Below are 69,828 nucleotides of genomic sequence, written 5' to 3'. Positions count from 1 at the left end.
AGCTACATCTTCTATGCCAGATGTGCTCAGTCACTATGCTCACAAGACTGAGCCTTGGAGGTGGAGAAATCTGCCCTTTAGAAGCAGCGTATTTAAAATAGGGACACCTTGACTTGAATTTAAACAAAACGAGAAGAAAAAAAAGATTAATTTACTTTAAGTATCTCTGAAGGACGGGGTGCGGGGGTGGGGGGTACATTTGGTGTTTTTTCAGGGGAAGCAGGTCAAATATGGACACATTTTCTTAGTTTGAAAAGCCCAAACTGAAAGCAGAATGAGAATATTTTCAGGGCAGGAGGTTTTTACAGTGCAGAGCCTTGATGACCATTAGTGCATCAGTTATTACTGCATCTAATGGATGGGGAAATACGTGTAAATCAGACAATTAAAACAGTTTCCACTGTGCTACCGGTGCCTGTTTTACACACACAGACACACACACACACGTAAAGCTAGCTGTTTTGCTTGAAACCAAAGTGAAATACACCCACAGGCAGTGAACTTTCCTCTCCTGATGTTTAACTTGTATTTCATTCTGTTTTCCTGACACATTATCTATTCCCCGCTATCTATCTCTCTCACACACACACACACATTCAAAAAAAAAAAATAAGCTCACACATTATGAACAGCCTGGTGTGATTTTCTGAGACTCACACCGACTCAGATACTTTTATGCTCACACACGTACAGTCACACACATTCACACAAAGAGCTCCCAGTGACACAGAAATCTCCTTGGAGACTTACAGCTCCATCCCTGTACCTCCTTTCCTCCCCCTCCCCTCCCCACCTCTCCTTGCCTCACGACCTCTGTGCAGTCCTGCAATGCCGCTCGTGTTCATCTCTCTCCTCTGTCTTCTCTTTCCCCAACCTTCTCATCCTTCCCATCTCTCCCCACGACCTCTCGGTGGCTCAAATTATTTCTTTGGTTTTATCTCCCTTCCCTCGCTCACCGTCAGTCTTTTCCTTCTTCATGCCTGTGTCACTTTTATTTCCTTTTGAATTGTTGCAGATTCTCTTTTCCCATTGGAAAATATCTCTGTTAGGTTTTTACACCCAACCCAAACTGCCGCAGAGTTTCAGGATGACTTCCAGAGCCCCTTTAATCTGTAAATCTCACCCAAAAAACTCCAATGCTACTAGCTCAGCCAATGGTTACATACGATATTTGCATATGTGCATGACCGTGCATGACTGCATAACACAAAACACAAGCATAAGCGATGCTAAAAGAAAGATGGATCGCTTGGCCACAGTTTAGTTGTGAAAGCTGGTTCAGGTTGTTCTAGGTGGGCTCAGCTGACACACCTGAAAGCACTACAGCCTTTCATGAACACTGTTTACACCTTTCCTGTTGTACGTGACACAAAGACCACTACAACAATGATTTATGGCTGTTTTTCTGGTGACTTGTCTGCAGTATTGTTCTCAGTACAGTCACAGGATAGAGTGACTTAATGGTTTAAAGCAGAGGTACATTTTTAATGAACTATCAGGCACTAAATGCTTCAGTAGAGTCAAATTGAGAACAAGGCTGCTACTCATTTAGCTGTTGCTTTGGTGTTGAGACTTCTTTCTGGATGGGCCGGAATCAAACCTGCGACCTAGTGCACATGGTTTGCTAAGGTCAAGAAGCAGTACATATTGGAAAAAGAAAAAAATTGAATCTGCGATTGAGCTGCAATATTTTGCTGACTTTTCATGGCTAATTGACGCATTTGCTCAAACAGATTGCATGCAACTAACTTGATCCAATTCACTGCAAACCCATAGCAGGCTGAATTTATATTACTGCTGTTTTATCATCATCAGAGTTGCTTTGAAGACGGCAGTTGAAGTTAACGGTTGCAGATCTGTCTTTGAATCTCAAGTTCATCACCCACAGACGCCGTAATTATGGCTGTGTGATGGTATCCAGTTTTTCCTGCAACTGTACCATTAACCATGTGCGCATTCAAATACAGTGGAACCCCGACTTACGAAATTAATTTGTTCCCAAGGGTCTTTCATAAGTCAAAAATTTTCGTAAGTTGAAGCACCCATCGCGCCTTTTGAGTGAACGATAGGCTATAGGCTAATTGCTAACTGCAACAACAATATGTCGTTCAAGTGGAACAGCGAAGTACAAATGCCAAGAGGTTGTCACATGATTTGGAAGGCATTGTGGGCATTGTGGGCTCAGCCAATCAGAGCCAGCGGATTTCGTTACGTGGGCATTTTGCCGTAACACGGGCAGAAATATTGCTGTTAAGTGCCTTCGTAACTTGAATTTTTCGTTAAATGGGGTATTCGTAAGTCGGGGTTCCACTGTATTTGAACCGCATAAAAATGAGCTGATGTAAGAAAATCAGTCATAAACGGCACTGCAGAAAGATTTTAGGAACTCAAAGTGAAGTAAGTGTGTTTTCACAAAGTGCCACCCAAATGTGTGAAGGACAACGATCTAAACACGTGAAGTCTTTGCGGAGTATGTTCGTAAATGACAAAACCAGAAAGTGAGAACAACTGCGGCTGCTTGTGAAGAAGCTCTTCTGTGCTGCAGGCCCACCAAGTCTGCTGGGCTGGGAAATGTTCCCCAGATAATAGAGCTCACACCTCTGTAGAGTGTTAACAACCCACTGCAATGTCACCACTTTAATTTCATTCATGCTCACTTAGTTACAGTCATACAGTGTGGCGTGTGCCCAGACAGTATGCGGGCGAGGTCGTGCAGACGGACATCGTCACCTGAACTGCTTCATTTAACACAATTTCAGGTATTGTCGGGAACCTCGTGTGTTATTAGGCATACTCACCTTCACTGCGCCAGTTTGAAGTGCTTTCAAGGCATCTATAACATAACAGCATGTTAACGGTGCTCAAGTCATGCGAGTTCATGCTTTAACCTCGATTTTTAACTGATTTGAAGACACGGTGTGGTGCAAGCATGCGAACAGAGAGTGGGCATTCAAAAACGTGTTGATGATCAACTCATTGTCGCAGCTGCAACGGTGAGTGACGCAGCTTCCTTGAAAATGCTGTCATTTGTTGCAAGGAACACAAGGGCAACAGTGTTACCTGCTGTGTAATGGGACTGTTTGATATTCTCTTCAGTCGATTATCTAAACGGAGGCCCGGAAGTACAGTTTCAGAAAAACTTTAAGCCTCCGATATAAAAAAGTAATGCTTTCCATCTTCCATCCTGTGCAACAGTGTTTCAGGACCTTCCGAGCTCAAACCACTCTGCAATCACTCACTTTAACTGTTTAACTGTTAGACCACTATCACATTTTCCCGCCCCCTTCCCTCCTTCCGCTCTTCCTGTCATCTCTCCATCTGTTAGCGCCTCCTCCATCTGTCTCCACTCTTCTGTGACCTGTGCATCCATCCATCCATCATCTATACTATCATTATCAGTCTCACCCTGCTTGTCTGCCATACCCCCCCCCCCCATTATTCACCCTTCACCCCAAGGCCCGCCGCTTATTGATTAGTTGTTCCTCCTCTTTATCCCTGCCGGCTTCACGTTCCTCCATTTATCACAGAGCTTTAAGTTCTCCAAGCTGCGTGACATATATTAACAAGGAAGCAGCATCGACGCGTATTCATTAAGCTCTGGGCAAACAGGCTCCATAGCTTCCTGCAGATTTTGGTGTCTGACATGAGATTCGGTTTCTGTTGCTTTTTCCTGTGTGCTTCATTAGGTCGGGGTGCTCAGTGATGAAAGTTAAAAAAGTCGTACCTACCTTGAGAACATCTGTGTGTTCTAAGGAGAGCTCGTTGTGACTTTCCTTTTCGAAGAGATCACCTTTCATATCCAGTGAATAAATATTTTTGCTTCCTCCACTTCTGTACCATTCATTCATTAATGTTGAATTCTCTCGCAGCTGCTCTATTCCCATGTTGTTGCAGTATATTAATGACCTCGAGTTGATTATTTCAGTTGTTCTTCTGACTGAAGTTTGGTCTTTTTACAGCATCCTGACCTGCGATTGCATTTGTCCCTAACCATCGGGAACCGTCACGTTAATTTTTATTGAGTGGAAAAAAAGTTAGCATTCATCCTCCAGCTTCACCTGTTTGTTATGCTAACATAGCTGTGTCACTAGCGGTCACGTAGCACATCATTATATACCAGCTAGTCCAACTTAAGTAACCAAATGTCACTGCTGTTTAGTTCTGTCTTCATTTATGTTGGAAGTGATAGCTGTAATGTTGCCAACTCCTCAGTAAGAAAAATGCTATTGGCTGTCCTAAAAGTCGCTGGAACTCGCTAAATGATGTAATCGCCTAATTTGCATAATTGGTCATGCGCAGGTAATTGTAACAGACGTAGGAGAGAGAAATAACATTGTGGAAGAGACATGAAGTGAGTAAAAAACACCCAAAAGCATTTAAAATATGTTTAGAACTACATATATATATATATATATATATATATATATATATATATATATATATATATATATATATATATATATATATTTTTTTTTAGCAATTATTGTTTTTTTCAATGTCACAATTCTGACCCTCCCCCTTTGTGGACTTGGGACCGGTGTTCTGACAAAACGTCCTACCATAAGTGGTTTATGCACATTTCTGCTGTCACAGAGTAACTCCAGCACTCGAAATAGACACTTTTGCCAGTTACTTTGAGTCTGTGTGTCTTTTTAAGTAGTTTTAAACCTTACTACGGTACTTATAAACTGCTTACCTGTCATAGAAACCGATTTCTAAGTTTTCAATGATGGGAATGATGCCTTTTAGTGCCTTGATTTATTTTCCACCTAAACATGCTATATCATGTTTAGGTGGAAACAAGTGAGCTAACTTCCTGCTGACTTCTAACTCAGTTAAATTTAATACATTCTGCCTGGATATTAAACTTAATCGTTACACCTGGTAAAGCAGCAACGCTGATCATTTTATTAAAGATGAAAGAATTTAGACAGTTTTTAACTCAGTGATGCCGCAGTGATCGTTTGATTTTGGGACCTGAAGCGGACGGCGTTTTGGACCCAGATTACTCCGCGAGGCTCCTGACTACAGTAGCCATAATGCTCCAACAATCCATCAAGCGATGCAGCTTCGTAGATTACCAAAGTCGCACTAAAACATTTTTTGACAGATTTTTGAGCGCTGTGTACCACATAAAATCGTTTTGAGGTCAGTAAGCACAACCAGAATTCAAACATAAGGCGCACCGGATTGTAAGCTGTATATTTTTGAGAAAATTTAATTTTAAGTGCGCCGTATAGTGCGAAAAATACAGTATTCATACAGCACTTTCACGTTCACACACTCACTCCAATGGATGCATCAGGAGCAACTCGGGCTTCTGCATCTTGCCCAAAAGACACTTTGGCATGCAGCCTGAAGAGTACAGGAGCCCGCGATCAATCTGCTTTCTTTCTAATTGGTAGACAAGCCGCTCGACCAGCTGAGTCACAAGTCTTGTGTGATGTGAAGGGTCAGTGTGCACAGCTGTTAACAAACCTTTGTAGGAATTTTAGAGCTAAAACTAACTACATGGACCTGGAGGTATATGAGAAAATACCAAATTAGTTATAAAAATCCTGCTCACTGAAGCCTCAACCTGTCAACTCAGCACACTGTTGCATAACGCACAGTTTCTCAGTTCAGTTCATTGATTTAGCCCCACCTGAATGCCACAGCGACTGTGTGCATCTGGACTGGATGAAAGGCTCACAGAGGCTCCACACTGGAAAACATGTTTATTCACTTTTACCAGTGCAGTCAGATGAAACAGGAAACAGAAGAGACGGACACAAACAAACATGGAGCATCACTGCATTACACAAGTCAAGGTCAGTAAAGGTCATCACACCTCTGCAGCACACAAGACTATTTCAGGACCAGTGAGGATCTGTGTGGCCACAAACGAGCACATGCTTGTGGCATTATCCGACAAGCAGAAGTCCAAGATTTTCTGAGAACAAAAGAAGTACTCTTTGTGGCCTTTGTGTGGGCCACTTATTGGGACACACTGCCACCTGCTGGTTAGGAGGCAGCTGTGCAGCAGCTGGATCAGCAATACATTTTAAATGTTAAAACGTCTAGCAGGAGCCCACCAACATTAAAGACTACACACTAGTTCAAACCGCGGCACTTGAGCTAGCTAGCTAATAGCTGGTAAGGGACTCGATTTTTCAATCAGTTCTTTAATCCGTTGTGACAAATCGTTCAAACACATAAAACGTTACAGTTAAGCTCGGCTGAGTTTGCTGTTTATGTGAAAGAAGCAGAAACATGTTCATATAAAAAGTCAAAAAAAAAAAAAAAAAGAGTATATTTACCTTCCCGACTTGAAAGAAAATTCTGAAACAAGTACTTCTCATATCTGTGAATTTGTACATGAGAGGAGTGATAGCTACCATATGATGTAAATAACTGTCCAGTCAGTTCAGCAGACATGACCACTGCGTACAAGTCTGGTGTGGAGAAATGTGAGTGTGTGTGTTTCACATTCAGGATTCATCTCCGTTAGCACTATCGTCTTCTCCTTCCTCCTGCTCACCTTCATCATCATCATCGTCCTCTCTCCCTCTGCTTTTCGTCTGCACACAGGGACACACACACAGGACAAAGGTTAACGTCAGTATTTGACACATGGATCAAGCAAATGAAGCCCAAACTCCACAGTAGTTGGGACGGTGTGTAAAATGTAAGTATAACTATCAAATGCAATGATTATGATCAATATATATCTACAACGTATGCAAGGCCTCTGCCGACAAAGACTTCATCTGTATACCTTTCAGCACTTATGAAGCTTTTCCACATCTCTAAAAGTGTTTCTGAGCCCATGCAGTGATTTCCATGACACAGTCATGTCTGTTTTTAATGCAGTGCTGCCTCAGGGCCCGAAGATCAATACTGGTCTTTGGCCTTATGCTCTGAATCTTTTGATGACGTTATGCTCTGTAGATCAGCGGTCTCCAACCTTTTTTGCGCCACGGACCGGTTTATGCCCGAAAATATTTTCACGGACCGGCCTTTAAGGTGTCGCGGATAAATACAACAAAATAAAACTAGTACCGGTACCGAAAAAAAAGAAGATTTATTCATAACACACGTGAAAAGACCCAGGAAAACCGAGTTAACAATTAAAACGATAACAAAATAACGCTGAAAACCGATAAAAACCCTGAAAACCACACATTTCACACCTGAGCCTCAACTCTCGTGGCCCGGTACCAAACGACTCACGGACCGGTAAAATGAGCTTCTATTTTTCACAAAACAGTAAAATGTCCAGCTTTAAACATCTGATATTTCCTTTGCTCTACTATGAAAGAAATATTGTTTTATGGTTTTTGGAAATAATTTTATTTATATTTTAACATCATCCCAACTTTTTTGGATTTATGGTTTTAAAAATAAATCATGTTAGGTTCTTTGCACTAAATTCGCCTGTTGAATAATAGCTGAAAACAAACTATGTGCATACAACAACTTGTTTAAAACAGCTGCTGATGTCCTCCTTTCCTTTTCCCCCTGTCCTCACCTCATCTTCATCCTCCAGCAGGTCTCCCTCCTCCTCTGAGTCATGCAGCTCCCGGCTCTCTTTGCCCCTCTTCAGACTGTCTTCCTTCTTGCTGGAGGTAGATGAGTGAAGAGGAGACACTTCACCTGGCTCAGGTTTGGAGCTTTTCATCTCTGAGTAGAGGGTGGAAAGAAAACACACACAAAAACACTCAAATAAAAAGCTGATTTTTCTGTTTCTGCCAGTCTGCTCCATACCTGGAACGTTTATATAATTGATGGCGCTGGGTGCATGAAATGTATATTTAACATTTGCATAAGCACCTCCATGACTCATCTTTGTGCAGCGTGAGTCACAGAGAATATATTTGTGAAAAAAAATGACATCTTCTCTTTTGGAAGAAGTGGACTTTGCTTGAACTGGTATTAGCTAATGCCAACCTGACAAGTAAATAATCACGTACACGTGTCTGTTTGTAAATGCATTCTTGGAGGTTTTTAGGCTGTTGACGTGATTCCTGGCAGCCCTAAAATCAAAGTAGGACCCACCTGATTTCTTGCTGTGGTCCTTCTCCATGTGGTCTAAGCTCTCCAACAGGTAGTCCACCTTGTGTTTGATCTGTGTAAGCTCCCTTTTTATGGTCTGTAGATCATCTGCCTTCACTGTAGGGGAAGTATGGGATAAGCCACTACTGAGATGACCTTTGGAAGTCACCAGTAAAGACGGCATGGATGACTCTGTGAGGAACCTACTTGTACGTGAAGTTCTCTGGCTGCTCTTGGAGGAGGAGGAGGAGAAGCTGGTCTTGGTTCGTCGGCTCCCTCCGCTGCTCAGGCTCACCCTGGGACGTTTGGAGGGGATGACCGCGCGGGACAGAGGGGGAGGAGGAGGAGGCACCCGGGACTGGTAGGAGTACATTCTGAGAAGGAGAGCATCAAAGTGTTGAGCTTACTGGCTCTGCAAGCTGCTTTACAACCCCCCAGCTGGCCAAAAATGTGCTGAGCAGCAGGCAGATTATTCTTACATGTGTAAAGAATAAACTGCTTACCTGTCATAGTAATCTCTTTGGAAGTCGTAGTCCAAATCAAAAGATGAACTGTGAAAAGAGAGGGGACAGAAAGATTAGCCAGCAATGTGCTAAAGCTGCTGCACTGTGACTGAGAGCAAAGCAGCATGCACACACCTGTACATGTCTCCTGCAGATCGCTTCACTGTCTTCGATCTATGAGGCTTCGGTTCACCTGCCAGATTGATGTCTGTAGGAGGAGAAACATCGAGGTAAGGTAGGATGGACTAGAAATCCAGGAAAGAAAAACGCTATGGGAGAGAATGTGTGAAATTTCATCAAACACATCACACCACATCTCCATCTGGTATGTTATTTTTGTCAGACTAGTGCAGGTTTTACCTCTAACAGACTGTATCGGCAAATAAGTCCTCACATTTATTTTTATTTGCCTGAACAACAGAGAGGCTCCTCTGCTCTTGTTCAGAGTGGATATGAAGCAACTCTCCTCTTTCTTTACTTCATTTTACTTGATTGTAACACTAGAGGGCAGCAGCATGTGTTTAAACTGTGAAATGGGAAGGACGTCCCAGATTTTAATCTGTAGGTGAGCAAATAAACTGCACATTGTAACAGATACAAGTCAGGGAGTGAACATATTTACAGCCTATACTTTGTGTCTCCATACAATTTTCTAAATGCACTCGTGATTAGAAAAATAGGAGGTTGGAAAATGTATTCATTTGCTTTCCTGCCAAATTAGAAAGACTGATTTTGCTTTCAGTGCAGTAAATATAAAGCTACTGCCACAACTTTACCTATATCACATATACGCTGCACAGAAGGAGGCATACCTAGATCACAAAATATGGTAACAAAATATACTATCTAACACTTCCAAAAGTCTTTAATGTAGTGCAAATAGTATTATATTATTGGTTAACTTGCTTTATTCTTCAGTGACATTACCAAGCAATACCTTAACATGCTGTTTTTTTCCTCCATCTCACCTAGCACCTGTCCAACGATCATGCGGCCGTCCTCCCCGGCCACGGCGGCCCTGGCGTTCCTCTCGTTGGAGTACTGGACGAAGGCGTAGCCCTTGTGGACGGAGCAGCCGAAGATCTTGCCGTACTTGGAGAAGATCGCCTCCACATCGGCCTTGGTGACCAGCAGGGTGTTGAGGTTGCCGATGAAGACGCGGGAGTTGAGGGAGTGGGGGTCGGTCTTGTTGGTCACGTTGCTGCTGGCCATCAGGCTGGAGGAGGAGGATGATGACCAACTGGCAGGGAGGCAGAAAGAGAAGGGTGAGTGCATGGGTGAAGATAGCAGTGGGGAAAGAAAAGCAGGTCAGCATGTGGAGGTCAGCAGTGTTTAGAGAAACAAGAAGGTGTGATATAGATTTGTCTTGTACTAAAGTTTAATGATAATCTCTGCTCAAAGGTCAGTGTGAGTGTTGAACCTTCAAGTTCTTTAACGGTATGACTTGAATCACACTGCCTTTGAGAATTCAGAATGATAGTCAGTGAATTGATTATTGATGAATTTCTTTTGATCTAATAGTTTATAAAACATCCAAAGATGAAAACCTGACTTCTAAAATGTTAAAACCAGCAGCCGTTCCAACTAATTTTTGGCATTTTGTGTATGAAAAGCTTCACATGCTTCGTCATTGTGAATACAGGTATTAATTCTCTTTAATCAAACTGAGTTCATTTATCTCTAATTACATAATAGCCTCATTATAATCATATGAGAATGCCACTGCAATTACTGTTACGCACAAGGAACTTTAAGTTGTGCTTCTTACCCCTTACACACTAACTGCAAGTTTGCACTATCAAGAGCATCTAAAAATAGATACTAGACAGAGTAGACAGTGTGATCGGGTCATGAAGCAGCCAGCACTCACTCCATTGTGTCTGTACTCGGGTCGGTGGAGGTCTGCCTGTCTGTGTCTGTTGGAGAGAAGAGGATCGTGGAGAAGCTATGAAACATGGAGACTGTGGGGGGGATTTTTGCTACACCTCCAAAAGATAGGATTTTTCCTCATATTTGGCCAAAAAAGGGGATTAAAATGGAAAGAGGTGTTAAAATATTTTAAAAACCTGTGGGATAAATTGTTGTTATGACAAAAACAAGCATATTCACTCGTGAGCAAATCCAATAGCCTTCATCCTCCACAGAGGGTGAAGAAGCTAAAATGATTTTCTTTGCATTACAGCAGCTGGACAAAGCTTATAAAATGTGTTGTACAGCTTAATAAACACAGCAACCTCTGAAGTGCCGACTGCATCAAAATTGGATCGTCGCACACCAGGAAGTTTGCGTCATGTGCACTTCGCGAGTCTGCAGGTACGATCCCCTTCTTTCGGTGTATGCCAGTAACAATCCGCCATGTTGGCTGCCACATGTTAGAGTCCCCTCTGACGGCTCTGCTGACATGAAAGTTTTGCATCACGTCATGTTTCACTTGCATCGGTGCAGTTTTGGAAGCTTCTCCTGTTGCTGTTCTGCATAAACGCACAGTGTATGCATGCAGTCAGTGGCGTACCAGCGTTGATTTTAATTAGTACAGTCTTGCCACACTGTTGCTGGATTGCTGTCTCACCAGTGGCCAATACTGCAAAGTTATGTAACACTGCAGGAGAGGGGGACAAGTCCCTGAATGCAGTGTCAAAGCGACACTACAGGAAAAGGGTGATTTCATAAGAAGTCTTTATTTTATTCTGGTCACAATTCTGTAGTAAACTTTAAACCCCAGCATGCGGGAAATGATCTTCTTTGCTCAGTCCCCAGAGTCATTCATCTCATTATCCACCACTTCAGCTACTGCAAAGTCACGCCTCAGCTGCCAAAACAACGGCGCCCAGCAGCCTCTCCCCGCTCTGGCTGGTGACTCCTAGCAGAGGATTACAGTTTACAGCATTCCGGCCACAGCTGAAAGCGCTGCTTGCCACTGCATGATTTTGGCCAGGATGCGTCTACTGTTTGGCGAGCTGACAGGACGTCTACAACATGGGGCGTGTTCAGGAGGTGCCGGGGACAACTGTGGCCTCTTTAGCTTATGTTTCTAAAGCTTTGTGGGGGGTTTAGGCAAGAATATCAAGGCACACGTGCACTCTAGTGTGATCTGAATGTCTGATGCTAAACACAACCAGTCAAGTTATATTTACACACAAGATGGAGAAAGGAACATTAAACCCTTGTATGTTACAGGCATGTGGATGGGAAGCTTGTGTTTGGACTGAAACAGGCAAATATCTTGCAAACACCAATTTTGCAATTTTCAAATCTTTGGGCACATGCCCATCAATTGGAGGACCTTGTTTGTCTTTTATGTGTAATGATATTTGGAGCCATTTGTGTTCACTTCCTTTAACTAGCATTCACTGCAGGCCTGTTACGTTTCCAGTTCTATTCAATTGCATGATAGTTTGTGGTCCCCTTGTGATTTAATTCTAAATTCAACATGTGGGGGCTCATTATTCAGGAACAACTGCTTATTATAGTCACTCATTAATGGCTCAACACACCTCTGTGGAACTTTTCTTATCCACTGCCTCATCTGGGCCTCATTTTACAACTCCATAAAAAACCTGTTCACTGTTCAGCTTCCCTCTGAGTGTTGGATTTGTGTTTGTGCTTCAACTGTGACAACACACTGCAGCTCTCAGGATTCATGCTTGAAGACAGACGAGACAAAATGACAAGAGCAGCTCTGCTAGAGGTTTTTTTAATACACATTCAGGGAGCAGAAAGTGGCGACGTGGTCGTCACCAGAGGTTCTTTTGATTTGTTTTCCAAATCAGATCAGAGATGATGGAGGTGAAAAGGTGAAATGGAACTTGTTAAAAAAATATCTGAATTTAAAAAAAAAGAAAAAAAGGGGCAGAAAAAAAAATCAGTGTTTAGTGATTACTGAATTAGTCACTCATTAAGGTTATTTCCCTTGCATGCTGCAGTAAAAAGCCACTTTAGGGACAGATAATTGCCTCTTATAGAGCAGGCAACTTTGTGTTTACGTAAGTAATGGAGCACTTTTTAATTTGTCAATTAACATGCACACTCACAACAAAAAGAACAGGGGAAAAAAAATCACTCCAAAGAAGGAGAAACAGTCCTCTTTTTGGTCTCTGTCGGTGCTTTTCCTTCATCTAAGCACTTTATGTGGGAAGATTTGAAGAGGTGTTATCCAGCAATCAGCTCCAACACAAACTGGGCCACTCACAATCAACAGCATGATGCATCTGATTATCACAAACTGGGAGGCGCATTTATGAGGCCATTAGGGCCAAACAGTTTGAAAATTAAGTGGCTGATTTCTCTTCTTTTACAGCACCCAAAGCCCCCCGAACTACTCTCTACTTTTAAACAAAAAAGAAAAAAAGGGGGTGGTGGGGGAGGTAGAAAATAGACTAATGCCAAAAAGGGGTGAAAGTGGAGTAATATATTAAAAAAAATGATGCAAAAGTTGAGGTGAAAAAACAAAAAAGTGTAGACCAACTTACGATTTGCTGCTGCTGAAAAAAGTGGCTTCAAAAACTAAACGGGGGAAACAAAAAAAAAAGGTAGAAATTAGAAAAGAAGGTTTCTAGACTGTTCTGATGCTGTCATCACAACAAGCAGGGGAGAAAACGTCAGGGCAAAAAACATGAACGCTACAAAAGCGGCTCATCACTTATTTAGGATAAGTTGTGAGCTCTACATCACACTGCGGTGACAAGAGATCCAGGAATATGAGAAGTCAAGTTTTCCAAGGAATTTCTTCTTAAACCAAAATTTAAAAACACTAATGGAAAAATATGATTAGACATTTTAAAAATCACATCTACAATAAAGATACTTATTACAGCTCATGACTGTTTAACTATATGCACTTTAGGTAGTACAGACGTACTGGACTTCTGATGAGGTTTCCTCGATCTTAGATATTCCACGATCAGCTTTAAGTGGTGTTATTGCAAGATGGAAGCATTTTGAAGTAGTAGCGTGCCCGATGTTGTAAAGTTACAGACCGGGGTCGCCGATGCTTAAAGGTCACAAAACCCCTGCTCAGCAAATTACTGCAGAGCTGCAAATCTCCTCTTGCATTAACATCAGCACAAACACTGTGCACCAGGAGCTTCATGGCCTGGGTTACCATGACTGAGCAGCTCCTGTAGATGTACAGTACAGTTCTGTCCATTTAGTACAGCTAGAATAAAGATGAAGATTTTATTCTTAACAGATCTGGTAATATTGTGAAACCGGTGTTTATCAAATTGGAGTGCAAGTGCCCCTAGAGGTGATTATGAGTACTGCATTAAAAAAAATGTAGTACCTACCAAAGAGTGTTTTTACTTTATACCTTCTGGAAAAATCCTGAAATTTAAAAATAATTACATGATAGTGAGTTCAGTAGGACTTCAACTTTATTACATTTAACTTTTTTTCATTCTACAGAACGATAAACCTGGATTAGCTGTTATACTACCTTTAACACCAGGGATTCTGAAGCAGAAATTGACATTTTAAATCTGCATCTCTTCACTGAACTCTATCATTTATAACACAAAAAAAAACAATTTTGCTATCTGAGCTTCTATGTTAATGTAAACTGACCCACAAAGGAATCAGTGGTCTGCGAAAAGGGCGGTGGGTGCTTTATTTTGGCCTCCTGCCTGCCCTCCATGTAGGGGTCAGAACAACACCCCTGCTTAAGGCCACTTCACTGCAGACCACACCCACTTGGGGACCGTGGAAGTTGGGTAGAGCAAGGTGGGTCAAAAAAAAAAGTAGACTTCATTGACTTTCCACTGTAAAATGTTGCATAATTGATTATAAGTTTGTTTATTAGTATATAAATATTAATTCATAAAGCTTTAAATCCAATGAAAGGCTAAAAAAAACCCCACATAGGTCTATAAGCCTGCCTTACAGCAGGCCCACTTGAGCACTTCAGGTCTAAGCAGCTGCACAGCTCAGAGTACATTGCCAAGATTGTTAAAACACAAAAAATGAGTAATTATATCAAAATTACCAAATGCATAATTCTGTAGTGCCAGTGTTACATCCCCCCCTCCCTCCCCCGTCCATGAACGTGCGATACATAAAAGCACTGTTGCTTTAATGTTCCTCCAAAAACGCCCCCGCTTCTCACAGAGGGAAAACATCTCGCCTGCAAAATAACAGGACTCCTGAGATCAGCTGCGGCAAACACACCGCCTCAGCACCGCCAAAATCACACAGAAAACGGAAAAATACGTCGTTAGGACTCGTTGTAAACGACCGCATAACAAGTTTCAAGTGGAGGCAAAACACAGGACCAGAATAAAATGCAAAATTTAAAAACATATTCCCAGAAAAACGGCGACACTTTTATTTTCTTTCTGGCAAAACTGTCCAGAAAATCCTTCCATATTTTATCTTCATAGAAATTAGAGCACACGCAAATAAATCATAGTTTTACACGGCATCCCTACAAAAATCAAGCCTTTAAAATGTCGTATTCGAAAAAATAAAAACAAATAATAATAATAAAAAATATATATAAGCCTATATGTTGTTGTGGAAGCTACTTAAAACTAGTTTCTGTGCAGTTTGTGCCATCACAAAATGTACGTCACTACAGCCAACACAGTCTCGGGAATACCAGCCAGGAGGGGAAAAAACACATTAAAAATAAAAACAAAAAGTCCCAAAGACGGTTCAAAGTCAGGACAAAAACAAAAAAATGTAAAAAGGTAAAAAAAAATCTCTCATTTAAAAATACTCACCAGGAGTTTAACACTAAAAATGAGAACAATTCAACGCTCTTTCTACTTGCACGGGTAAAGATCCGCTTACAGCGCTGCTGGCTCAACGTATCACCTTGAAACCAGTGGACACGAAATGGCGTCGACTCGCACTGGCGACAGGGGAAGGCCACGCCCGCTTCCGAATCCTAGTTTCTGATTGGATATCCTGAGCCCGTGTCTGTTTAATCTCTTCGCTGATAGGTTTCGTGCTCTTGCCACTGCCGTTGCCGCTCATTGATGACGACATTCATGTATGCTAATCAATTGACTACCCGACGGTACGTACGACACTGCTAGTTTGTGGCTCTAAAACATTGATGGCTGTCCTTTGTTTTAACCCGAAACCGAGGCACAACTGTAGTGTTTTACTGGTTGAGAGCAGCAGGGGTTAAGTCCTAAAAACAGACACGCTTGCCAGTCTCTATTTTGAGTCTTTACTTTTATTTATTTTTTATTAAGGAGCTAATATGAAAAATTCAGTTAATGTTACATACACAATAGATTTGATCCAATTGATTGTTGAAGTTGTAGTTTATTTGAATTAGTTCCATTAAGACAGAGATAGAAATGAATATATTTTTATGTATTTGATCAAAACCATTATTTTACCAAAACCATTTTATTCATTAACATTGAATAGCATGTGAAATCTCATGCGCTTGTCAATCTCTTACTGGTATAGTGCTCTAAATGTAAAGCTGCAGTGTAACAACAATGCCATTAATAACAATCACACATTGCTTCTGCATATGTCAGCAGGGTCACCACTTCATTTTCCGAGAAAATGCACCTGTGAGGTAAACAAAAAGGAATTCATTTGTGACACGTGACAATCATACTGGCCAACCTTGAGACCTCAGAAGTAGGGAGACATTCAAAAGGGCTGTTGGGGGGGGGTATACATACATGTACATATATATATATACAAAAAATGGAATGAGCATATTATATAAAGTACCTTGGAGGTCAGCCATCCTCTTCCTGTTTCGAGGCAAAGTAACATCCAATCTTGACATGGACTCGGGTGTTCTCAGTACCTCCTCCAGCCTACCCTGCTCATCATTGTCCTGGAGGAGTATGAATGGATTAATAAAATAGTGCCCTCATACCCCCCAAATTGACTATAATATTTTTGTATAAATTAATTTAGTGTAATAACCTTTGATGGAGTTTGTTGATTTTTTCTTTTTCCTACAGGGGTGTTTGGACCCGAGCTTTCGGTCGCATTTTTCTGTCGCTCCCGCTCTCTTTCTCTCTGCAGTAGGATAGCCTGTTGCATGGTCCTGTACTCCAGGGAAAAGTTACTGATGGTTTTGCAGAAGTCCTCCGGTTTGGTGTCCCTCACCATGGCCCGGGAGTAGCCAAGGAACAGGAGAAAAGAGTGGAACCTAGAAAAAAGTAAAAACGGTGTAAGCAAAGACTTGTTGAGTAAGGAGTCAGTCAGTCTGCCATACCCACTGGCAGATCCATGGCCTCCTGGAAACCACCAATTGCTAGAGAACTTTCAGATAAAATTTATCACAAAGAAGCTTAAGATGCTGCAATGAAAACTTCCTTGTGCTTTTCCTTGTATTGCTAGCAGACTGCTGTGGATGTGTACACGTTGTATGGAAAACATCTGTACAAATAGTCCCCACGGCTCAGGAAGTAGCAGTGAAACTTGAAAAAGTGCTTGGCCTATGTGAGTAAGGACTGAGATGGAAAATGTTTTGTTTGCTAACAAATATCATTTAAAATATGATTAGAGTACCTGTTGATAACCCTACGATGGACGGCTCTTAGGACTTTCAGCCTTTCCTCACACTCTTTCAGAATCTTCGGAAGCCTGTGACGGAGCGAACCGTCCGGGGCCAGGGCCTCATCACCTATCCCTTTCATCTTTTCCCCCTTTCCTCCTTTCCTCTTTTCGTCGGCTTTATTCAGCAGCTTCACCTGCTCCCATGATGCTTTGCACAGGCTCTCCAGCTGGGTAAAGTTAGACTGGACTTGGGAGTAGTCACACTGTAAAGAAGAGAAGGTTTTGTGCTTTCCACAGTTTGCTGGTTTAACTGACTCTATAAGTGATCTTCAGAATGAATCAGCTGTGTTAGACAAATGCAAATCCACAGATGCAGCCACACACCTTTCCACCTTTAGTAACCGCGGTGATGTCCGAGTAGAGGTCAGAGGATTCTGGATAGAGCTGCAGCAGTAACACGCAGACGTGGTGCAGCAGGGGCTGGCGAGTGTGTGTGTCCCTTACCTGAGACAGCTTCCCCAAGTAACTCAGCTCAAAACCACGGGCCTTGGGATAAAACAATGTGTTGCAAGAAATAATGGAAAGATGGACAAAATCAAGCTTGGGTCGGAATGCACTCACCTTACATCCGTTGAGAAAGTTACCGATCGCTAGCACTGTCGCCAGGATGTACTTGAAGGTCTGGCTGGCTGCCAGTTGTTCCATGCCCAACTTCAGATGGAAGAGAGGCTCAGCAATTTCCTTTTTAAGAGGAGTATACATTTAGAGGGCGTTTTGGTGGTTCATATAGAATAGTTGAGCCATCACATCCATCTTTTATTTTTAGTCAGGTGATGTATTAGGAGAAGTCATCACAGTGGTGTTTTTGCCCTGCAGAACCTGTGTTAGTTTGTATAAGTGCAGAGTCCTTATACAGCAGCATCTCTTGTCCTGCACTTTCATTCAACTTTGCAAGACATTATTTGCGGTTCTCCAAACTGTGCACTAAAGTGTAGTTTATCATGTTTGATTACATTTTATGTGTTATTATCTGACATATTGTGTGTTGTTCAAAGTGTACCATGATACTGCATGAATACAAGCAATGAAAACTGCACATGGGTGGGAGTGGTGGCGTGCCATAGAAAAACAACGAGAGGAGCTTGCCTTGGCTGCTCCTTTTTAGGCAACTTTTATGCAAGCTTCTTCCATCTGCAACAAGCTTCTGTCTCTGTTCTTTGGTTATCACTGTTATGCATCCAGGAACACTGATAAAACCAGACTATTTATAGACTTACTGAAGTCTATGGGAATATCTTAAATGTTTGATGGAGTGCATAAAAATGTGACACCAAGGGGTCTTGGCAAAGCTTCATTATGTAATGATCTGTGAGTGGGAAATTATTGGATTTTTATTTACCCTCTCCAAGGAGTCGTAATCCAGAGCAAAGGCCCAAAGCTGAAGCCTGGTGCTCAAGTGTGGGATTTCCCCCAAAGTGAGGAGGCAAAGCTCAGCCGGTGCCAGAGAGGCATTAGGGTTCTGGGCCTTGGCCTCTTTGATCAGGCAGAGTTCCTCTTCAGTCGGGATCAGTGCCTGAAGACGCTGTTTTGGAATGAGCGTAGAACAGATTATCTTAGACCTAGTTTGTAACCCTTTTATTTTACCTGGGTATTGCTGGGTAGTTCATCAAACAAAAATGCTTTAGCTCGAAATCTGGGCGATTTACCCTTTACTGTACCTGAATGTCCTCTCTTTCTAACACACAGCTGTCCATGCTGTAGATAGCAGGGGGGAGGAGGCGCGGAGGGGGCAAGCTGCTCAGGGCAATAGTTATGATGTTGCTGCGCTTCACTCCCAACACCGATATTGATGGCTGCTTCTGTGTTGAGGGGGAATAAAAAAGGATTTAAGGCATTTTAATCTATATAATGCACATCAGTTTGTAGCTATTTGAAAACCAGAATTACATGGATGAATGAACAAAAGGATGTCTCTGTCATCAGTCTCACCTGCCGCCCTGAAACAATGTTCAGACTGCTGCTATTGGCTTTAGACTTAAACAAGTACTCCAGATGGTTTTTATCCAAATTCACCGGCTCGAGTCTGGCCCAAATGGTCTGAGTCCCAAAGCGTGTCATCCTGGGGAGCGGTGCCAGATTCTGCAGCTCCCTCCAGTGAAGCTTCAAAGTGCGAGACTTAACGGTACCATCTTTAGGTGAAGCTGAGGGCAAAGGTGAGGCGAGAGAAGGAGGAGGGGGAGGTGGGGGAGGAAGAGGAGGGGGCGCCGGAGGTGCTCGGAGACAAATTGATGATTTGATAGTTGTTAGGGTTCCCTCATCCTCTGTGCTGTCTTCCTCATCCCAGAGGTCGGAAAAATCCAAGGTGTTGAGACAGAGGCGTGCAGCTGGTGTTAGCAATGAACTCCAGGATTGGTCAAAATCCCAGGTCAGCTCTTTGGATTGTTCCAGCTCCTTCATTGTTCCTTCAAAGCTGCCTGTAACTCAAAAGTAAAAATCCAATACCATTACCGTGGCGACCTATACTTACTTTTTCCTGCTTAATAAAAGTCTACTCCAAAGTGAAAACTTCTTTTTTATATTAGAAAAAAAAGGAATAAGGTTCTTCCACACGTCTTGATCTTTCACATAAAGCAAAACTTAAATCCTTCCTTGTCTTCTCACCATGCATTCAACAACCACCTCACAAACACTCTGTATCCATCTGAATGTCTGTGGATGCTCTGCCTCACTTGTCCACCACAGAAGTGCATAACTCACACACCCAAGTCACAATTTTTCAACCACCTCTGGGTGTTCTCGCTGCACCGTAACCTGCAATTGCCTTAGGGTGTAGCGTTTGTCCCTCGCATCTAAAATGACAAGCCGTGTTTGATCCAAAAGTCCACCGGTATCTTGCCTGGGTGCCAGAAGCTCACAGCCTCAGACAAAGGAAAATTCTTACAATTTTTGACAGGTTGTATTTAGTCCTGTATCCAAATCTGATGAGAAAATCCAAAGAATGCCTGTCTGAATATCCAAATGATGTGCCTCTGTAGCCGTCCCTCGACATTCATCTTCCTCTGTTGTTCTCCAAGTGACAACGAGGGCGCTTTCATGAGGAAGCGAGAGAGACTCGTTCGTCCGTTGGTGTATCAATTTCGGCTTATTTGAGTTGCACCCTTTCCCTTAATTTTCTTATCGAGCCTGGATCTCCTGTTTGTATTGCTACTTGTGTATACAGAACCTCTCTATCTGCCTCTGAAGATCTGTGATATCCCCTCCTCTTTTGCCTCCCCTTCTCCCCTATGAGCACATAAAAGAGTGCAACTGACCAAATGTTGACCTGCTTTCATTTTACATGCAACTTTGTGGACAACAAATCAGCAAACAGTAACTGCACGACATTAGGCCAAAGCACACAATGACGCACCATTATTCCATGCATGCTTGTAAATCCTTTGCTTAAACCTTGTGCTAAAATGGAGAAAATATTCATGGGTACAACAGCATCTCATAACAGAAAATAAATCCTTAATGAAAACAAATTAATGACTTTAAAAAACAGAGTTCAGTGAGCATAACTGCAAAAACACTGCTGTAAGATTGCAAGTTATAATCGTTAATATCGTAGCATTTCAAAACACAAAATACACAGTTGTGTTCTAGGGAGTCGTTTGCATGGTCGACGTGCAGCTCTAATGCGGATCCCTCCCAAGGCCATTAAGCCTCTCCTAATTACACTTTATCTTGTTCAGTGGGCCTGCTGTCTACAAGCAGCAGTAGGGCTCAAGGGACATTTTGGCTAAAATGAGGTCTATTTGCAATGGTTAAGCTCATTTAGCATATACAGTACTGCAACAGTCTCAGACCACCCTTCATATTTACATTTTGGAAAAGGGGGAAATAGGTGGAACAAGTTCTTGAATTGAATTGAAATACATATAAAAATATATGGAAATACAGTATCTAAGGCAAAAACAGAGTTTGTACATTTCTAATGAGCATGAAAGTCAATATTTGGTACGACCACCTTTATTTTTCAACACTGCCTGAATTCTCTCTGGGAAATTTTTGGTAGTCTTCAGGAATAGTTCTTCAGGCTAAGACAAAGCTCTTCTTTGCATGCTGGCCCCCTTTAAATGACCCCGCACTGCTTCAGTGCTGTTGAGGTCCGGGCTCTGGGGAGGCCGATCCATGACTGACTTCCACTGTGTTTTTTTTCTATCTAGGCATGCTTTTACTGCATTGGCAGTATGTTTGGATCATTGTAATGCAGAACAAGGCAGCAAATGCATTTCAAGTGGAATTTAATGGTGGATAAAAACCTGGTGGTACTTTTACACATGAAAAATCGTTTTGACAGATCTCCAACACCACTGGCTGAAATTCAGCTCCAAACCATGACAGAGCCTCCTCCTTATATACTGATATCAACCAAATATTTTACACTTGAATTCATCACTCATCAGTGCAGTTCTTGTGTAGTTCTGCATACCTTAGCCTTTTCTCCATTTTTCCTTCCTTAAGAATGACTACTTTACAGCCACGTCTCCACTGAGACCATTTCTGTTAAGGGCTTTAAAAAAAAAAATCTGTTAGTACCGATAGTGAGGTGTGTGTTCACTAAAACATGTTCATACTTGCAGTTAAAGGCTGAATTAGGTTGACTCTTACCCAGTTACCAGACATAATGTCAGCTGCCCTAACCTAACAATATTTTAGTTATCATGTGACATCTGTACAAAAACAGACAGATCCCCCTTGGGAATGGCATTTCCGGGTGAGTTCTTTTGATTAAAATGAGTGGGAACTTCCATGTCTCCCTCTGTATATTTGTGTTGTCGTGTTTGTATATGTGACTGTATGCATCTCTTTTCAACTGCTTCTCTGTCTGTCCCGGCACAACTGCTGACTGTAACCCGGTGCCAAGATAAAGATCAGGATAAAAACTACCCATAATCGTACCCAGTTTGATGTTTTTGAGAAGTGGGGGGTCAGGAATTAGAGCTTTAAATATTTCATTTACAAGGTCACTTAGAACTAGGACTTATCAATTTAGTTAGATAATAAAGATGCATATATCAGTGACCATGTCACAGTTTTCTAGAAAGAATGCAATGATAGCGTTTAGCTGTTTTACTGATCCAGATACAGTATTATTTATTATTATTATTATTATGTCCATAAATGCATTAACCCAAATGCAGAACAATAAAATCTAAACTATGTAAAAGTAGCTTTTTTCAGCAGCTATCATTTAAATGAACAAAATGTAGATGATGTTGAAGGGACTCTGTGTTTTCTGTGTTGTCTTGAAAAATGTGCATGTGAGGATTGATGACTCATCCACTGCAAACCAAATCTACCTGCAGGTACAAATAAAGTATCCTGAACCTGAATCTAAGAGGAACTGGGCATGTGCTTTCAGCTTCATGCCAAAGATTCTCTAGAACAAGCTAAAAAAAGACCTTGAATTCAAACCACTCAACACATGCCTTTGAATGTGCACCATCTTTCGCCAAGCAACTGAAGGTCTTATTTTTCTGAAGACAATTACATACCAGTGTGCCACACTTCTTTCTAGCACACATTCATTGCAACAATGCGGGACTTGTGACCAGTGATGGTACATTTTCTCCTTTCACTGGACCTGATGTATTGTCGGCTCACAAAACCAGGGTGTGACAACCCAGCCAGAGGTAGAGAACAATATGGATTAAAATATTCTGGCAGTTTAGTATCATATCTTATCATTGTTACAGAGTACAGTGGTCCCTCGTTTATTGCGCGAGTTACGTTCCAATGACAACCTGTGATAGGTGAAATCCGCGAAGTAGCCAACTTTTTTTTTTTTTTTTTACAATTATTATAGATGTTTTAAGGCTGTAAAAACCCTCACTGCACACGTTATACACTTTTCTCAGACAGGCATGAACATTTTCACATTTTTCTCTCGTATTTAAACACTCTCAAAGTTCAAACCGTAGAAAAATAAGTCCAGTATTATGGAATGAAACCAAAGATCAAACCCTGTTTTCAGGTCCAGAACATGAGAATAGAGCAGCTGTGAGAGAATTCAACACTAATGAATCAGTCGTATGGAAGTGGAGAAAGCAAGAAGAATGACTTGAGTAAAGTTTGACTTTTCTGACTGTTTTGTTTTACTTAATGCACCTTATAATCCGGCGTGCCTTACAGTCTGAAAAATACGGTAACTTCTACCTTCCTTTAGCATGTCCAGAAGTCCAACTGCCTGTGCTATGGTTAGCATTGTCCTCTGCCTTTTGGATGCTACCATAGATGCCTTTGACCGTGCAAAACGTTTCGTCAACATTCTTGTGTTTGTTGGGGATAAAACGTACAGTACAGCACTTCAGAATCACACTGCTAGAGATCGAAGATTTATGTAAATTTGACAAGTTGAAAGCATTCTGTACAGTACGGGAGACACGGCACGAGATTGACTGACAATGGTGTGCAGCCAATCAGGACGCAGAACACAATGCGCTTTAAAAAAAAAGCATGCAAAAAAAATCTGCGAAACAGCGAGGCCGTGAAAAGTGAACCATGTTATAGCGAGGGACTGCTGTACGGACAAACAAGTATTTTTTAAAACAAAGATTTTTCTGTATTTTTTTTTCTGTTGTTTTTTTTTTGTTTGTTTGTTTTTTAAATATCTCCCATCCACATGAAAATGTCAGAAAACAACCTCATGTGCTGTCAAGGGCATGGCAGAGTAGCATGTGACAACAGCTCATTGTGTAGAGATGTCGGCCAATGAAAATCCTATAAATAGTAACACAGAGCACCATCTGACATCAGGAAAGGAGACACAGGTGCACACTTTTGCCCCTTTCCTTGCTCACCTGTAAATGGAGGAGTTAAAAATCTAAATTCTGGAAGGTGTTTTTATCAAAAGCTCAGTTTTCAGTGGTGTGAAATGGTTCTTACATGTAGATAAAAGCATCAACATACACACACAAAATTGCATCCATATTCACATGTCTGCATACCTGTGGACATGTCCTTGTTTCAAAAACAGAAATGTGCAATTTGACCAAAAATCCAGATTTAAGACCGTGAGCTTATAATTATTATTTTATTTAACCACCGTGGTCCTTTCTACTTCTTTCTGGCATCAAAACACCTGTTTCAAAATGATCACCTTGTTATCATATGATGCTGCAGGTAGAGCAGGTCATCTGCTAGCTGGAAGACTGATGGTTCAGGCTGCTCCAGTCCACATGCCAAATATCCTTGGGCAAGATACTGAACCCTGAGTTGAGTAGTGTGTATTGAGGAGTATGATTGTTAGATGGAAAGCACTTAGGCATACAAAAAAGTGCTTGTATGATGGGTGAATGAGGCATGTTGTATACAGTGCATTGAGTGCTCCAGTACTGTAGAAAAGTGCAATATAAAAAACCTTCATTTGAATCAGGTCATGTTTTAAGAGCACTGAATTATTGGATATATATAACATGAGCTCATATACTAACTCACAAGAAATGGGTGTTTTATTGGAGGAAAGAATGTGACTGGACAGTTAAGGTCCCTGAGTGAGGACAGAGTACCCATAGCAGAGCAGTGCCCAGAATCATGTCTGTGGAACCGTTAGGAGATTCAAGATTCAAAGTGTTTATTGTCATGTGTACAAAGAAAAGCATTTCTCTGTGCAATGAAATTCTTTCTCTGCTGTCCATACATAGATACCGGTTAATATGTACAAATAAAACTACCACAGATAAATACAAATAGTATGAATAAACACTGTAGCCTTAAAAATAAATCCCACTTTTGTTTGTTTGTTTGTTTGTTTGTTTGTTTGTTTGTTTGTTTGTTTGTTTCTTTCTTTCTTTCTTTCTTTCTTTCTTTCTTTCTTTCTTTCTTTCTTTCTAGTGTTTAAGAGTGGACTAAGTTCTCATGTAGGCCACTCTTTCTCACAGGTTCGAGTTAGTTGAAATTTTAAGACATCGAAAAAAGAATTTGTGACTTATGGATAGTAAAAACTATTTGTGAAACGTCATCAGATTTTTTGAAAAATCCAATAATACCTATCTTGTTATTTATATTTTAAGTGTAATTTAGTTTTTACTAAAAATTCAATTTTCAGGGGGGTTCTCAAGTTATACTTTGTAATATTTTGAAACCATTTTTTTTCAACAACTGGATTTACGTTTTGTCTCAGGAAACGTTCACACCTGTTTTTTAGTATTCCGTCCACAGATTCATCATTTTCAAATGTATGAGTGGTACAAAAAAGGCACGCAATGGTTAGCTTCAAAGGCATTTATTTTGAAAACACCGGACGGAAATCCCTGTTATGTGCCGTTGCTTCTCCGCGCTCCCGAACATTCGGTTTCCCAGTGAGCACGCGCTTCCCGGACCGTAGCTGCCCGTCATCGCTGGCGCTGACATCACACGGAGGATTTGCTACAATGTCAAATACTCACAAGCAGCGCGAGCTCATGGCTTCCCCGCGCCACAATGACAAACACCGCCGCGTCCAGCTGCTCATCCTCTAAATACTACACAACTACGACCACAACTACGACCACCGTCCATGGCTTTATTCCGCGATTTTGGACAGGATGCGTTTGAGGTGAGACGGGTCACTCAGTTCTTTTCTAAATTACTGCTTTTTACTTGTAATTCATTTAGTTTATTTCGTAATGTTTTTAATTGAAAATTGTAGCTGATGTTTGAATTCTTGTTTGTTAAAAAATTAAAACCTTTAAACGCAGACGGCGTGTTTCCCCGTATCTTTATGGGAAAAGTTCCCCGGCTCCCTAACGTTGATTGCTGTGCTATTACGTAATGGGAGTGCGGACACTGCTGAACGGATTTTACAGTGAGGTGCCGTGATGACACATCTCTGATAGCACAAGCTCGCGGATTGCGTAGTAAAGACCGCGTCATATTTGCACACCCCTGTAACACCAAGTTTGTAGCCAAATAACGCATTTATCCCCTCACTGATTAACTCAAAGCACAACACTTCACGGTTTTCCAGGCTGTTAGTTGACCCAGCTATGACTGATTTATTACTGTTTTAAAGAAAAAAAGTCATTTAATTACAGGTCCTCATTGAACAAATACATGCTAAAAACAGAAGAACATTTAAGTGATTTGTGCTTGTATTTTTAGCTGGAAAATATATAAATGTCTAATGTTGCTACTGATGTTGCTCATACTTTTATAATATCTGCAGTGCTGTGAAAATGCATGTACTCTCTTTCTGATTTTTTCCCCTTATTTGTCATGCTTACTTCTTTTAGATCATCAAACACATTTTAACATTACACAGCGATAACTGATTAAAATTAAAAAAACGAGTTTTTTAAATGATGACTTTATTTATAAAAGTAAAAATAAAGCTATCCAACCCCTGTGTGCAAAACTAATTGCCCCGCTTTGTTAAATCATGTTCAGGTTCATTAGCTACTGCCAGACCTGGCGAATCAAGAAATCACTTCAATAGAAGATGTCTGACAAAATGAAGCAGGCTCAGATCTCAAAAAGCAACACATCATGTCCTGATCTAAAGAAACAGCTGATAAACAAAGTCATTGACATCTGTTAGTCTGGAAACAGTTACAAAGCCATTTTTAAGGTTTTGGGACTCGAGAACAGTGGAACACTGGTGAACCTTCCCAGGAGTGGCTTACCAAAATTACTCCAAGATCACCCGGACGACTCAACCAGGAAGTCACAAAAGACCGCAGAACAACATTAAAGAACCGCAGGCCTCACCTGCTTCAGTTAAGGTCAGAGTTCATGATTCAACAATAAGAAAGAGAATGGGTAAAAATCAGACTGCATGGGAGAGGTCAAGGAGAAAACCACTGCAGAGCAAAAAGAACACAAAGGCAGGTCTCACATTTACCAAAAATATTTTGGTGATCCTCAAGAGTTCCGAGAAAATATTCTGTGGACTGATGAGACAGAAGCTGAACTTTTTAGAAAGTTTGAGTCCCATTACATCTGCAAAAAACTAACACAGCAATTCATGAAACAACATTATACCAAGAGTCAGACATGGTGGTGGTCGTGTGATGGTCAGGGCTGCTTTGCTGCTTCAGGACGACTTGTTGCAACGGATACATTTTGTATTTATTCTGGTTCTCTTTGTCTAATATTAGAATTAGTTTGATGCTCTGAAACATGTAAGTGTGACAAATATGCAAAAAACAAACCCTAAGAAATCAGGAATAGGGTAACTACTTTTAGTCACTCTGTTGTTTTCAGCACATTGCTAAGTATCAGCATCAGAAGAAGACACCGAGTATAAGGTGTTCACGGTTAAGTGATGACAAACTTTGAACCTGACTGTGTGCTGTTTGTGCGTCTCAGCAAATCTATGTGAGTGCGTGAGCCAGGTCAGAGGTCATGTTGCGGAGGGAATCCGACTCCCACGGCCTCTTTACCTTCGGAGAGACGTCCGACAATGACTGTGAGGTGAGGCTGTTTATTTATACCTGCTACCGGCGTACCTCTTAGATCTGCATGTGGCTCTAAAGTAGGCTGCAGTTGACACAAAATGTAACCGAAGGAACCCACAGGTCCAGTTGCTGAACACGTAATAGCCCAACTTTTTGACTTAATTGTGTTATTTTTTTTCCTTTTAATAACTCTAGTGTTCAGCACTTGGCAGTCAAGCATTTTTAAGTGAGTAGGCAGATAATGTCAAAAGCCAGAAATCTCTCCTCTGAGCCGTTGACAGAGATATGAAAACTTTTGCCAATGATATCCAACAGCCAGGCTCATCCCAGGTCATGTGACAGTGATATAGCTGTACCTTATGTAAGTTTGTACAAGCTTCTTACTCCTTCCCTATATCTCTGTCATTATGCTGCTGTCTAAGGATAAAAGGGACCAGAAGCTTCATCAAGTCAGCAGATCACAGTTGTTTATCCTCCCTGTCTTTGTCTCTCTGTCTTAGATGGGGGTGAGCTGCAGAGAGGTAGATGTAGCGTGTCTGTGCGAGGCCGGTCCCTGTACACTTTATTCAGAAGCACACACGCCTACGCCGGTGAGTGCTCAGGCTTTCCACTTAAGTGTCTGTGGCCGTCGCTCAACCCGCTCAGATCTGAGAGTGTTTCTTCATCTGTAATCAGGCTCTAAATGCTGCCCGACGACCTCTCTGCATCTTTGTCGCTGCCCTGTTTTATTTTAAAGTACCTGTTCACAGATATCGACGAATCACGTGTTAGCTTTTCGTTTTTGTTTTTTTTTTCAAGGTGTGAATCTAATCAGTAGGTCTGTCTCTCTTCCTGCTTTCTGTTCTCAGGACACGCGGCTGTGTGAACGCTGTGGAAAAAACAAAGTGATGGTAACCAGGTACTCTGAGGGATACGGCACAGAGGTAACGTGTAGCATATGTGTGCGTGTCTTTATGACAGTGCTCTGTGTGCAGCTACTTAATGCTGTTGCAGAGCGCTGTGTGTGGAGTCCAGATATGTAACACGTTATAAGACTTTTTGATATTTGTGTTGATTTCCTGGCAGGCAGCTGGCATTTTTATAGGCTTTTAAGATTCCAGCTTGTGAGCAGTACATGAGTAATACCAGGGTTCACTTAGGCCAGATGATTGATGCTCATGCCACAGATAGACATTTTCAAAAAGGATTTTCAGTCTCTTAAAACTAGGGTTGGACCATTTATTGCTAACTGATATACAGCACTGTGCAAAAGTCTTGAGCCAGCCCTAACATCTCTATATTTTGTCATATTTTGAGGCAAATACTGAAACTTTTCTGACAAAGTTGTATTTTTACTCAGTTGTATATAGAATTTGTGTTCTATTTTTATACTATTGTATATTTTATTCTATTTTATTCTACTGTATATAGTATTTTATTTTATTCTATTCTATTAGAATAGAATTATCTATTTCTATCTTATCTTATCTTATCTTAACATGCACAAACTTACAGGTAAATACAGCATATAAATCAAAAACAGAGCTTGAAAGTCAATATTTGGTACGACCTTTATTTTTCAACGCAGCTTGAAATCTCTTAGACAATCTTTCTTTAATAAATTTTTGAATAGTTCTCCAGGCTTCTTGAATGACATTCAAAGTTCTTCTTTGTCCTAGATCAAAATCTCCAACACCATTGGCTGAAATGCAACACCAAGCCATGATGGAGCCTGGTGTTTGGAGACATCACTTTTATTAATATTTTGAAAAACAAGTTATGGGTACATATTTGCACATGTAGTACATAACAGTAGCCTACAGCACACCAGAAAAAATAGATTCGGACTACCTTTTAGGCTCAGGTGCAGTGACACAGCTTTAACAAGAAGAAAAGTCAGTCATTCACCACCATCTTTCTCTTCTTCCTGCGCACTAAAACCACCAAAGTCCTCTCCTCCAGTGTCGGATACAAACAGGCTCAGGATGGCTTCGTCATCCACTCTCCGCTTCTCTCCTTCGTTGTCACTTTCAAAACCAAAGAAATCCTTGTTGTCAGTGTCAGAGTCGAACACCCTCAGAAGGGCCGTGGCGGTGTCCTCCTCTCCATCATGCAGCAGTCCAGCCCTTCAAAATCCGTTGGTGATCGTGGATGCTTTCACTTTTCCACACTGTCAGAATCCACCGGTGGAGTTGAGCATAACTTGCTTTTCGCAAGTTTATCGCCGCTCATCATCCACGCCTCCCGCTGAATGCGTAGCGCTACTTTGAAGTTTGTTTTTCGCGCTACTTCGTACGGCACTACGTTGCCTGGCGGACGGACATGTGACTAACATACCACTCTTGAACCCCGATCCTTCCGCCAGGCAACGTAGTGCCGTACAACAGCGGAACACACAAAACAAATCGTCTTACGATATGACAAAAATCATGGACAATCCATAGAAAAGCCGCACCTGACTAAAAGCCGCAGGGTTCAAAGCTTGTGCAAAAAGTAGCGGCTTATAGCCCGACAATTACGGTACTAAAAAAAGCCAAACAATAACATAACGAATTATCTAAGTGACTTATATATCATGTTTAACCTGAGTAGCGAAAGACGGCGGTGGGTTTGAAAACGATTTGCCGGGAGTCCGGTGTTCTTCACGGCGTTAGTGAGCCTAGCCCCCGGCTCGCTATCAAGCTAGTGGGTAACAGACGTCTCCGAAAACGTCGGAGCGCTTTTGAAAATATGTGGTGTCTTGATAAACTGAGCAGATATTTGATGTTTACACAGCTACATTCTCGCCTGAAAATATGTTAAACGTGTATTTTGTGACCCAGAAAGAATAATAAGAGTAGCATTAAAACTAACTAGCTGCCGCCATTGTTGGAAACTGAGCTGGGCTGCGCTATGAATTCTGGGACACAGCTTCTTCTTCTTCGGGGTTTAACGGCAGCTGGCATCCTTGTACATGCAGTGCTGCCATCTTCTGTTTCAGTCCGTTATTACACTCTTAAATCCTACTACTTATTCCTGCGTCTTTTGTGATCTTACAAAGCTTCAAACGACGCGTCGACTATTAAATCAGTCGTCGACGATTTTGATAGTCGACGTAATCGTGACTAGTCGACTAATCGTGGCAGCCCTAATATGCACATAGTAATAAAACCAGACATAGCAATAAAATGTTAAAACAAAACAAACAAACAAACAAACAAAAATCCTTATGTTCCTCTCTCCTGACTTCCTCAAAAACAAACAAACAAACAAAAATTGGATTCCTCACTCCAGCGGACCGGTTGCTATTGTTTTTCAGTTTGGCTCTTGCTGTGGTTAGATTTTTAGGCCTGACACTTCTTCTGTCCTCTACTTGTCTTCCACAGATTTTTTTTAAAGGACATCCAGCGTTTTGCCAGGTTTTTGGGTAATAGCTCTTTGGGAATACCCTTTTTGGTGCACAAATAGTTTATTTCCTCTGGCATCTTGCACAGATTTCACAAATGAGTACAAGTTTTGTGTTTTGTGACAGGCTGCGAATACCAAAGTGTCAGCCACTGGACTGACAGAAAGAGGGGAAAAACCAAAGAAAAACTGTGGAAGAGCTCCAGAAAGGCTGGAGTACTGTTGCTCAAGACCACTTTAAAAAATAAAATAAAAATTCTGGCTCTTTAAAGCAAAAAATTTAAATTAGGAGGGACTCCAGACTTTTGCACAACTCTGTATAATTGGCTTATACGTATCGAAATGGAAATAAGCACCGCAAATATTTTAATCAGTGAGGTGGGTGATTTGATTTGTGATACAGTTTTCCTGAATTGATGGTGATAATGCTAGCTACCCTTACATGAAACAATATCCAAGATAAGGGGAAGCATGAGCAATTTACCAAACAAGTCAAATATAATGAAATCATTTAATAAAATGCCTTTATCTGTTTACTGTAGCCTGAACCTAAAACTAGCCTGAACTAGGTAGCTTGTTTAGCAGAGTGCAGCTGTTCTAACATGCTGTGCTGTCAGCGTTAATCTCGTTAAAATTACATCAACACCATAACCACATTAACGCTGCAAATCTCTGTTAGGGAGTTATCGTGGATCACCTTGTGTGTGGGGCTGCATGGTGCTAATGAGTGAACAAGCTAACTGCGTTGACGCCATGCAGCCCCACGCAAAGTGGGGCCCCACGAAAGTGATTTTTTTAAATGCTAAAAACGTTAGTTTGTCTATGCTGTTTATATTTTAAAAAGTTATCAATATTTGGTATTCTTAAAAAAAATCACAAAATATTGCAGTACTGTGTTGTACGAAAATCATTGCTATATCCCTGTCATGCTGCTAGCTGCTATCCGATTGTTCAGTCTGACGTCACTAGCCGTGTCTGGACCTAAACTCCGCTGCAGGTCCATATATCAAACGATCACTATGGCATTACTGAGAGTTGAAAAACTGTCTAAAGTCTTTCATCTGTATTAATAAAATGATCAGCGTTCTGCACTACCAGGTGTAACAATTGAGTTTAGCATCCAGGCATCCGTGAAAACGGAATTTATGACATTTAACGGAGTTAGAAGTTAGCAGGGAGTTAGCTCGCTAGCTTCTATCTAAATACAATATAGCATGTCCTGACTGCGGGGATTTGGAAACAAATTAAAACGTACAGCTCTGTTATCACTTCCAGCATAAATGAAGACAGAAAACTAAACAGCAGTGACGTTTGTAGGGTTACTGAAGTTGAGCTAGCTGGTATATAATGATGTGCTACGTGACCGCTAGCGACACAGCTATGTTAGCATAATATAAACAAGCTAACTTTTTTTCCACTCGATAAAAGTTAACGTGACTGTTCTCGGTGGTCAGGAACAAATGTAATCGCATGGCAGGATGCTGTTAAAGGACCAAACTTCAGCCAGGAGAACAACTGAGATAATCCATCCACAATACGAGGTTAGTCATTCATATACTGCTGCATGGGCTGGGCTGTAGTTACATCTTAAGGTTTTAAAAACTGAGCTTAAATAAATGATTAGCGGTAATAAAAGCTGAGGGAGGTCAACAGTGATCACTGACTGTTTTAGGAGCTTTTTGAGATTAAATATAAGAAAATACATAACATTAAACATGTTAACAACACAAAAGCCATATTAAACACAGACTACTTTAGGCCCGGAAGTAGGATTCGTCACGTCATCACTGAACAACCGGATAGTTGTGTCTGCACCCACCTGCTCATTTGAGGCCACACCCTCAGTCAATGGAAACTGTAAGCCTTGCTATAATTTAAACCCATGAGTTATATTTAAAAAATGGAAATGTAAGGCAGTCTTGAAAAGGGAGATTTTTTTTTTGGTAGCAGGCTGTAACAATTTATAGTTGTGTTGCAAAATTAGCCATTTTAACATAGGGCGCTGTGGTGACTTGCTTTTGGATTCAGCCTCAAGTGGCCATTACAGGAACTGCATTTTTTGGCCAGAGATAAAAACACACAGCACATTATGTTAATAGCTCATTGTTTTTTTGTTTTTTTTTTAAATGCTAAACTTATATTTTCAGTACAGAGTGGCAGTAGTTCTTGTTACTATAATATACAGTTTAGTATTCAGTGATATATTTTGTGTTCTGGAATAGGAACCTTTAGACAAATCAATGATTTTTGAGTTATCCCCGTTATTCAGTATCTATCTATCTATCTATCTATCTATCTATCTATCTATCTATCTATCTATCTATCTATCTATCTATCTATCTATCTGTCTGTCTGTCTGTCTGTCTGTCTGTCTGTCTGTCTGTCTGTCTGTCTGTCTGTGACAGAAAGAGGTAAAAAGACTGGTACTGTTGGGATATAAATACTCTCTGACTTCATTACGTTATGGATAGAGGTGTGAGCTGATTCATGCTTAATAACAATGGTGGTAATATAAAAAGTGACGCATTAGCACACTCACACAGACAAATGCCATCATCAAGTGGTATTTGGTTTCACAAACTGTGTTGGTCTGTGATGAGTCACTGGGATTTATGGGTTTCTTTCATTTTAAAAACTCAAAAAATTGAAAACACTTTTGTATTTGTCATATTTTATCCCAGCTTAATGGCTGCTAACACATTCCTCTGTGTTTCTGTTGGTTATTATATATTTTTTCTTGTCTTTTTCGCTCCATTGCAGGAGGAGTGTGTGTTATCTGACCCTCAGGGGGAGAGTGACGCAGATGCGGATATAGAGGATACAGACTGCAGGTCACCGACACGTTCATATTCACACAGTGTGCTGCGCTGTACCTTACTGTATCTGACCTTGTGCCTTTGACTCAATTTGTTCAGACTCCAGGAGCCTGGTTCTCTCCAGCGAATCAGCTCACGGAGACGGAAACGTCCTCGAGTAGCACGACAAGACACCACGGAGAGCGAGGATGATGGCGGGCGAAGCCATAGATCCCATCGATGGAATCTGAGGCTTAGTCCTGACAGAGCACACAGCAGAACCATACTCGAGGTAAGAAGAAATAAATAAAAACAAATCAAAATCAAGCAATCAAGATGTGATTGTGGTGCAGACCTTCAGCTTTAATTCAAGAGGTTTTTATTCAAATTTGCATTAATTTTATGCATTTAGTTGAATACTCCAAAAGAGTGTTTCACTCGGTTGACATCAGGTCACCGTAGAAAATTCAATTTCTTTGCCATGAAAAACTTTTGCAGCCTGCTTTGTATCATCCAATCAAGCTTGCAGCATTTGGTTGAATCTGAGCAGAGAGTATAACCCCCTCTGCACTTCAGAATTCGTTGTCCTCTTCTATCAGCAGTCACATCATCAATAAACACGACATGGACAGTGTATCCATGTCATAACACTGCCTCCACCGTGCTTGACATACTAACTTTTCCCCTTCTCGTCCATCATTGTGATAAAAGTCAGTCTTGATTTTGTCTGTCCAAACATATGTACACTTGGCTCTTTCACATGTTTTCTGAGTCTTGAGCCTGTAACCAGTGGTTTGCACCTCATTGTAAACATCTGTTTCCATTAACAAAAGCATCTTTTGATTGGAGACCCAATGATACACCTTCCTGCTTGAGAGTGTTCTCGACTTGTTTAGATGTTGGGATGTTTTTTCTCTTAACCATTGAAATAATCCTGCCATCTTGCACTTTTAGTCATCTTCTGTGGTCCTTCAGGCCTTCTGCTATTGGTATCAATTATTCATTCATATTTGAAATTCACAAAAATTCAGCTATTATGTTTGCTTTATTTGTCATGAAATAACGAGCTGCTTGTCAGTCAGTTGTCCAATTATACTTGAGCCTTTGAATCAGTGTTGCCAACTCCTCAGTAAGGAAAATCGCTATTGGCTGTCCTAAAAGTCGCTAGAAGTCGCTAAATGACGTCATCGCCTAATTTGCATAATTGATCATGCTAATCTAATTGTAACCTATGTTGTTGGAGAGAGAAATAACATCGTGGAAGAGACATAAAGTGAGTAAAAACGTCCTAAATGCATTTAGAGTTTATTTAGAAGTACAAATTAAATTTCTTTTAGCAATTATTGTTTTTTTTTAATGTCACAATTCCAACCCTGCTCCTTTACCCGGGCTTGGACCGGCAAAAGTGACCCGAAATAGGCACTCTGGTGGAGTTACTTTGTGTGTGTGTGTGTTTATAAGTAGTTTTAAACCTTGTGATCCACAAAACAGCATAAGAGTAAAAGAGTAAAGGAGGACTGACTGTGTTACAGCACCCGCTGCTTGTTGAGAGTAAAAGCGATACGCTCTTTCACGTGTTTTTTTAGCGACTTTCTTTAGAAAAAAAGTTGCTAAGGGGTCTGAAAACTCGCTAAATATAGTGACAAAGTCGCTAAGTTGGCAACACTGCTTTGAATATGGCTTAATCTTTATAGAAATGGTAAAGCAGTTAATACAGTACTTTTGTTAAACCCCTTGAATTAAAGTTGAAAGTCTTGAATATTGATTGTTTGATTTTAAATCTACTATGTGGTGTACAGAGAGAGAAAATTGCCTCCTGAAAAGTGTCATTATCCAAATACTTTCTGAGTCACTGAATGCACAGAATTTTCCAGGTTCATACTATTACTTCCCTGTTGCTTTAATTAGTTACTCTGCTCATTTAGGGTCTAAAAATGAAGTACAAACAGAGAAATTGAGGTCTATCTCAGTTCTCTCCTGCGTCTGCCTTTCAGGAGAGCATATCACAGGTCAGGCCACTGATCATTTGCAGGCCAAACGTGGAGAAGCAGAAGAGTCCTGATGAGGTGACCCGAGGCTCCAAACTGACGTCTCTGTGGCCGTCGTCCTTCTCTCTTCCTCTTATCCTCCTCCTGTCATTACCTCTCTCTGTTTCTCTCATTGTTTTTATCGTGTCTTTCCTCCTTCCGTGGGCCAGTGCTTGACCCCCGCCATGCCTGCTTCAGGATATTAGTTTCATTCCAGAAATGACAGAAAGTTCTACCGACTCATATAATGTAGTGGATAGCGTAATTTCTTTATAAACGAGTAGAAAGACTTGAAGATAATAATAGATTAGCAATACTGAATTTGTGTTCAATGTTTCTTTTCCTCCTTTCTTTAAATATCTTGACTTTAAGCGAAGGTCGTCCCTCGAAACCAAAAAGGCACTGAGAAACTTTCATAACGCGGCGCATTTTGATCGAGAATGTGCTCACAGTGAACACAACACAAACTCAGCTCCTGCCTCTGTCTCATAAAATCTCACCTTCCGTCTCACTTTTCCTCACCCCCTCGTTTGTAAAAATAGACCTCTCATCTCGCTCCTTATTCTAACAAGCCACTGGAGTGACACAGAGGGGGGGGGGGCAAGGTTTTATGGCTGTGCAGGTACTTTTAAAAAGGAAACTAGGAGGCTCGGTAGGAAAACCTGCGAAAGACAATGCTGCCGAACTATGCAATCCCTCTGTTTGTACCGCGGCATCTTAACTGCTGTTCGAGTACGTCTCCTATGTCCTTGGCACTGTCGACACCTTCGTGGCCCCCCGTCCCCTTTTCTTCCTCTGAGGAGTACAGTTTGTGAATGCAGGGACTCGATGGTTCCAAAGTAGAGCGTGACCCAATTTAAAAAGCATTACCAGGAGAGATCTGATACAGCTCCCATCGTGTATGATCTACAGCACATCTGTTATAACGAATAAATTACATGTATTAATTTACGCGCCGCAGACCTCAAAATAAAACGAGCTTTGGTGGCAGTGTGTTACAGGAGTTTGGACACTATTTCACAGTCTTACATTCATATTTAAGAATGCTTATGTAAATTATGATTTAAGAGGACTAAGCTTGACAATCAGTCATGCTGTTTATTTCAAGCTGGAATATCTAGAAAACGCCATCTTTTGGCTATGTTTGTACTGTACATTTCATTTTATGTTGTTTTGTATGTGTTTTGAAGTTAGGGTTGTTTTTTCTTCTTCCACACGTCACACTACTGATGCTTGCTTGCCTGTAGAAAAATGATCATTTTAGGTTAATATCAGGTTGCACTGTGTTAACTGGTTAGTTTTAGAGATTTTTCTCTCCTAGTTTGTTGTCATGTTGTAGTCTTACATCTTATTTCTATATGTGTTTATCTCTGTTTCATGGGGCCCAGAAATTCAATAAAACTAGATTGTATTTTGACAACAAAAGCCTTTCTTTCTTTCTTTTTTTCTCCACTACCACTTTAAAACCAAGCAGGTTGCAGAAATGAGGCTAAACTGCTGACTTATGTCTTCGTTATAGCTACTACCATTAGCACTCATACATCTTCAAATGTAAAATAGTAAAAACCAACACAATTGTATCTCATATCCCCGTATTGGGCGTTGTTTTTGGATTATTGTAGTAAATGCTGGTCCAGGTTCAACATGGCAAGTGACCAATTGCATTGTTATGATGTCATAGTTTTGCATCGTGGAAAAAACCTGTCGATGGACTCTCAAGAAAAAATAGGATGGCAGTCAGGGTTAGGGTTTGGTGTGTGTTGTGATGGTGTTTCCACATTGCAAAACTATGACATCACAGCTATGTCACTGGTCACTTGCAGTGTTGAACCTGGACCAACAACAACACGAACACAGGGACATCATATCATGCTGTCTTTAACCGGGTGGCAGGAAATATAATAACACACCAGGTTACAAAAATCAAGAGGTGCACGAGTTAGCGAAAACGGCAGCTAATGACAACACTGACAAAGTCGATATCAGTTTAACGTCAACTTTGTGGTACAGTTCTGTTTGCCAGGCAGGACATGGTGGGTATAATGGGGTCCTTAGCCTCTGGGAACATCAGCGGTTTCTTTATTTTACTGTGTCCGGTGTAGTCAGGATATCCAGATAGTAGATAAGGGTTTTCCAGTTCTGGACTTTGTGCCTGCCATTGCGTATCATTGCAGTTAAGTTAATAAAATAAGTCAATAATAGTCTAAAATCTCCCTTTTCGAGACTGCCTTACATTTCCATTTTTAGACTATAGCAAATGGTTTGGAAACTGCATTTTGAAGGAACCAAAGCTGGTTTAAACAGGATTGTTGAGTAAAGCTCTGACTACAAACTGACTACACTGATCTTCTGGTACCAACAATTTTGCCCACACTTTCTGCATTTTCATGTCCAAAATTCAGTTTTAGGTGGTTACACATAGGATTATCTGTAAACCTCCAAAAGCCTCAGCAACACTTTAGGTCAACCGCTATGACTTTAACTTTTTTTATATATATATATTTCACTTCACTCATTTCTGTCCCACTCTGTGATCTAGATTACACTTGCATTGATCTTATCTTGCAGGATCTTATCAATGCAAATATGTATATTTTCCCACCCATCCATGGTGATCCTGGAGCTCATCCCAGGTGACACTAAATGAGAGAGAGAGCTGTACAAGTTGCAGGTCAGTCACATGACATTTTTGCAAAATGTTGAGTTATTGTTTCTGATTTTTTTTTTTTTTTAGACCATGCAGAGTTACAGAATAGGCACTCTGACAAAAGATGACAGTGCTCGGTGCTTGAACTACTTGTGCCTCTCACTCTGTTGAGCCGAAAAAGAAGAATGCAACCCTCATGTCCCAGCAGTGTAGCTGCTCTTGACAAAAGGGCCTGAAGGGGGGAAGGGGGGTCCAATAACGAGGTTAGCGCTCTTCACTCCTCCTCCTCCTCTCACTGCTTGCATTGCCATGGTAACAATCAGAACTGCTGCAGAGGAAACAGACTTTTCATAAGTAAGATTGTGAGCAGCTGCCCAAAGCTAAACTGTAGGTAATAATGTAGGTACAGAAGTGTATCCGTATCTGCCGTGAATGTATATACAATGGCAAATATCTGTACAGGTTGTTCCTGAATGGCGACGTTTTTAGGGTGTATTAAAGCATTAAAAAAACATCTTACAGACAGTTGAATGCTTACAAGCACACATTCAGTGTGAAAGAAATGTTTAAGGCCACTCAAGTGGCTCTCTTTTGGAGTGCAGTTTGAAAAAGGGGGCCTTAATCACCTTGCCTGGCTTGTTTAAATCATCTGGTGGCCTTAATAAATGCCTTCTGCGTTTGGTGAATGCACAGTAGGCATGTGTTCGTGTGATGCCTCACATGTGAAGCCAAAGTCACCGTGTCCTCAGGTAGGAGTGTTTTTTTTTAAGCGATCTGTTGCCCACCAGTTTCATTTCCAAAACACCTACTCACAGTCCCGAAACTTCAAAGCATGTCAGTAGATTTTTATTAGGAACCCACAGTGTGAACAAAACATCCATTGATCTTAGAGGATGTATGAAGCAGGGTTTGATTTTAAAGATAAAAGATCTTCAACCAGTGATATTGAGCTTAAACACATTTAAACAAAACAGAGACAAAAACAGCAGCTAGCATGAACGAGATCAACACTGCTGTACAGACAAAGATCAAATCAAAATGTTTTTTCAAATGAGAATAAATGCACCTAGCCATTTTTGCTGCAGTTTCCTTATCAGATTAAAATGGTACACTTTATGGACTTATACATTACACCTACAGGAGCTTCTTGGTTATGGAAACCCATGCCATGAAGTTCTCCGTGGACAGTTTTTATGCTGATGTTAATGCCAGAGGAGGGTTGGAGGTCTGCAGTGACTGAGTCAGCCAAGTGTTTGTGACTTTGTACACTAAACTTGTGAATGAGTTGCTGTGGAGCCCAAACACTTCTACTTTACAATAATCCACTTAAAGCTGATGGTGGAATATTTACACTCAACAAAAATATAAACGCAACACCTTTGTTACTGCTCCCATTCCCCATGGGATGGACGTAGAGACCTAAAATTCATTCCAGATACACAATATAACCATCCCTCCCAAACAGTGGTCACAAATCAGTCCAAATGTGTGGTAGTGGGCACATCTGCCATATTGAGATAATCCATCCCACCTCACAGGTGTGCCACATCAGGATGCTGATCTGACATCATGAGTAGTGCACAGGTGTACCTCAGACTGCCCACAACAAAAGGCCACCCTGGAATGTGCAGTTTTTTGCGCTATTGGGGGTCTGGGGACCCAGAACCGGTCAGTATCTGGTGTGACCACCATTTGCCTCATGCAGTGCAACACATCGTCGCATGGAGTCTATCAGATTGTCAATTGTGGCCTGTGGAATGTTGGTCCACTCCACTTCAATGGCTGTGCGAGGTTGTTGGATATTCGTGGGAACTGGTACACGCTGTCGTATACGCCGGTCAAGCACATCCCGAACATGCTCAATGGGTGACATGTCCGGTGAGTATGCTGGCCATGCAAGAACTGGGACTCAGCTGCCATCTGCCCTGAACAATGTGAACCATGATTCATCCGTGAAGCGCACACCTCTCCAACGTGCCAGACGCCATCGAATGTGAGCATTTGCCCACACAAGTCTGTTACGGCGACGAGCTGGAGTCAGGTCAAGACCCCGATGAGGACGACGGGCATGCAGTTGAGCGTCCCTGAGACGGTTTCTGACAGTTTGTGCAGAAATTGTTTGGTTGTGCAAACCAATTGTTCCAGCAGCTGTCTGGGTGGCTGGTCTCAGACGATCTTGGAGGTGAACCTGCTGGATGTGGAGGTCCTGGGCTGGTGTGGTTACACGAGGTCTGCGGTTGTGAGGCCGGTTGGATGTGCTGCCATATTCTCTGAAACGCCTGTGGAGACGGCTTGTGGTTGAGAAATGAACATTCAATGCACGGGCGACAGATCTGGTTGACATTCCTGCTGTCAGCATGCCAATTGCACACTCCCTCATTGCTTGTGGCATCTGTGGCATTTTGCTGTGAGACAAAACTGCACATTCCAGGGTGGCCTTTTGTTGTGGGCAGTCTGAGGTACACCTGTGCACTACTCATGATGTCAGATCAGCATCCTGATGTGGCACACCTGTGAGGTGGGATGGATTATCTCAATATGGCAGATGTGCCCACTACCACACATTTGGACTGATTTGTGACCACTGTTTGGGAGGGATGGTTATATTGTGTATCTGGAATGAATTTTAGGTCTCTACGTCCATCCCATGGGGAATGGGAGCAGTAACAAAGGTGTTGCGTTTATATTTTTGTTGAGTGTAGTAGGACAGAAATTTCATAAACTGTCTTCCTGCATCAGCAGCATCCTATCACAGTATCATATTGGAGTTCAAGGGGCTCTTTAGAATGCCCCATTCTTTCACAAATAAATAAAGGCAGTAGAGACAGACTGGAGGCCTGATTTTGCACACCTTTGGCAATGGGACTGAAAATATCTGAAATGAAAGACAAAGAGGTGTGGTTCTAAACTTTTGTATGAATGGCATGAATACAATTAGTCCTAAAACAAAATATACCCCACTACATCCCAAACCTTGACACCGTATTTTCTTCAGTGTCAACCTGATTAAAAAAAGGAAATAAAAAGGTACTTGTGATTAGGTTTGCTTACCTTCTGAGATTTATGCTCCACTAAATTATAACTAGACGTTTAGAACCTGCTTAAGTCTGAAGACCATTTAGTAATAAGGCAAAGAAGATTTTAAAATATCTTTATAAAATTCTAGCAGCTAATATATTGACAGATCTTCTAAAACTGGGACTTCCTGTCTAATTGCCTCTGATTTGACAAATGTTTTCAACTGACTTGAAGAAACTTGTTTCCAGCTTAGAGATTTCTTGGATTTCATTGGTTAGTCAAAACTAAACACTACCTAGCACTGTGACGGGACAAATTCACAAATAGCTGGCGCAGGCCAATCCAGTTACATTTCTAAAAATGTGGTAATGCAAGGAGAGAGCATATGTGTGAATGCTATTTTCAAAGTCAAGGTTACACAGTGTGACCCAGCTGTTTGCTTTCTCTGTTAGCACAAAAGCCTTCAAGTCAACAGGTGTTGTTTGTTTTTATGCCCTCTTGGCCTCCTCCTCCCTCTTGCGCCTTGACCCACATTCCTCTGTACTTGGATGTGGAGGAGCAATGTGATCTCACTGATGACCCTCTAGGCATTTAAAATTTATCCCCAAGTCATATGCCTCAGAATGAATAAGCCTGCCAAGGCTTCCCGAGATGTCGAGGTTGATAGACTCAGATGGGCAGAGATTCAGCTGCCTCCAAGTCATTGCCTTGTTTATTACTTGCTTTTGCTTCTTCCAGTTTGCCTTTTAGAACTGTTGAACACAATCCCTACACTAATAGACTGCAAAGTCCTTCATTTAAGACCACAACAATAAACTGCACATCCTTTGGAGATATATCAGATATAAAGTAATAAAATGAGGACAAAATTGGAAAAAAATGTGACAATATTTGACAATATGGTAAATAAAACATAACCGTGCCATTTTCAGACTTTTGTTGGGTGTCTGCCTGAAGCCTCATGATGTCTAGAATTTCCACTACCTAGTGATATATTACACTGTATACAGCAGCTTATTTGGTTATATGAGGAATCATGCACTCTCACGCCACTCAACGCCACATGCAAGAGGGGAGAGAGAGGCAGGAGACGAACAAATAGACAACACAGCTCTTGTCTGCAGATGAGGTAAGGTCTGAGCTGTTTCACAGTGCGAAGTCCAGCTCAAGAAGTAAGTGATCTGCAGTCTCTTTGATTCCTGAGGTGCAAATCTGAAAGATTAAAGTAGCTGTGAAGATTATAGGTCTACTGGACACTCTGGCAGTTGCTAATTCCTGCCTTGAGAAGCAGTAGGATGTATGGAAGAGAGTGATGGAGAAGAGAAGGAGACGATTGTGGGACAGGATAAGATGCTGGATTAAAGCAGAGGTGTGTAATAAAGAAGAAGAAGAAGAAGGGGTGGAAGAGAATGGTGAGGACGCTGACAGCGAGGAAGAAGATGTGAATGAGGAAGAAAATGAAGCAGGAGGAAATCAAGATGAAGAAGAAGTGCAGGCAAAACCGGAGGTGAGGGATGCAGAGGAAACTGAAGATGACAAAGGAGAAAGTGGTTCAGAAACAGAAGGTTCTGATTTCACAGTTTCTGAGGATAAATATTTTAACAAACACAGAAATGAAGATATCTCTGAAACTCAGACTACTCTGGAGTGGAATGGAGAATTCAACGGTGAAATATTGACAGATGAAGAAGAAACTGTCACAGAATCTTGGGTCACTAAAGAAGATCGTGAAGAAGAAGAGGAAGCTTCTACAGATGATAAGGAAACCGAACCTTCAGTGGATGAAGATGGGGATTTTAGTGATGAAGATGACATAAAGACATATTTCAAAGATGATTACCCCATACATGTTTTTCTCACCTTGAATGAATTCAGGAGTTCATCCGTTCTCACCGACCTTACTTTGAGGACAGAGGATGGGATGCGTTTCTGTGTGCACTCCCCAGTGCTGGCTGCTGTCAGTTCACTTACCTGTGATAATCTAAAAAGAAGCAAAGCAGGAAACAAAAGAGCTGATGAAAGAAAAGACGATGACACATGTGTTAGAGTTCACCCGTGGTCAATCTCTCTTGGTCCTGAGGTAGAGCATGTTGGGTTAGAGGCGATTGTGGAGTTTGCCTACACTGGACAAATACCATTCTTAAACAAGGATAATCTGGACAAGATAAAGGCTGCTGCTCAAACACTGGGTGCACCAAGGGTTCTCGATCTCTGCACTGAGGAAGAAGAGAAGTCCACAAAAACTGGAGGGGATAAGAAAAGGGAAAGTATTTGTACTGCACAACAAATGACGATCAGCCTTCAGTCCATCCAACAGCTGTGGATGGACAGAGTGGGATGTGATGTGACTCTGGAAGCTTGTGGTGGATTGCTTCATGGTGAGTAGACCATTTAATGCTGTCTGGATGCCCACTTTAACTTTTACCTATTTGCTTAAGTAAATTTCTGTGTTGTGATACATTTTCTTTCATCCACAAGTAGGTCCTCAATCAAATTTAACATCACTTCATTCATTGCAAAAGTGACTATATTCAATATTAGATAAATGTGTATTGAGAATTTTACCATCAAATATACATTTTCTTAAGATGCATCTGTAGTTCTGCCAAATAAGTTTTCAGGTTGTTCATATTTCTGTTTTTTTGCAAGGCGACTACTGGGTGGTCCAGATTTCCATATTGTGGAACATTTGACCATCAAATAAATCTGGATTTACATTCTGCACAAAGTGTGTAGTAAACATACGTTGGGCCTTTATAGGCTTCATCTTTAATGAAGTACATTATAAAACAAGCATGTGACCTGGATATGTTAGAGATATTTACTCATTGATGTCTTTCGTCTAGTCCACAGAGTTATCTTGGCTGTAAGCAGTGATTACTTCCGTGGCATGTTCACCTCAGGGATGAAGGAGTCCCATCAGCCTTTTGTGACCCTTCCCTTCCTTTTGGCATCAGAATTAGAAGTTCTAATTGGCTGCTCTTACAGTGGCGCTCTACCTATGAGCTGGCAGTGCATCTTTGAGATCACCAGCACTGCTCTCCAGCTTCAGTACCAACCTGCACTTTCCTTGTGCTACAATTTCCTGTGTCAAGAAATTAATCCTCAAACTTGTCTGGATGTGGTATCTTTTGCTGAGGCCTATGAAATACCACAGCTTCTTGAATTTGCTGATGATTTTGTCCTCCGGCATTTCCAGATGGTGGCATGCACCTCAAAGTTTACGGACCTGTCAGCTAAAAAGCTCTTGATGTACCTAAACAGTAACTCACTTTATGTTCCATCTGAACTTGTTATATTCAAAGCAGTGGCAGCTTGGATCCAAGCAAAGCCCAGGATAAGGCTCAGACTAGCTCATGAACTTATGAAAACTGTCCAGTTTCCCTTGATGACATTCAAGGAATTCAAGGAAGTGCGATCTCAGACCATGTGGTGTAATCCCAACATGGCAGAGCTGTATAAGGAAATCTTTGAAGATTTCTGCTCCAGTGAGAGTGCACAGCATCAGTTCCGCATCTATATGCCAAAAGAGAGTCTCGTTCTGATTGGAGGTGACCAGATTTCGGAAGACCTGAGCAGCCGCAGCATCAGCAGAGAACTTTGGTTTGGGAATTCCCTCAGGAATCACATAGGGGTAAAAAAGGCATTGGAGTGGAGAAAGCTGGGAGAGATGCCTGAGCCAGCAAGATTCGGGCATGAGGTGGCTGTCCTAAAAGGACGATTGTATGTGTTGGGAGGCAAGAAGTATTATGGCATTGGTGACACCCTTAATAATGTTTACAGGTAAGAGCGGTTCATTGTCAACCCTCCAAAAGCAATAATAACATATACTTAACTGTTTCTTATATGTGCATAATTTCACCACCTGTAGGTATGACCCTTGTGAAAACAGCTGGGAGTTTCTGGCTGAAATGCAAGAAAAAAGATGCTCATTTTCAGTGGTTGTACTTAATGAAAAGATATATGCCATCGGCGGACACAGTGAGACCGATCCTATAGATAGTGTTGAAAGATACTGCCCATCTACAAATTCTTGGAGGTAGGTTGGGGAGAGCATTCATTGTTCATTACCATGTCATTACATTTCTCCTAAATAAGCTGTTTAAAATTATTCAAAACTTTTCAAAATATTGTAGTTTGCTGTCACAAATCACTCATCTTTTCTTTTTCAGTTTCACCTCACCCTTGGATCTGCCTCTGAGCGGGCATGTAGCAAAAGTTACCCAAGGACAGATCTTCATAACAGGAGGGGAAAATAATGATTACCTCTGTGTTGCATCCCTCTTTCTGTACCATCCAGAAACAGGAAGCACCTACCTGGCAAACATGGCTTCACCTCGAGCTCATCACTGTATGGAGTTCTTGGGTGAATATCTTTACGTGGCAGGTGGAGTAACCACTGATGATACCATGACTATTGTTGATCAGCTATCTTGTGAAGTGTACAGTCCAGTGGCTAACTGCTGGACTGCCTTTGCATCTCTGCCAGTGCCGCATGTTGGAGCAGGAAGTGCTGTTTTGGAGGGAAGGTTTTATGTGCTGGGTGGATACAGTCAGGAGGACTACACCGACAATAAGGTGGTGCACCGCTATGATCCTGCCAGACAGAAATGGGAGAACATGGGAAAGATGCCCGGGCCAAACAATGATATCCGTGCATGTCTGCTGTGTTTGCCAATGCATTTGCGACTATAAGACATGGTAATAAATCTCATTATTATTTATAATCACAAGAGGAGAATATCTCATTATAAAGTATATGAATTAAGGAGAGATACTTTGAGCTGAACAGCGTAAAGGAAATGAACTGGAACTGTTAATAATTTAAATTAAACAATATGTTTTTCAGTTTTCTGAAAGTTTTTGTCAAAATATCTATCTGAATTTTTTTTTATTTTCATATAGTGTGTGTGTGTGTGTGTGTGTGTGTGTGTGTGTGTGTGTGTCAGATATTTAGTGTTCACTTTGGCATCCGATTTTCTTTGGTTATACAACACAAGGTTTAAATTTTCCACAGCAGAATGCAATAGCAAGGTACGATCACATGAGGGAGCTCTCTGCCTCCCCTCTTGTCTTTACCAAACTTTGTGGTGGGATGCTGGTGAAAACAGCTGTCACTGTAAAAACTGTACACAAAAAGGTTGTTTTGCATTTATTATTCTGAAGAAGTTTCTCAATTTATATTTGCATTAAATTCTACTTGAAAATAAACAACAATGAACTGAGTCCTTTAATAATATAAGTGCACATATTGTCATGGTCCTGGGCCATGTGGGCCCAGTATTCTTAGTTTTCATGTATTTTTGTATTTTGTTCCTTATTTAGGCCATGTTTTCTGAGTTGCCCTGTTGTGTTGTTCCCTAAGTGTTTTCCCTTCATGGCTCTTCCCCCCTGTGTGCCCTCTATGTATTTATGAGCCCTCGTCTCCCTTTGTGCTTTATTCTATGTTTTCCCCAGCCCGTTATGTCTGCGTTCTCCCCGTGCTCTCTCTCCTCCTGTTTGAACCTCTGTGTACGTCCTGCTTTACTTTGCCCATCTCCCATCAGTGTTACGTTCACTCCTGCCGTGTCTTGTTATGATTATCAGTGTCACCTGTGTTCCCCGTGTGCATCCACTTCCCCTGATCATCCCTCATGTGTATTTAGTCTCTGTGTTTCATGTAGCCTGTGTCGCGTCGTCTGTGTTATCTCCCCTACCCCTTGTCGTAGTATCCCAGCCATAGTTTGCATTTTGCTGTCTAAATCTCATTAGAGTCATAGTTTCCCAGTCTATGTTCAGGTTTTCCCTCAGTTACTTTGTTGTTCTTTTCTATGAGTTTTTCAGCCATAATAAAAGGCTCGTTTTTGTTGGAATCCACTCCTGCATCCTCGTTTGTGTTCGCACCTGGGTCCACCACACACCGTTCCGCACGGTCTGCCTCCGCAGACCTTGACACATATTCAGGTAAGTGCTGAGGTAATATTAGGTTAGATCATTAGAAGTTTACACAGAGATAAAGAGATTTGATGACTAATGCTGCTTTAACATTTTAAGACAATGCATAAACCATGAAAGAGTAAAACAAACAAACAAAAAACAGGTTTTGTGGCTGTTTAGGTTATTATACACCGCTGTATTGACCCCACAATTCTACATGCACCCAATCAACAGCAACCAGCAGAGCTACTGCATTGCTGCTACTGCATTGCTGCTGCTGCCAGTGCCGTCTGCTGAAGGGCTGTCATATGTTGAAATTTGACTGACATTATTCTTCACAAGAATAGCACCTGCTGTGTGAGTGTGAGAGTAGTAGAGTAGTTGGAACTACTGCAACTGAGCAGAGACCATTCACTGGTGCTGTGAAGATTCCTGCAACAGAATAAAGGAAATGTATTGTTTTCTTTCTGTCCAGCCAGCCTGGCTGTAGCTCAGACTGTAGAGCATCATGCAGGGTCATCTGCTAATTGGAGGGTTGGTGGTTTGATCATGCCAAATATAAAAAGCAGTGGTTGGGTGAATGTGGCATGTTGCATAAAGCGCTTTAAATGCTCCAGGGGAGTAGAAAAGAAAAGTACTGTATTATGCAAAATATAGCATTCGGAAAGCGATAAATGGGTCCAGCATTGAATGTGTTTATCCAATGAAAAAATCTGTTCAATTGGTCGCCACATTCATGTTGTGAAGCAGCTGAGTTGTGGATTTCAAACCCCAGACTGTGATTCAAATACAAATACTCTTTTGCCTTCATCCACTCACTGATGTCCGTGTCGCCTTTCTGTCCACATCCTGGCTCAACAAACAAGAATCACAACAACAATCACCTGAAGAACTACGAGGTTTTTTTTTTAGTCCCGTCTTAGTTTGTTTCTTATTACTTAAAATAGATAAAGCTGAAACCCTAGAATTTCATGGCACTAAATTAGTAACGTACAGTTATGGTGTAACCTGGGTTCTCTAGCATATCGAGACTATCTCTCCACACAGTGTCTCGATATGCTAGAGAACTCAAAATTTTAAGATGATAACCAAAACTTTTGAAATCATAACTCAAAATTACACTTACCTCTGCTTGCTTTGCACAGAAGCAAACTTCCACACATCTCCCACAAAAATCAATTCTTCTAAACTAATATTCATATTTACTAATTAATTATAATACGTTAGTAACACTTACACTAATGTGTATGCTGTGCTTGTTGTCATGAAAACGTTGTCTGATTAAATATAAAATGATCTGCTTTGTGTTGCTTGACATTTTCATTGCTTGACAAGTTCATAAAAGAAATATCAAAGAACTACAGCAATGTTGGAAGCAACATTTTCTACAATAAACTTTTTAAGGACTTTGGACCAGTTTGATTAATATATTATGCCTTTTACTAGTGGTTTTTTTTTTTCTCCATAAATGATTTAGAGAAAAAAAGAAATTCTGTTTACCACAAGCAGTCCTTTATAGTTCACCAGTTCACCTTCATGACACTGACTATCACAGCTACACTTCAGGGGCCATCTTGCTGAAGAATCGGCATTTCCAGATGAGCGCCTGGGAATTTGGAGGACTGGATATCACCGGCAAATCTATTGGTTCAACATCATCCTGTGGAGAGCTGGTTTTTCTGGTTTAGCCATGTGAAAAATGTTTCAGTGTTTCCTTTTTGTCATGGATTTGCCCCTCTTCTTTCTTCTTATCAACTATTATTATTTTGTACGATACTAAATCGGCATCTGCTTTCGATGAGAAATCTGTTTGGTTGTACAGGTCGAATTTGGTTAACTTTGGTCAAATTTAAATCTAAAAGGGCCAGGTTCAACTCTCTTTTTTAAAGCAATTTTGAACATTTTTTGTGTATTTAACTTAGATCGTCCTACTGTTTCTTCCCATATCGCAGGTTGGCATGAAAGGATAACCAAAAGGTTTCAGCATTTTACATTTTAGCAACATTTTACATTCATGGATTCATTGTGAGTACAGGAGGTTTAATTGTTTTTTTTATAAAAACATTAGGAATCATCACATATTGGAGTCAAAACTTTTTAATAGTAATCATATAGTAAGTTGAAACACAAATGGAAAAACCAAAGCTTTCAAGCTGAGTCAAAGCCCAAGCCCAGGCAATAACACAGCACTATAGGCAGCAGCAATTCAATTTTATTTGTACTATATAACTTCAAATCACAACAGCATTAACCTTAAGGCAACTAAGCATTATATCTTTCCCTAGTAGTGGAAGTTTATACCAAACAAAAATATAATTCACTGTCTTGCATTCAGCTGTTACATAAACGTTTAGAATCTCTCAGAAGGAATGATCTTAGACTCTCAGATAGTTTGATCTGTTTGGACTCAGATAGGGATGGTTTGGAAAGCACATGGTCATTTCCTGGAAAGATTTGAATAGCTAAGCCTGTAAGAATATGAAACCAGATCATTTATCATTCAAAATGTCACTGTCATGTGGTGCCAATGAAAATTCTTCAGATCTAAAAGTTTAGGTTGTAATGCTTTCATCAACTCTGTATCACTTAATTTTTGCTTATTCTAACTTGACAGCCCCCCATCAGAGAGAGAGATAAACTATCATATTTACACTACCAGTCAAGTTTGGGCACTGTCACTATCTGCAGAAGCAGACTGTGTGGAGTGAGGAGGTGGACCAAAGTGAGGACACGTGAAAATTAAACTTGATTTTAACAAAGGGCGAGCTGTTTATTGAAGGCTGGTAAAACAGTACAAAAACAAAAGGCAAAGGCACAACTAAGCTATAACCTAAACTAGGTGAGCTAAACATAAAGAACCTAGAACATGACAACCTGATGTGGAAAACCTGAAACACGAATACTGCACCAAGTGAGAGTTAACAGTTATTAAGAATTAGCTATTACGATTAGCCTGTGGTCAAAGTAGTCATTCATTTCAAAATGATAAACTCCATCTATTTTCTTACCACTTACATATATATTATTCTTATTCACACACACAGGCCTAGATGCTGATACTAGATACTGGCAACCTTCTGGTACCACTGGTTGCAATTATGACTCGTAAGTTGTTCATGAAGGTTGATGGCAGTCACTTTAAAACTGATTGAAAAACACCAGTCAGTGAACCCCTAATAATTGCAAGCTGCTAGGGAAAAAGACTGCCTGTTGAAATTGTTGCTTGAGGCTACTGGCAGCTGCAAGGGAAATTTGGTCACAAAGAGATATGAGGTGCTGTACTAAAAACTTTCTTGCAATTACTTTGATCAGTAGCAGATTATCTGTATTTCTTATAGTTTTATATCAAAGATGCTGACTTATCTGCAAACACTCTCCAACTGCTCTTTGTATGATAGTGAAACCATGAAAGCTCCAACACATACCTCAATTAGGGAACACTTGCCTTCAAAGTAAAATTTGTGCCTTTTGAAATGTGTTGGTTTAACCAATAAGGTGTATTTTTCACTTAAACAAATGGTCACTGCTTCTGGTTTTCATTGCACTTCAAGTCTTACTACTGCTCTGCAAACTAAACAATACATGCAAACAACTCAACATCTTCCATCCAAACCATGGTTGACTGGGATAAACTGGTTTTAACCAAAATAGTCATAAGGAACAGCCTTAGTGCAGCATCCTCTTTGCAACTGTCAGCAACCTCCAGCAACCACTCACCAACTGGTTGGAGAATACATATTTTTTCCAAGCAACTTATGGTTATCAAAAGGTTTGCTGACTGGTCTGTAGGCCTGAGTGACTGAGGCCTTAGATATCCACATTTGAATATTTTACTTCTATTATTGCAGTAATTTCAGTGTTTAAACAGACTGCCTAGTTGAGGAGTGTATCATTTCAATAAAACAGTTACTGTCTGAGGTGCTGGGGCAGGTGCATCAGACAAGCTCGGATGTCTGTAACAGCTCCAGGCAGTTTGCCCATGGTCTCCCATCTCTGCATGATGGGATCAAAGCGGTGGACCAGTGCAGACTCACTGTAGTCATCTTGGCAATACCCTCCCAGTACATAGATCTTCTCCTCCATAACAATGGAGGCTGCACCAACATGGGGCATGGGCAGTGACGCAAAAGTAGTCCAGCAATCAGCCACAGTATCATATACCTCACAAACTAGTTGATCAGTGTAAAACTTCCTTAGGTTACAGACTCCACCGGCAACATATAGATGACTCTGTAGGACTTCCATGCAATGCTGGGCTCTATCATAGGTCATGTCTGCCAGGTAGATGGTTCCCCTCTCTGGGTGGTACAGACATGTGGAAACAAGGCACTCATATTTGCAGTTGAAACCTCCAGATATGAAAATCTCTCCATTAATGATAGCAGCAGCATGCCCACTCAGAGCCAGGTCCAGCGGTTGGACAAAGCTGTGAAACAAGAGAAGCCAGGCAGTCATGTCCAGATGGACAGTTGTAAGGAAAATTTTTTTTTTTTTTTATCTGCCTTGAATCCAATATACCACAAAATGGCATTACTTGACATATATGTAACTTTAACAAAACAATTTTATCAGAAATCATGTGAAATATAAACACATGAACCTTCCAGTTTACATTTCTGTGATGACAGCATGACTTTGGACGAGGTGAAGGCAGCAACTTGGATGAATCCTCATTAAAGTCTGAATGTTTAGATTTCATTCTTTAACTCACAAATGCTATAACTGAATGCTGTAATGATGTAATAGACAATATTTATGTTGTTTTGCTTTCTTTAACTTGCATTTCTGTTTAAGATGCACCACCATACCTGTGTAACTTTCCACCTGGTGAAACCAGAACAGCAAAATACGAATTTCTTTAAAACATGAGACATTTCTGGGATTACAGTAGTGTGAAAAACCCATTTTTTGGTGCATACTATAATTCAAGGGCAAGACTGACATCTGCTGTGGAAACCATGGTACTGCATTTGAATTTAAGGGTAAAGCATGAAAAACTTCTATCCATTATAACTATTATAAAACTTGACTCTTTTCATATTGCCTCAGTCTTTTAACTTTGTTGGCTGATTGGTATGTCCACAATTCAAAAACAGATATATTATTCAAGCCCAGCTAAAATATCCATCATCCATTATTCAAGATTCTGTTTCATTTTAAATAACTAATTTTACCTCCAGGAGTCAGTGTCTGGGTTGTACATCTCAACACTGTCTACGTTGGTGTTGATGTCTTTATCTCCACCAATGGCATAAAGATGTGATTCACGTACCACGACTGAGAGGTTACTTCTGAACTCCTGCATGTCTGCCAGCCTCTTCCAGCAATCATTCACTGGGTCATAACTAGCATGAGTGCGATAAAAAAAAAAAAAAAGTGATATATGTAACAATCTGTTTTTGTGAATGTAAGAAGATGTATATTCACTGACTAACAGTTTTTATTTACCTGTAGGCAGTTTTCATAATGTCATCCTTTGCATAAAAGAAGCACCCTCCAATCACATACAGCTTCCCATCCATTACGGCAACTCCATGCCTAAACTTTGGTTTATCTGGAATCTCAGTTAATCTCCTCCACTCAACGTCCTTCACCAACCCTGTGCCACTGCGTAGGGAGTTTGCAAACCACACTTCCCTGCTCGGTATGCGCTGACCAACATCTGGATTCAGTTGGTCTCCTCCAACCAGAACTAGAGTATCTTTTGGTCGCCTGATCCGCCAGTGATCCTGGGACTTTGGAAGGCTGAAACCAAATTCTTTAAGTGCTGAACCATAAAGTTCCACCTCTTTGTTGCCAAAGCACTCCATGCGTAGATTAATGGCTCTAACCTCTCTGAACTCTCGAAAGGTCATGAGGGGGAAGCGAACTCCAGTCATGAGTAAGCCTGCATGGGCCAATCTTTCTTCGGGATCAGCCTCAATCCATGAGATTACGGCTCGAAATACAGCCAACTCTGAAGGTACACAAAGGCCATCGCAGCGAAGGAAGCTTAAAAGCTTTTCTGCTTGTAGGTCCTGAAACTTTGTTGTGCCTGATACTTCCATAAAGTTCCTCAACACAAAGTCATTGGCCTCCTCAAGAAGGTCTGATATTTCATATGCTTCAGCAAAAGATGCCACATCCAGGCAGGAGCTTGCCTGGATCTCTTTTTTCATAAAGTTGAGGCAAATTGATAGAGCAGATTGGAATTGAAGCTGAAGCGCCATGCAGGTAATCTCAAAAACAGAGTCCCAGCTAAGTAAAAGGATCCCACTGTATGAGTAGCCAATAAGAGCCTCTAATTCAGATGTAGACAGGAAAGGAAGGGCAACGCAACTCTGATGGGATTCCCTCATTCCACTTGTGAACATGCCACGGAAGTAATCACTGCTTACTGCCAAAACAATTCTGTGGACTGAAGAGAGACAAAAGAAAAGCTTAAACTTTGACCACTATGATGCATTCATTAGGATATCAAAAGCAGTTGTACTAACCATGGAAAAAAGTTCCATCCACGTCCAAAATGACATCACACCCCACTCTATCTGCCCGCAACTGTTCAATGGACCGAAGAGTAGTTTTTATTTGTTCTAGAGCAGAGATGGTTTGTGCTTCTTTCTTGAAACATTCACTGTTCTCCTTTCTTTCCTTGTTTTTGCAGATGTCCACAAGTCTTGGAATTGCAAGAACTTGAGCTGCAGCTTTGATCCGGGCCATATTATCATTGTTCAAAGATGACACAAGCCCAGTGTAGGCAAACTCAACAACAGCCTGAAGCCCAATATGGTCAACCTCTGAACTCAATTGCATTGACCACCTCTGGACTCCATCTTTGTCCTCACTATTGTCAGATTTCTCCTCACTTTTATCCTGTAGTCTTTCCAGAAAGAAGCCACTGACAGCAGCCAAGATAAGGGAGTGCACTTGGAAGCTTTTCTGATTTTCAGTTGTCAATGTCAGGTCTGTAAGAAGAGATGAATCCAAGAATTCTTTCAGAGCTACAAACACCTCTTTAGGGTAGGTTTTGTTGTGGCATGCCTGGACTTTATTCTCTTCAGCTCCCAAGCTTTCAGCGCTTATGTGCTCCGCAATTCCCTCCTGACTAGTAACGTTCATTCCATCTCGAGTCTCTTTTTTGTCACTCCTACTTGTCAAGCCCATTCTCGAATCATTGTAAGCAACAATTCTTCGTAGCTCCCGGTTGTCCTGTTCTATACCTTCACCACCTTCTTCAACAACTCTTTTCCTTCTCTCCTTCTCTCTCCTCCACCGTTCTTCCCACTCCATTGGCAAGTAACGCCTTGTAAACTCCATGTCATTGGTTATTTTCTTTTTGAGCAATAGCTACTTTTGTCTTTTCAGTTACTTATGCCATCCAGCAAAAAAAATAAATAAATACTGTTCTAATGATTTTTGCTACTTCCTATTTAAATCCCCCCTGTCGTTCTCTGTCTTGGTCTCAAGTTCACTTTCTGCATAAACAAGCAGCTATTTATAGCTACTGGGTCACATAGGTTTAATTTCAAGTGAGGCTTCACATGGTTTGTACTGATTCAGAATAAGGAGAATAGAGTTTTTTTCTGCTACAAACATTTCACATTAAACAGGTATTAAACTGAATGACAGCAATTGGCCTTAAATATAGTTAGGTTCTATTAGTGATTATTAAAGAGAAAATATTTTACAGTTCTCCAGTTACTTGCAGTAATGGAACTTTTTTTCTTAGAAATAGGGATTGATACACAATGAGGAGGAAGGATTTGATGGCATAATCTCTGAGAGATCTAAGTGCAGTGGGAAAATTGTACAATACTGCACAGACCTGAATTAACATCACGTAATTGACAGGGGGATGCATAGAGTACTAATAATAAGTAACATTAAAACAGATGCGCACTATTGACTTATTCGATTTGTTATCATAATCTCTTTAGTAGACAGTAGTAAGAGATACTAGTCTTAGATTTCCACAGCATTGCTGGTGCAGCATAATTCTCTAAATGCTATGTATTAAAATTTTGAGTCTTAGGTAAAACTGCTTAAATTTGCAATGTTTTGTAATTCAAAACATTAAAATAGATACAATGTGAATCTGGTGGTTTTAAGGTTGGTTGATGGTTACCACTCCTATATTAAATAAATAAATACCCTTGCAAAAAGGTATCATAAAGAATTATATAAAAGAAGTGCCATATCTAGAGTTAGAGTTAGGCTTTGGGTGTAAGCTTTGGGCTGTGATGATTGTACAAAACAAAACTCAACTCTAATCTTAACCCTGGACAGACCAAGTGGTATAAACATCCAACCAGTCTATGGCTGAAAACTAAATGTACTTTCATGAACAAATGTCACCAATCTATGCGGTACATCGTTTTTATATCTAAGACACACCAATATCAGTGGTTAATAATCAATAGTAACTTTATTGTCCCCAATGGGAAATTGATTTGCAGTATCAAACAACACATACACAAGAAAAAAAAAATTTCAATAGTTAATATTTTACATGGGGATAAGCAAAAACAAAGAGGAGCTAAAACGTGGTCATGCTGTTATCATAGTTTCTATATCTCTTAAATTACTTTTACCCAACCCCTTGTTTCTCCTACAACCCTATTCCCATTCCACGTGCAGATAAAAAGCAGGTCAAAGATAAAGTCACGTTTTCTGTTTGTAATCTGGTGAGTGTGATAAATGTATATTCCATTTCCAATGCTTTATTTAACTCATAAAAGTCCTGAATAACAAACTGGCAATAAGGAAAAAGGTTAAAGTTTATTCCATCATCATAAGATTATATGATGTTTTTCATCACTTTATTTCTAATAATTAACCCAGACCCTTTTATAAATAGGTTCTTTACACCGTGGTCATCAGTGAAACACACAAATCGGAGAAATACCATCTAACCTGGAAAATGGAGAGATTAACAGTAATTATTCTTATTTGTTTACTTGCTGGTTTATCTGAATGTGAGGAAACGGGTGATCAGAATGAAATCAATCAGAACCTGATCACTGAGCTCTCATATGAAGATACTAAGGCCGAGAACAATAACGACGTGTCAGCTGACCCAGGGTCTGAAACAACAGCCCCTCGGACAGTAAGCAAAACAACTGACCATCTATGTGAACCCAACATCCATATGGTGCTGAAGGAACTGGGGGCTCTAGAAGAACGACAGAAAGCCACTGTGAGGGCTCTTGAAGAAACAAACAGAAAGCTGGAAGCCAGTGAGAAGAAGGTGGCTGCACTTAACAGCACACTGACTGAGCTCAGGACAATGTATGAAGGTAATATTTGGTAAAAATTAACTGAATGAATGAATAAAAGTAATGAACTTTGCAGTCATTGTACCATGTAACTTTTCATGAAGTCTATTTTACAAAATAGTTTTTTATTACTCATTTTTGATGATTGTTGTTACAAAAGCATTTTAGTTATAATACTAAATTTAATTTATTGCAGGCGAAAAATTAAGCATTAGGGAGGTTCACATGTTTGGTGCCTACAGACAGATTTCTTCTATTTTAGCTTCTCTTCATTTGATGTCTGTAAAACCCAGAATCAAATTTGAAATCCTTCTCTCACAAGGAACTCACGGCACAATATTGTCCGAACAGAGTACTTAGTCTCAGGCTGCAGACTAACTTCTGGTTCTGAGTTTGTGAGTAGAATGGGAGGCAGCGCGTTCAGCTCTCAGGCCTATCTCTTATTCAACCAGCTTCTGATTTGTGTTTCAGGTGTCAGGTACAGTACACTGTCTACTTCTCTCTTCTAGATTAGGTTTAATACTTTCCTTTTTTATAAAGCTTAGTGCTCAGGCTGCTGGAGGATCTCCAATTCTTTTCCACTCCCCTTGTTTAATTCCCCACATGTTTATATGCCCTAACGCATTAAACTTTTTCTTCTCTTTTTGTCTCATCTCTCTCTGATATTATTGAATTCATACTTAGTTGAGGTGAAAGGTGACTGTTTTCTGCTGATTAAATACTGGCTAAATACTAAAGCTCAGAATTAATCGAACCAAGGCTCAAACCAGATCTGGTGAAAAACAGATGTTATTATTATAATTTCTTTATAACTTCTAGTAAAGTTTCAGTTCTTGTGAGCTTCACTGCTGTTGTACTAACAACAAAATGAAAAGGTGTCACTGTGTGTTTAAACAATTCTAGCTCTATAACATTTAAGAATGGTGGCAACATTATAGTATAATAATAAAAATATTAAATAATTTGAAAACTGATTATTCTTGTTATTGTTACTTTTATTTATTTATTCATTTGGAGGAAACAAGCTAAAATATATTTTCTGGTGTTTTTAGGACAACGTCAGGTTGCATTTTCTGCTGCTTTACCCACAGAAGCCACTATTGGGCCAGCAAATTTTCTTTACCCTCTGGTGTACAGACATGTTCTGTACAACGTCGGAGGACACTACAGTCCAGTAACAGGTTAGAAACCAGTGTGGCTGTGTGTGTGTGTGTGTGTGTGTGTGTGTGTGTGTGTGTGTGCACGCACGTGCCTTCCCCCTGTTCTGCTGCTGAGAATTTTATAATCTCTAAAAAGTATTTCTGTTCAGTCTGTTCTATTCAGCAGGAGCATTATTGGATTAATTGCTGTTACTTTCTGGTTGTTTTTCGATGCAGGGTATTTTACAGCACCAGTTCAAGGAGTCTATTATTTCACCTTTTCTTCTTTCCGGTGGGCAAGAACCACTGGAACCAGTGGTGGCAGTCTGTACCACAATGGAAACCAGATTGTATCATGGTATGGTCACAGTCAGGCTCATCCCATCAGTGCCTCAAACAGTGCAGTCTTAATGCTACAAGTTGGAGACAAGGTCAATGTTCGTCTTTGGGATAACCAACAGATCAGTGATAATGGAAATAAGTACTGCACATTCACTGGATTTTTGCTTTTTCCAATGTGAAGTGGCATCAGACAAAAATGTGACGTGTCATTTTTTGTACACTTTATTTTCTCTTCTGAAAATGTTGTATTTGTTTTTTTTGTGTGGTTGACAAAGATGTACTCCATCCATCTAATAAAGTTGTTTTAATAACCATGATAATATTAAACTCCTCCCCCCCAGTCTTATAAATACAGTATTTTTTATGTTCTTAATCCTTACCTATTTCTAAGTAATTATGTAATTATTGTGGGAATTGAAAAAAATAATAATTGTCTATGCTATGGTATCTATGCGAATTAAAACTTAGTATTTTATTTAAAATAAACGGTTCTATTGAAGAACATTTGTAATAAAAAAAAGAACAAAAGAAGAGGGAGTCATTTTTCATATCACAAGAACTACGTACTGTAGAAACTTAATGGCTGCTGGGAGCAAATGAGGCAAAGTTATGACTCACAACCGTTCTTAAAAATCTCTCAAATACGCAGTTAGCTGAGATGAAATCTTATTCACTTTAAATAACTACTACATCTGTATTACCGGGATACATTGCTTAATACAAAATCTAAATAACGAGATCTAACATTGACTCAGAGTAGAAACATTTACAGTATAGTACATTTCTTTGACCCCACAGTGTTGATGCATGACTTCCCTCAGTCCTTCTCACTTGAAGGTAATGAGGTATTCTGGGTAGGCCTGGTCATCATGGAAGATCACAAACATGCTGGGCTGCTGCTGGTTGTCCACCAGACTGTCGTAGCAGTCAGTGGGATCTGAGCCTCGAGGAGGAGGTGAAATCATGCTGCTCTTACCGACCGTGTAACGGCCAGTCAGGACACGAACAACATACATCCTCTTTAAGCCTGATTTGTCTGCTGGGGAAAATCCGTTAGCTGAATATGCTGCATTGACAGCAAAGTAAACTCCTTTTCCATACTTTGCAGCTGTAATGAAATCACACAAAAAACCCAACAAAAATTAGGATACATTTTAGGAGCATGTCCTTTCTTGCTGAGGGATTTAAATGACATATTATAAAAGATGCCTTACCATGTTTTCCTGCGTGACCCCTGTCAAATCGGTCCCGTTCAATGCATTGGCATGACTCTGCTGTCGTGCCATGGTAGAGAGTCTTCTCACCTAGCTCTGCTTGTCCATTCTTGGCAAATATACGCTGCTTACACACACTGTAGGCGTTCCACAGGTAGAGGTTTTGCACACGCTCAATCTGAGGTCAGAAAACAAATTAGTCAACTGCCTCATGTTTTATGTTAAAATATCTTAGCAAGCATGATTTCTTGTAAGAATACTCACTTTGCAAATGTTGAATTTGGCTGTTTTCAGGAAACCCTGGGCTATTTCCCGGTATTCCTGTGAGGTAGGCTGCAGTTCTACCTTCATGAACAATTCTTCCTGCATAGGATCCCATTTAACTGGCATCTCCAATGCTAAAGTAAAAACCAAACAAATGAACCATATGGTTAAGGCAAGATACTTTCCTGAAATAAGTAGTGAGGCAAAGTTTCTACATCACAAAAGGGAATGGTCTTAACACAGGTGACTATGGTTAAAACAAAACAAAACAAAACAAAAAAAGAGAACCTAGAAAATGTGACAAACCTCCAGACTCAATCCTTTTTAGCTTGTATGTCATTCCTGTCACCCCATTTGTGGCTTCTTGTGTCTTCAGGTTTACGGTCACTCTTGAGCCATCTGGTGCATCTATGTCAACAAAGATTTTGTCCCGCGTATGAGCATACTCCAACATGTAGTTGTCACGCAGACTCACCTCCTGCCAGGCTCCATTTATGCCCTTCAAAGACCACTGCACATTTAGAGCTGTTATTGCTTCTTCTTTATCTTGAAAGTCTTTAAAAAGTGCTTCTTGGGTTGCTCTGCCTATGAGTTCAGTGACACTCAAAACGTCCTCTTTTAGGCCTTCCAGCACATAGACGTCTTTTCCTGACCCCGTCTGAGCTCTTGCTTCTGGTCTGACCGTATTTCCAGCGTTCTGTTGATGTTTCTTGTGCTCCAGGCTTATTCCAAAGACTCTGATTTTTGCCTGCACAGCCTCGAGCTCCATGGGCTCAAGCGCTGAAAATTCCTGCACGTCTACTTCCCTCTTTATCAGGTGCTTCTGCAGGATCCTCTCCAGCTCACTTTGGATGGTCTTGGTGATGTATGGATCACAGCTTATTACACGTATCATAGCTTGCTGAGGTTTAGAGGAGGCAAAGGTTTTTTCTTGTGGTCCCATTGAAGAGAAGAAATTTGATTGTTTCTTTTGCCACTTCTTGAGCTTTTGTTTGGCTTTTTCTAGAAAATGAAAAAAAAAAAAAAGCAAATAAATGGGCAGTGGAAAATACCCAGTGAGTATCAGCTTCTGCTCTAGGGTCACTATTACTCATTTTGTGACTGCAGTTCAGGATCAAATAAGGTAGATAGACTGCTGTGAAGTTGCTTTAAATTTTCAATATTCCTAAAGCACAGGTTACTAATGCTAATGTTTTTGCTAATGTGTGCAAGCTAGCAGGCTACAATATTGCTGTTTAATACCAGAAACATCTATAGATTGTGGAAACTTTGTCTACAGTCCTGTCTACAAGGTTTCATCACCACCAGCTTAAATCTCTGAACTGGGCCTTCATTCCTGTCATGGTGGCTTCTTTTGGCGAATTTGTTGACAAAACGTGCGAATTGCTGTGTGGTAGCTGTAGAGCTATTTCAAGATATCAGTGGGTGAAATTCTAGTATTTCTTATCCTGGTACTTAACATTAATTACTTCATAAGCATACTTATTACTTAACCTCTGAGCTAAATATGGTCATTCTTGGCTCTTAAACCCAACATGGACAGTGCCAAAACACTAACATTGAGGCTGAGTCTGGAACCCAGTCAGTACTGTCAAAGTAACTAAGTCCAACTTTTATATACAACCTATGACATTAGCTCGCTATGAATCAAAGGAATGTTACTTGAGTTATTCTCACATCTGAAAGAAAAATTGCATTTAAACTTGAATACTTGTAACACCCGTCCCACGTTCTATTGAGAGGGGCCCTGGGTTCCTGTTGTTACTTTCCTATTGATACTCCCTTTTTAATGCTTATGGTATTAAATATGTAATAAAACTACACTACATGGAAATAAATCACACACAAGCAGGTCAATTATAAAGTTAACTCCACTTTAGTGAATGCTGAATTAACAACACAAAGAAAATAAGTAAAATCAATAAAGTTTGTTAAACAATGATAAGGTATCTACCTCAACAGAAACAAAATAATCAAATAATATTGTGGGCCCACACGCACTCTCACCAAACACACACACACACCTCAAGTGCTACAGTCTTTCTGCTACCAAACCCCTCGTTGCAGGCCTGAGTCGTGGCTAGGGTGCGTTGGGACCTAAAACAATATGGTCGCTTCACTTGTTGCCAAGCAGTACAAATAAAAAGCACGTGCAAACAACAGTACTCACACCTCCAGGCAGTTCAAGGGGATAGCGGGGAAACTGGGTCACGGCTACCAGCAGGCCGCGGCAGCAGCACTCACAGTCGTCCTTTCCACGTGCTCCCACGTGAACACATAACTTCAGCACCCCAGCAGAAGGGACCTCTCTGACACACCAGCAAGACGTCCGTCTCCTCCTACTCACAGAAGGGTACAACAGTTCTCGACTCCAGTTAACTATCCGTCAACCCGAAAATGCGTCTGTCGCCCTTCTATGAACTCTGCGTTCACTCGACACTGTTCAGCTCTCGTCTCTCTCGCTTCCTGCAGAGTGCACACGGCTCCCCACTTACTCCCACCCCTCTACCTGAGACTACTTCAGGGTTCACTGGAGCTGTAGTACATATCAATACCATATCAAAAATAATGACATAAACCTCAAAATACAAATAAAAAGGTTGTGCATTTAACTGACACACATCACATACTTTGCAGGTATACATTCTTGAACACATTAAACATTTGCAATTAACTATCAATATTAATGAACAAATTGAAATAATGAGCTACTTATATAGCCAGGGCTACACCCTCCCCCTTCTGAATGTCTGAATGTCCCCATCAGACCTATTTTCATTAGGCCAGTTAAAATCTCACTAAAGAGTACTGGCTAGGGCATTAACATTTAGGAGTCAGGGTCGTAGCAAATCTGAATTACCATACCTCGGTAACTAATAGTCACAGGTCTGTCAGTGGGCCTTCCAAGTTCATCATAACTGAGGCGCAAAACAGGTCTCACTCTCCTTTTTGTTTGGAGGTCATAGGGTGAGTCAGCACCCCCAACTGAGATACTAGGTGTAGGAACATCTCTGTCCTCCAGCTCTTCAGCCTCCACCAAGTCTTGGTGTTGCTGTGAACTTTCCTCCGTCTGATCTACTACTACTGAGAGTTCTTCCCCCTGTTCCTCCACCTCGGACAATTCATGAACACTGGGATGATCACTTTCCATATGGTCAGGAAGGCTCACAACCTCCTCACGTCGAGGTTCAACACTGTCGCGAAAGGCTAAAGGAGGTTCATAGTAGACACACTGTTCTTCAGACTCTGAGGACCAATCATCTTCACTCAGATGCTCCAAATTTTGTGTCTGACTTTCATCTTCACACCTTACTTGCTGTGCCCTGGTCCTTGGTCTCTTTGGTCGCGCTGTCTTTTCTGATGGAGCAGACATCCTGACCATGTAACCAATGGGCAGCAGGTGATCCCTATGCACGGTCCTCACAATACCAGTTCCTCTCTCTGGTTTTACACGATACACAGGGAGATTGGGTAACTTGGCAATCACTATGTAAGGTAGTGAGTTCCATCTGTCTTGTAGTTTGTGCTTTCCTGTGAGGCCCAGATTCCGAACCAGCACCCGATCACCTTCCTCAAGTGTCTGATTCCGAACTCTCGCATCATACAGTCTCTTGTTTCGTTCATTGTTCCTGGAAGCTGCATCAGCGGCTAGCTGGTAAGCTTTTTGAAGTTCTTTTCTCATGTTAGCCACATACTGGTGGTGCTTTAAGTCATTTTCTTCATCTGACCCCACACCAAAACACAGGTCAATGGGTAGTCGCGCCTCTCTTCCAAACATGAGGAAGTAGGGCGAGTATCCTGTGGCATCATTTCTAGTGGTGTTGTAAGCATGTACTAGCTGGCTTATATGCTGGCTCCACTTAGGCTTTTTAGCTGGATCCAGGGTGCCCAACATTGCTAGCAAAGTACGGTTGAAACGCTCAGGCTGCGGGTCACCCTGAGGGTGGTAAGGTGACGTTCGGGACTTACGAATGCCCAGCAGGGTCAATAGCTCCTTAATGAGCTTGCTCTCAAAATCTCTACCCTGGTCTGAGTGAATGCGAGCCGGCAATCCATAATGCACAAAGAACTTTTCAAAAAGGACTTTGGCGACAGTCAGTGCTTTCTGATCTTTTGTGGGAAATGCTTGAGCATACCTGGTGTAATGATCAGTGACAACCAGCACATTAGCCATGCCTTTAGAGTCTGGCTCAATAGAAAGAAAGTCTATGCAGACCAGGTCTAGTGGGCCATTACTGGTAATGTGCTGTAAAGGAGCAGCTTTCTGTGGGATGGACTTCCTAGCTACACACCTTCCACAGTTCTGTATGTATGTTGCAACTTCAGATGCCACTCTGGGCCAGTAAAACCGGTCTTTAATGAGCTCTGTAGTTCGTTCTGTGCCCAGGTGACCAGCATCATCATGCACTGATTTTAGTACCATTGGCCGATACTTAGCAGGCAAGACAATCTGACTCACTTCTCGGCCAGAGGGTCTTGTGGTGACTCTGTACAGAAGGCCACGCTTAACCTTTAACTTGGATCTTTCTCGTATCAGCAACACAACATCTGGGTTTGCATGCGTGGAAGCTGAAACACTTTGGTATCTCTCAACCTGAGGTTTCACCACACCTATAACTGGATCAGAGTCTTGGGCTTCTGACAGTTCTTTCAGGCTTAGCTGTTCCAGCGGGCCCACTTCTATCTGAGTGAAGTTTGCATATAAAGCTGGAATGGCATCTGGCGAAACACCCAGCTGGTCAACAAATCTGGTGGTGTGTTCTTGAAAACCATCTGTAGTGATCCGACGACACAAAGCTTTTACCCCAGAAGGTGGGATATCCACCCATCCATCTGTTGTGTCTTGCGGACTCCTGGACAGTGAGTCGGCATCCACATTTTCACGACCGGGCTTATATTGAATGCTAAAATCATAGGTGGAGAGTGCTGCTAGCCACCGATGACCTGTCGCGTTCAACCTGGCAGTGGTCAGGACGTAGGTGAGTGGGTTATTATCAGTTCTCACCGTGAACTTAGCCCCATAAAGGTAGTCATGGAACTTTTCCACTACTGCCCATTTCAGAGCCAAAAACTCCAGTTGGTGAACTGGGTAGTTCCGTTCTGCATGACTCAACTTGCGGCTGGCAAACGCTACCGGGCGGAGTCCTTCTGGGCACTCTTGGTTCAGGACCGCTCCTAGCCCATCCAAACTTGCATCAACATGTAGGATGTATGGTTTGGCTGGATCAGCAAATGCCAAGACTGGAGCATGTGTGAGCTTGTAAACAATGCTCTGAAAGGCGTCATCACAAGCTGGGGTCCACCGATCACCAAAAGGCTCGGCAACTCGAAAGTAGCTATTTTGCTTTCCTTTAGTGACACCCTTTTTGCTACCCTGTGCAGGAGGATATCCCTTGGTCAGTTCTGTCAAAGGGCGGACTATGGCGGAGTAGTTCTCGATGAACCGCCGGTAGTATCCACAAAATCCGAGAAAAGATCTTAGGGATTTCAGATCAGTGGGTTTCTTCCAGTGAGTCACCGCACTCACTTTCTCAGGATCAGTGGCAACTCCAGAGGCAGAGACAATGTGTCCCAAGAACTTCACCTGGGGTTGGCAAAATTGGCATTTGTCAATGGAGACTTTGAGACCACACTCCTCCAGCCGGTCCAGGACTTTAAGTAACCGTTCCTCGTGCTCCTCCAGTGTCCTGCCAAACACAATAAGGTCATCCAGATACACAAGGACTTGAATCAGGTTCATGTCTCCAACAGCTCTCTCCATTAACCTTTGAAAGGTTGCGGGTGCGCCAGTGATGCCTTGAGGCATCCTCTCAAACTGGAAAAACCCAAGAGGACAGATAAAAGCTGTTTTCTCTTTATCAGCCTCAGACATCTCCACTTGATAATATCCACTTCTCAGGTCCAGTACAGAAAACCACTTGCTTCCTGTCAGACAATCCAGTGCATCATCTATGCGTGGCATAGTGTACTGGTCTGGGATGGTTCTGGAGTTCAGTAGACGGTAATCAATACACATCCGCACCTTGCCATTCTTCTTCCTGACTATGACAATCGGGGAAGCATACGGACTGCGTGACTCTTTGATTATGCCGGCTGCCAGCAGTTCTTGTAGATGGCGTCGGACATCTTCAATGTCAGCAGGTGCGATTCTGCGAGATCTCTCCCTGAATGGTCGAGGGTCTCTCAGCCTTATGTGGTGAGTGACACCTTTGGCTAAGCCGACGTCCCACTCCTCCAGGGAAAAAACATCCGCTCTTTTTGATAACTTTGCTGCTAACCTGGCTTTCCACTCTTCAGGAATAGGAGAATCTCCAAAGTCAAACAGTTCAGGGTTAATAGACCTTTCTTGGGCGGAGGTCTTTGTTAACTCAGTGACAGTGTCCACCAAGTACACCTGAGCTAGCACTGTACCAGTGGGGACAATAGTCTCTCTTTGGGACTCGTTTCTTAGCAGAAGTGTGAAACTGTTAGTGTCCATCTCAGAAGATGGTAGTACTACAGGTGGAACCAACACTCCAGCTGGGAGGTTTGTAGATTCGCCCACCTCCACCATTAGAATACTTTTGTCTAATGGCTGCTGTTGTTCCACCTTGCAAACTGCATACTGTACTGCACAGGGAGGGATAGTGATTGGCCCGGGGCCTTGCCACTTCACATGACCCACCACGCCTGTTTGTTGGCTAATGAGTGATGAGGGCAGTTCTGAGGAGAGACTATTTATCCTCAGTGAGTGAATCTCATCTTTCCCTCCTACCTCTTCACAATCTCTCAGCAGAGAATGCAGTTTCTGGGAGTTAGTGCCAATGATGACAGGAACCGGGTCTGGGCTCTTTGGATCTGGACACACCAAGGCCAAGACAGTGACTGTCTCTACAGCTTCCTTTGAGTTGGGGGGAAAACCCACCTCAACTGCCACATACCCCTTGTATGGGTAATTGGAATCACTCAGTCCCCATATGGCGAGATCTTTTAAAGGAAGAATGGGCACATTGGGGATGAAACGGGAATACCAGCTCTCAAATATAATGGTGACTCGAGAGCCGCTGTCAAGGAGAGCTTTACATGGTTGTCCTTCTATGGTCACATCGGTCATCATGGACGGGCCAACCAATCCTTCTGGGAGTCCATCCTGTGAGGATGTGTGCACGGAACTTTTCCGGATGGAACCGACCTGTGTGGGCTCAGAAGCGCCACCTGTAGCTCCTTTTCCCTCTTTGCTCCTACGAAGGGCTCCGAGTAGCCTCTGAATTACTTTGGCAGTGTTTTCAGGAGCCATGCAGTGGGTGGCAATATGGCCATTCTCCCCACACCGGTAACAGAAGTAACTTTCTGAATCTTTTGCAGCATATGGTCTGTTTACCTTGCTTCGTCTGGCTCTCCCATCTCTCTTTGTTGAGTCAGTTTGGGTTGAACCCTGTGACACTGCCATAACGGTCAGCTGGTGTTGTAACTGTTGAACTTGCTGCTTTAACTGTTGGACTTCATTCTCCGCGCCAGTCTCAGCAACTTTCTTGGTTTGTTTCAACATTAGCTCGGCATCTGAGCGCTTGCTTGTTAACTCTTTAAGTTCAGAGCGTAACTCTTTGATCTCGGCTTTGAGCTCTTGAACCTCTGTCGATTTGGCTTTTGTCTCTTCGCCAACTTTCACTTGTCTAACTGTGGTGTTTGACTCATGCCTCACTCTTGCATGGTCTTCTTCTTCTCGAATCTCACTGAGCAGCTTCAGGAAAGCGGGTGGCTCTTCCTTTCTTTCTCTGAGTCTTAGCTGCAGTAACATTATCTCTGACTCAGTTGCACCCCGTATAAGCTGGTCAATACGTGCACGGTCGACTCGATGGCTAGGGAGACCCCCTCTCTGCACTACCTTGGTCAGAGAGCGTTCCAATCTTCTCAGGAAGTCTGACAGCTTTTCTCCTCGCTGTTGACCCAGGCTCCTGAAGGCGAGGTACAAGTCTTCACCTGACTCCAGGGATCCAAATGCACTTTCTAGAGACTCTACATAGCTCTCCGGGCTAGCATCAGGGTTATCTCGTCGTACAGCTTGGATGATCTCCAACGCCGGTCCCTTTAGGCTCTCAACTACTCTCCTTCGCTTCTCTCTCTCAGAGCAGTCACACTCTTCAATCATCAGGCGAGCCTGCTCAACCCAGCTATCCAGGCTCTCTTCACCTGCTGGAGTGGGAGAGTGGCCAGAGAATATCCGCAGACGTCGAGATGCAGTATTCTCACCGGTAGGTCGCATAGTTTTCGCTAACAGGTCTCCGACTGCCCGAATGATGGATTCAGGGGAGTTTTCCTGTGGGGTTTCAGTAGACAGCAAGGCACTAACATCATCAATTGTTTTGCCTTCTTCTACCATTAGTTTCTTAAGCTTGGCTGAGAAGTCATCAACTGACCTCACAGATTCAGTGAGGAGGGAAATCTTCCAGACAGGACCTCCATTCAATGGCTGTACATGTGGTGGTATGCGGTCTGGCTGAGTAGCTTGACGGCATTCACACAGCACAAGGTTATTGCCTGTCTGGGTGTCTCTTAGTCTATCTCTCACTTTTACTCTTCCAAAAGCTTTCACTGACTGAGCTGTCTCTTCAATGTCTGATAAGTCAAAATCAGAAGGAACATCATGCAGTACAAAAGCCCGGTTTGGGTCTATACCTGCTTTACTGCACCAGCTACTAAGCTCAGGTGCAATTTGAGACTCTTTTCGAGTAGTCATCATATAAACCCTAATGCTGGTGTGCTAGGCTGTGAAAATCTGTAAACAAAATACTCCTTTAAAGAACAAACTAGAAAAGTTAAGCACGGGAGTATCCCAGCGGTGCCTCCATAATTGTGTAACACCCGTCCCACGTTCTATTGAGAGGGGCCCTGGGTTCCTGTTGTTACTTTCCTATTGATACTCCCTTTTTAATGCTTATGGTATTAAATATGTAATAAAACTACACTACATGGAAATAAATCACACACAAGCAGGTCAATTATAAAGTTAACTCCACTTTAGTGAATGCTGAATTAACAACACAAAGAAAATAAGTAAAATCAATAAAGTTTGTTAAACAATGATAAGGTATCTACCTCAACAGAAACAAAATAATCAAATAATATTGTGGGCCCACACGCACTCTCACCAAACACACACACACACCTCAAGTGCTACAGTCTTTCTGCTACCAAACCCCTCGTTGCAGGCCTGAGTCGTGGCTAGGGTGCGTTGGGACCTAAAACAATATGGTCGCTTCACTTGTTGCCAAGCAGTACAAATAAAAAGCACGTGCAAACAACAGTACTCACACCTCCAGGCAGTTCAAGGGGATAGCGGGGAAACTGGGTCACGGCTACCAGCAGGCCGCGGCAGCAGCACTCACAGTCGTCCTTTCCACGTGCTCCCACGTGAACACATAACTTCAGCACCCCAGCAGAAGGGACCTCTCTGACACACCAGCAAGACGTCCGTCTCCTCCTACTCACAGAAGGGTACAACAGTTCTCGACTCCAGTTAACTATCCGTCAACCCGAAAATGCGTCTGTCGCCCTTCTATGAACTCTGCGTTCACTCGACACTGTTCAGCTCTCGTCTCTCTCGCTTCCTGCAGAGTGCACACGGCTCCCCACTTACTCCCACCCCTCTACCTGAGACTACTTCAGGGTTCACTGGAGCTGTAGTACATATCAATACCATATCAAAAATAATGACATAAACCTCAAAATACAAATAAAAAGGTTGTGCATTTAACTGACACACATCACATACTTTGCAGGTATACATTCTTGAACACATTAAACATTTGCAATTAACTATCAATATTAATGAACAAATTGAAATAATGAGCTACTTATATAGCCAGGGCTACATACTTATTACATGAATTTCTTTAGAAAGTTTCTGAGATGTACTAGATTCATGAAAACTGCTGACAGCTGTAATTGTCAGTTAATTTTTGTAACTGCCTTATATGATTCACTATATGAAGTAGGCCACATCTTATGCAAGTCTTTTATAAGTTTTTTCTATTTCTTTTCCATATGGGTATACTTGAGCTTGTATGTATACTTTTTACCCTGTGTGAATAAATTCAAACTTCTGCACCCAATTCTTCCTTTTTAAAGTCATTAAAATGTATACTGTAAAGTTAGAGAAATCATTAAAAGCCCCAAACTACAATATAATATTCATAATCATTATAAGAGCCTCTAAACTTCTCACCACATCTGTATGAAACTCCTGGCACTATTTTTGGTGATCCCAGCATCTGTTGACAAATTTGGGGCGGACATCATAGTAATTTAACCTTAGTTATGGTTCATACTAGGTTTTGCAATATTATTTTATAATTTTACACATTTGACTTTCTTATATATTTCATTATTTTACTATCACTTACCACACTTTATATTTTATCAAAACATTTCTTTCTT

At 41.4% G+C, this 69,828-nt stretch overlaps 6 protein-coding genes across 7 annotated transcripts; 2 read left to right on the top strand and 4 right to left on the bottom strand.

Moving 5' to 3' along the window:
- Positions 1–5,702: 5,702 nt before the first annotated feature.
- On the bottom strand, positions 5,703–12,992 carry LOC113018261 (heterogeneous nuclear ribonucleoprotein C-like). Its single transcript, XM_026161321.1, has 8 exons — positions 10,408–12,992; positions 9,506–9,777; positions 8,673–8,745; positions 8,538–8,585; positions 8,242–8,408; positions 8,038–8,151; positions 7,511–7,662; positions 5,703–6,560 (listed from the first exon to the last, which is right to left on the bottom strand). The coding sequence occupies exons 1-8, from the start codon at positions 10,491–10,493 to the stop codon at positions 6,471–6,473; spliced, it is 1,002 nt and encodes a 333-aa protein (XP_026017106.1). The 5' UTR covers positions 10,494–12,992; the 3' UTR covers positions 5,703–6,470.
- A 2,818-nt stretch (positions 12,993–15,810) lies between these two features.
- On the bottom strand, positions 15,811–20,503 carry LOC113018257 (FH1/FH2 domain-containing protein 1-like). Of its 2 annotated transcripts, XM_026161317.1 has the most exons (9): positions 19,002–20,503; positions 18,731–18,871; positions 18,412–18,594; positions 17,634–17,753; positions 17,397–17,558; positions 17,025–17,275; positions 16,434–16,662; positions 16,233–16,341; positions 15,811–16,064 (listed from the first exon to the last, which is right to left on the bottom strand). In XM_026161317.1, exons 1-9 carry the CDS (start codon positions 19,467–19,469, stop codon positions 16,036–16,038), a joined length of 1,692 nt encoding a protein of 563 aa, XP_026017102.1. In that variant the 5' UTR covers positions 19,470–20,503; the 3' UTR covers positions 15,811–16,035. The 2 variants fall into 2 exon arrangements, with proteins under 2 accessions (XP_026017102.1, XP_026017103.1); XM_026161318.1 differs by having other exon boundaries at positions 17,397–17,753.
- A 4,725-nt stretch (positions 20,504–25,228) lies between these two features.
- LOC113018262 (uncharacterized) lies at positions 25,229–37,043 on the top strand. The gene is made up of 7 exons (XM_026161322.1): positions 25,229–25,593; positions 27,345–27,449; positions 27,934–28,023; positions 28,282–28,356; positions 33,557–33,627; positions 33,712–33,883; positions 35,586–37,043. Exons 2-7 carry the CDS (start codon positions 27,381–27,383, stop codon positions 35,793–35,795), a joined length of 687 nt encoding a protein of 228 aa, XP_026017107.1. The 5' UTR covers positions 25,229–25,593; positions 27,345–27,380; the 3' UTR covers positions 35,796–37,043.
- Positions 37,044–42,234: 5,191 nt separating this feature from the next.
- Positions 42,235–46,527, top strand: LOC113018258 (kelch-like protein 33). The gene is made up of 4 exons (XM_026161319.1): positions 42,235–43,661; positions 44,130–45,066; positions 45,155–45,322; positions 45,456–46,527. The coding sequence occupies exons 1-4, from the start codon at positions 42,596–42,598 to the stop codon at positions 45,976–45,978; spliced, it is 2,694 nt and encodes an 897-aa protein (XP_026017104.1). The 5' UTR covers positions 42,235–42,595; the 3' UTR covers positions 45,979–46,527.
- A 2,764-nt stretch (positions 46,528–49,291) lies between these two features.
- Positions 49,292–54,645, bottom strand: LOC113018264 (kelch-like protein 33). Its single transcript, XM_026161324.1, has 4 exons — positions 53,676–54,645; positions 52,648–53,596; positions 52,374–52,544; positions 49,292–51,625 (listed from the first exon to the last, which is right to left on the bottom strand). The coding sequence occupies exons 1-4, from the start codon at positions 54,493–54,495 to the stop codon at positions 51,106–51,108; spliced, it is 2,460 nt and encodes an 819-aa protein (XP_026017109.1). The 5' UTR covers positions 54,496–54,645; the 3' UTR covers positions 49,292–51,105.
- Positions 54,646–58,284: 3,639 nt separating this feature from the next.
- On the bottom strand, positions 58,285–60,439 carry LOC113018259 (poly [ADP-ribose] polymerase 14-like). Its single transcript, XM_026161320.1, has 4 exons — positions 59,719–60,439; positions 59,413–59,546; positions 59,149–59,326; positions 58,285–59,042 (listed from the first exon to the last, which is right to left on the bottom strand). Exons 1-4 carry the CDS (start codon positions 60,353–60,355, stop codon positions 58,762–58,764), a joined length of 1,230 nt encoding a protein of 409 aa, XP_026017105.1. The 5' UTR covers positions 60,356–60,439; the 3' UTR covers positions 58,285–58,761.
- Positions 60,440–69,828: the final 9,389 nt, after the last annotated feature.

Source organism: Astatotilapia calliptera, unplaced genomic scaffold (genome assembly GCF_900246225.1).
Source record: "Astatotilapia calliptera unplaced genomic scaffold, fAstCal1.2 U_scaffold_50, whole genome shotgun sequence".
NCBI lineage: Eukaryota > Metazoa > Chordata > Actinopteri > Cichliformes > Cichlidae > Astatotilapia > Astatotilapia calliptera.
Note: the sequence above shows the minus strand (reverse complement) of the source record. Positions and strands in the feature narration are given on the sequence as shown.

Excerpts from the sequence above, each read along its gene's own strand:
- LOC113018261 (XM_026161321.1), bottom strand. The coding sequence starts at position 10,493 with ATGTTTCATAGCTTCTCCACGATCCTCTTCTCTCCAACAGACACAGAC. Across the intron at positions 8,409-8,537 it reads CAAAGAGATTACTATGACAG|AATGTACTCCTACCAGTCCC; the intron begins GTAAGCAGTTTA and ends TCTCCTTCTCAG. Across the intron at positions 6,561-7,510 it reads TGCTGGAGGATGAAGATGAG|ACGAAAAGCAGAGGGAGAGA; the intron begins GTGAGGACAGGG and ends CCCTGTGTGCAG.
- LOC113018257 (XM_026161318.1), bottom strand. The coding sequence starts at position 19,469 with ATGAAGGAGCTGGAACAATCCAAAGAGCTGACCTGGGATTTTGACCAA. Across the intron at positions 17,754-18,411 it reads ATTACGACTCCTTGGAGAGG|GAAATTGCTGAGCCTCTCTT; the intron begins GTAAATAAAAAT and ends CCTCTTAAAAAG. Across the intron at positions 16,342-16,433 it reads ATCAACAAACTCCATCAAAG|GACAATGATGAGCAGGGTAG; the intron begins GTTATTACACTA and ends ATACTCCTCCAG.
- LOC113018262 (XM_026161322.1), top strand. The coding sequence starts at position 27,381 with ATGTTGCGGAGGGAATCCGACTCCCACGGCCTCTTTACCTTCGGAGAG. Across the intron at positions 28,024-28,281 it reads AAGCACACACGCCTACGCCG|GACACGCGGCTGTGTGAACG; the intron begins GTGAGTGCTCAG and ends TTCTGTTCTCAG. Across the intron at positions 33,628-33,711 it reads ATAGAGGATACAGACTGCAG|ACTCCAGGAGCCTGGTTCTC; the intron begins GTCACCGACACG and ends CAATTTGTTCAG.
- LOC113018258 (XM_026161319.1), top strand. The coding sequence starts at position 42,596 with ATGGAGAAGAGAAGGAGACGATTGTGGGACAGGATAAGATGCTGGATT. Across the intron at positions 43,662-44,129 it reads TTGTGGTGGATTGCTTCATG|TCCACAGAGTTATCTTGGCT; the intron begins GTGAGTAGACCA and ends TCTTTCGTCTAG. Across the intron at positions 45,323-45,455 it reads CCATCTACAAATTCTTGGAG|TTTCACCTCACCCTTGGATC; the intron begins GTAGGTTGGGGA and ends TTTCTTTTTCAG.
- LOC113018264 (XM_026161324.1), bottom strand. The coding sequence starts at position 54,495 with ATGGAGTTTACAAGGCGTTACTTGCCAATGGAGTGGGAAGAACGGTGG. Across the intron at positions 52,545-52,647 it reads ATTATGAAAACTGCCTACAG|TTATGACCCAGTGAATGATT; the intron begins GTAAATAAAAAC and ends CACTCATGCTAG. Across the intron at positions 51,626-52,373 it reads CCAGACACTGACTCCTGGAG|CTTTGTCCAACCGCTGGACC; the intron begins GTAAAATTAGTT and ends CTTGTTTCACAG.
- LOC113018259 (XM_026161320.1), bottom strand. The coding sequence starts at position 60,355 with ATGGGACCACAAGAAAAAACCTTTGCCTCCTCTAAACCTCAGCAAGCT. Across the intron at positions 59,547-59,718 it reads AAAAAGGATTGAGTCTGGAG|CATTGGAGATGCCAGTTAAA; the intron begins GTTTGTCACATT and ends TTTTTACTTTAG. Across the intron at positions 59,327-59,412 it reads CCAAATTCAACATTTGCAAA|ATTGAGCGTGTGCAAAACCT; the intron begins GTGAGTATTCTT and ends TTCTGACCTCAG.